The sequence below is a fragment of the Schistocerca serialis genome, chromosome 7, assembly GCF_023864345.2.
Source record: "Schistocerca serialis cubense isolate TAMUIC-IGC-003099 chromosome 7, iqSchSeri2.2, whole genome shotgun sequence".
Lineage (NCBI taxonomy): Eukaryota > Metazoa > Arthropoda > Insecta > Orthoptera > Acrididae > Schistocerca > Schistocerca serialis.
The window spans coordinates 283,385,436-283,457,524 of NC_064644.1; positions in this window are offsets into that span (position 1 = coordinate 283,385,436).

Consider the following 72,089-nt stretch of genomic DNA (forward strand, 5'->3'; position numbering starts at 1 on the left):
CGAAAAAGGACAGCGCGGATGGTCACAGGTTTGTTTTACCCGTGAGAGACCGTCTCTGAGATGCTGAAACGCCTTAATAAACAGACGACTCAAGACAAAGAAAATGGTTGAAATGGCTCTGAGCACTATGGGACTTAACATCTGAGGTCATCAGTCCCCTAGAACTTAGAACTACTTAAACCTAACTAACCTAAGGACATCACACACATCCATGCTCGAGGCAGGATTCGAAACTGCGACCGTAGCGGTCTTGCGGTTCCAGTCTGAAGCGCCTAGAACCGCTCGGCCACATCGGGCGGCTCAAGACAGACACCAACTATCCTGTGAAACCCTTCACATGGAGCAGTAACGACTATAAATGTGAGGAATCTGAAGCATACCAGTAACCCCGTTATCATCAGAGATCCGTTACAAAACTGAACTCTCATTTCTAACTAAGCTCGAAACGTGTGATTACAAATCAATCAAATGTTAAATATTAGAGTTTGAGCAAGCAAAACCTTTATGATTCAAGCAATCCCATTTACGGAAAGCTAGCTTCTCGTGCATCTCAAAGTTTATTACGAAGTATCTCATGAACTGTTTGCCACACAATGGTGTAATTCTCCAGGTCCATACAGTGCACACTATCTGCAAAATGTATTTCGAGTACAGTTAGTATTAAAAGAAATAATAAATTAGAATGTCATCCTTAATATTGCATGGAGGCAAAATGTAGTAAGCCATAATTTTTTTTCATTGTTTTGCGGAGTACGGAAGAGAGATAAAATTTCTAAGAGGTTTGAAAACATTTGTCAAGTTTTACCAAGTCTTTTAGTGTTCTCATTCTCAAATGCTGCATCCCTGTGGTCTCATTAATTTGAGAGCGATGAGTTACGCTGCCTCAAGACATTACACACAGTTTCTAACTTCAATAGCTGACTTACTGAGTTACACGTTCAGTGCCAGATTATACCATCCAACGCAGTGGTTCCCAGCCTGTAGGTAATTGCACCCTGAGGGGTAAAATGCAATTTTCTGAAGTGTTATGTCAAAAGGGTTCAATTACACACTGAGACAACAAATTCATGAGATAGGCCTAATATCGTATAGGACTTCCTTTTTCCCGGCATAGTACAGCAACTCGACGTGGCATGGACTTAACAAATCATAGGAAGTCCCTTGCTGATATACTAAGCCACGCTGGTTCTATAGGCGACCGTAACTGCGAAAGTGATGGCGGTGCAAGATGTTGAACACGAACTCACCTCTCGATAATTTCACGTAAGTTTAATGGGATTCATGTCAAGCGACCTGGGTGGCCAAATGATTGAAATGGCTCTGAGCGCTATGGGACTTAACATCTTAGGTCATCAGTCCCCTAGACTTAGAACTACTTAAACCTAACTAACCTAAGCACATAACACACATCCATGTCCGAGGCAGGATTCGAACCTGCGACCGTAGCGGTCGCACGGTTCCAGACTGTAGCGCCTAGAGCCGTTCGGCCACACCGGCCGGCCTGGTTGGTCAAATCACTCGCTCAAAATGTCAAGAATGCTCTGACATGAAACATTGACTTTTGAGAATATGAACTCCATGAAAGGCTGCAAATGGTCTCCAAGTAGCCGAACATAATCATTTGGAGTCAGTGATAGTTTCAGTTGGACCAGATGATCCAGTCCATACCATGCAAACACAGCCCACACCATTAAGGAGGGAGCCACCACTACTTCGCACAGCCTCTTGTTGACAACTTGGGCCCATAGCTTCGTGGGGTCCGTATCACACTCGAACTCTACCATGAGCTTTAACCAACATAAATCGGGACTTATCTGACCAGTCCATGGTTTTACAGTCGTCTAGAGTCCAACCGATGTGGTCACGAGCCCAGGAGAGGTGCTGCAGGCGATGTCACGCTGTTAAGAAAGGTACTCGCGCCGGTCGTCTGCTACCAACGCCCATTAACTCCGTATTACGCCACACTCTCCTAACGGATACTTTCATCGTAGGTCCCACATCGATTACTGCGGCTATTGCATGGAATGTTGCTTGTCTGTTAACACTACCACTCTACGGAAACGCCGCAGCTCTCTATCGTTAAGTGAAGGCCGCCGTCCACTATGTTGTCCATGGTGAGAGATAGTGTCTGAAATTTTGTATTCTCGGCACACTCCTGATACGGGGCATCTCAGAATATTGAGTTCCCCAATGATTTCCTTAATGGAATGTCCCAAGCGCCTTGCTCCAACCACCATTCCGTATTTAATTGCAGTAGTGTGGTTATAATCACATCGAAGACCTGTTTACATGAATCACCTGAGTACAAATGGCAGGTCTGCCAATGCACTTGCTATCTCCATATGTGCATATCGCTCTCCCCTGACTTTTGACACCTCAGTGTATTACGACCATGTAAAAAAATTAATTTTAAAAGATCCTTACTGTTATCCCTATTTCCCAACGCTATAATACTGAAAACGTAATTTGAAAATACTTGTTTCTTTTAAAAAAATTTTTTTAAGTACTATCTTTCACGGTTTGAGAGAACGTTATATACCTAGTGAAACGAATTATGAACAACATGTTCCTAATATAGTTCACCCTCTACACACATCCATTGTTCCATGCATGTATTACAGTGAAACTGAGATTTATGAATCTCGTTAGCTTAACTGTGTATTGAAAATACCTTTTCTGATTTCTAAATAGTTCCCAGATCAGATCAGAAACTACTTCATTACTCACTCTGTAACAAGAAACGAACTTACTGACAGCACAACGTAGGAATGTAATGGGTAGTGTCTGCGGTATTGCCAATCAACAACACGCCTAAGAACAGTATACATATTTTAATTTGGTCTATTATAAATGAGGGTGGGGTGTGTGGATGGCTAGTTACAGGTGCGGTGCGGAGAAAGCGTATTTTTTAACAAGTGTCTAACCTCAGAGTGTACAGTTTTGATTTCTTTTCTGAGGAGGAGGTGGCTGGCACTCCAGATGCACTGAGAATAGCTTCATTATTATATTAGTCGGTGATTTAATTAAACTCCTACGAAAAATAAGTATCATTTATTATTCATCCCTTTAAAATGAAATTGTTCAAAGGAAATTCTTTTCTTTCTATCATTACGCCCTAATGTTGATGTTGGTGCAGGAAGGGAACTGGGGGTAGTAGCTTATATCTATCTGCACTCAAGGGTAACGGTCTTAGAAAGACGGGGAACAGCTGTCCTAATGAGTTGATGAACACGGAATTTTAAACTCTTAAACTCGGTTAATATGTACAGGGTGTTACGAAAAGGTACGGGCAAACTTTCGGGAAACATTCCTCACACACAAAGAAATAAAATATGTTATGTGGACATGTGTCCGGAAACGCTTACTTTCCATGTTAGAGCTCATATTATTACTTCTCTTCAAATCACATCAATCATGAAATGGAAACACACAGGAACAGAACGTACCAGCGTGACTTCAAACACTTTGTTACAGGAAATGTTCAAAATGTCCTCTGTTAGCGAGGATACACACATCCACCCTCCGTCGCATGGAATCCCTGATGCGCTGATGCAGCCCCGGAGAATGGCGTATTGTATCACAGCCGTCCACAATACGAGCACGAAGAGTCTCTACATTTGGTACCGGGGTTGCGTAGACAAGAGCTTTCAAATGCCCCCATAAATGAAAGTCAAGAGGGTTGAGGTCAGGAGAACGCGGAGGCCATGGAATTGGTCCGCCTCTACCAATCCATCGGTCACCGAATCTGTTGTTGAGAGGTGTACGAACACTTCGACTGAAATGTGCAGGAGCTCCATCGTGCATAAACCACATGTGTCGTACTTGTAAAGGCACATGTTCTAGCAGCAAAGGTAGCGTATCCCGTATGAAATCATGGTAACGTGCTCCATTGAGCGTAGGTGGAAGAAACTAAAATGAGCTCTAACATGGAAATCAAGCGTTTCCGGACACATGTCCACATAACATATTTTCTTTATCTGTGTGTGAGGAATGTTTCCTGAAAGTTTGGCCGTACCTTTTTGTAACACCCTGTATACGATATACTGAGAAATCTTGGTTTCCCTGGAAGCCGCAACTTGAATCAGGAGATCATTTTAGCTGGTTAGTTATATGGATATCATAGCTGCTGCGTGTCTCTGCCGTAGGGACTGCGAAAATCAGAGCTTTCACAGAGGCATTTAAGCAATTATTCTTCCCATACTTACGACATTCTTACTATATTAAGAAAAACCGGAAACTTCAGAATTAGTCCTAAAGCGGGGGAAAGTTGCTAGAAATGTGGACCAAACCTGCCACCATCGCTATGTACTGCTGGTGTACCGAACAACGCTCCGTTGGATATCCTGTGAGAGGAGTCAAACTGCAAGCTGCAGCCGAAAGATTTGCAGATAGATTATGCCAAACAGGATTCAAAGCTAATACTCGATGGATGATTGGGTTCTGTAACTGGTACAAAATTTGTAGAGGAAAAATTTTCGATGAGCATTCAGGTGCAGCGGTTTAAAGTGTTGAATCATTCCGTAAAGAGTTCAAGACTATTTTAGAACAGGGAAATTTGTCATTTGCACAGGCATAAAATGCAGATGTAAGTGTCTCGTTTTGGAATTCCGTACTCGGCAACACACAGGCCAGCAGATTAGACTGTTCAGCGCCTGGACGTAAGGTAAGCAACGAATCACTGGACCTTATGTGCTAGCGCAAATGTTTCATACCGCGTGGAATCATTCGCAGTTGCCAAAATTGTGAAACCTAGACTGATCAACTATATTACGCAGTATCTGCAAAGATAAGACAAAGGTTTGAGTCACCACAGACTTGCCTCTGATTGATTAGAGAATGACTTCGTCCCTGAATGAAAACTGCAGATCCTAAAGAAAATTTGAAGACGAAGATCTGAAGGCGTTATTGATTTTGGACATTGAAGCTGCTCATCATCTTGATATACGTAGTGTTGATGGACAGTAAATGCTTTTTCTCCCATGAAACATTACTTCGCAGATTCAACCTATGGATCAAGTAGTGATCCTTAGTTGTACCCGCTCTTATAGACACAAGCGACAACAAAAATGTAAGGAATTCAAATGGGTCAGATGGCTCTGAGCACTATGGGACTTAACATCGATGGTCATCGGCCCCTAGAACTTATAACTACTTAAATCTAACTAACCTAAGGACATCACACAACACCCAGTCATCACGAGGCAGAGAAAATTCCTGACCTCGCGGGGAATCGAACCGAGGAACCCGAGCGCGGGAAGCGAGGACGCTACCGCACGACCACGAGCTGCGGACATATAAGGAGTTCTGAGGTGTCACCGCCAGACACCACACTTGCTAGGTGGTAGCCTTTAAATCGGCCGCGGTCCGTTAGTGTACGTCGGAACCGCGTGTCGCCACTTTCAGTGATTGCAGACCGAGCGCCGCCACACGGCAGGTCTAGAGAGACTTCCTAGTACTCGCCCCAGTTGTACAGCCGACTTTGCTAGCGATGGTTCACTGACAAATTACGCTCTCATTAGCCGAGACGATAGTTAGCATATCCTTCAGCTACGTCATTTGCTACGACCTAGCAAGGCGCCATTATCATTTGCTATTTATCTTGTGATGCATGTACCGTCAGACCAATGTTCACCAATTATGGATTAAAGTTAAGTATTCCAACAGATACGTACCATTTTTGGTAGTCTCATATCCCTGACCTCTTCCAGACCTCACGCCATCCTGCGTGAGCTTAAACGCGTGCCTTTTGGCTACCCGTCCTAGTGGCTTGGCTGTGTTGCCAAGTCACTACAGTTTGGCGACGAGAATTCTGCGTTCGTACCTATATTGATTTTCTTGTGTCATGGCTTCGCCACACTCTCCAGATGTACTGTCCGAATTTTATCGCTTACAGAATCAGCAGACGCAGGCCTTGTTGGATGCCCTTGGACAGCTCGTCCAGGGTCAACGCGCACTGCAGAACGATGCGGCAGCCGCCGCTCCACCGCTACCGCAGCCACTACACGCAGTTGCACCACCTTTTTGTCCTTTTAATGTTGCACTGGAAAGCTGGACGGAGTGGTCACGCCAATTTGGATTCCATCTCGCCGCCTACAGAATTCAAGGTAATGAGCGGCAGCCTTTTCTCCTATCCGTCGTAGGCGTCCAGACGTACCGTGTGATAGTGAAGTTATTTCCCCGACGCGACGTAACAACTCTGTCCTACGACGAAATTTTGTCTGCATTAGATGCATATTTAAAAAAAACAGTCAATGTAGTTGCCAAACGATATACGTTCTTTCGTACAAAACGTATGGCTGGTCAGACTAATAGGGAGTGGGTTGCACCTTTGCAAGGCCTTACTAGTGATTGTGCTTTTGAGTGTCAATGTGGACTCCATTATTCAGATACTATGGAACGTGATGCTATTGCACAGAACGTTTCTGATGTTCGTATAAGGGAACACATTTTGAAACTTGTCAATCCATCCCTTCAACAAGTGATAGACATATTGGATCAGCAGGACACACTTGACTTTGCTCAGGAATCATTTGAAACTTCACCAGCAGTGTGTCAGGTTAACCCGCCCGCCGGGCGCGCTGCACGGATCAGTAAACAGCCCTCGCGCCCGTCCGCGCAGCTGCCGCCAAGCTCTCTGCTACGTGTGCCGCTCAAGCAAGCAAATGCGGTGAAATCATGCCTGCAGTGTGCTACTAGTCATTCGCGTGAGAATTGCCCATAACACCAAGCTATTTACTTTTTGTGTGATAAAAAAGACATGTTCAAAGTGTGTGCCAGAAAAAGCTCAGAGCGGACACTCACAACCATTCCAGGCCCTATGCTTCGCGCCGGAATCAGAATCGAACACAGAATACTCAGACTCGTGAACCTTCGCCCATGGCAATTCATGTAGTTCATTCCACTCCGCCCAGTGCCACTCTCTCTAACAGTGGCAGTGTTCGTCCCACAACTATTGTGCGTCAACATTGCCAGAAATCCCGTGAAGTCCCAAGTGATTCTGTACCAGTGTCAGTTCAAGTTGCACGAGACAGTCGCTCTTGTCATCAACAGGACAATAAACTTTTTATAGATTTGTACATTCACGGCAAAGTGATCCCATTCCAGCTCGATACCGGAGCTGCAGTTTGACTGATCAATCACGACACGTACAAACAGCTGGGCACACCTCTGTTGCGTGCCGCAAATGTTAAGCTCAGTAGTTATTCAGGACAAGCAATCCCTGTGTTAGGACAGTGCAGCCTTCTTGCAACATCCAAGGGACAAACAAAACTTGTGTCATTGTACATCCTTCGTCCTTCTTCTGCAGTGAACTTGTTTGATTTAGATTTTTTTCAGTTGTTTAACTTGTCTATAGTGAATCAGGTCCTATCAGTGAACCAGACTGTGCCTTCAGACAGTGTTTCTCGTCTATGTGAAGAGTTTGCAGACATTTTTGCACCGGCCCTTGGTTGCGCTAAGGACTATAAAGCACATTTGGAACTGAAAGTCAACGCGCAACCGCAATTTTTCAGAGCATGCAATGTTCCCCACGCATTGCCTGATGAGGTTGCAAAAACATTACACGATTTGGAATCACAAGGTGTGATTGAACATGTGCCGGCTTCTCTCTGGGCATCACCCTTAGTAATTTTGCCAAAACCTTCTGGAAAATTGAGACTTTGTGTGGACTTCAAGGCAACAGTGAATCCACAACTAGTGATTGCTACTTTTCCTTTACCCCGCCCAGAAGATCTGTTTGGCAAGCTGTGCCTGGGTAAATATTTTTCGAAGTTGGACCTAGCAGATGCGTACTTGCAAATTCTGGTGGACGACGAATCCCAGCGCGTTTTGGTGGTTAACACGCATCTTGGTTTGTATCGATTCAAACGACTGCCATTCGGGTGTGCATCCGCCCCAGCCTTGTTTCAGCAATATCTGCAAACAGTTTGTGCGTCGGTCCCTACTGCAGCAAACTATCTGGACAATATTGTGATCTCCGGAAAGACGGAAGAAGAACATTTAGCCAATCTCAGATCATTATTTCAGGTTTTGCGACAAAATGGTCTTCGCTTGCGGAAGGACAAATGTGTGTTTTTTGATCGTGACTTACCCTATCTGGGCCATGTACTCAATGCCCAGGGCATACATCCCAGTCCAGAGCACCTCCGTGCCATACAGGACTTGCCTTCGCCGCAGAATTTGAAGCAGCTACAGAGTGTGCTGGGAAAAATCAATTACTACCATAAATATGTGCGCCACGCCTCTTCCATTTCAGCTCCGCTTCATCGCTTACGCCGTAAAGGTGTTCCGTTCGTCTGGACGACGGAATGTGAAGGCGCCTTTCGCTAGTTGAAATCGGCGTTGCTTTCCAATACTTGCCTTACGCCATTCGATCCCCAGAAACCCCTTTTGTTGATGGTGGATGCATCGGATTTCGGGATCGGTGCTGTGCTTGCGCACAAAGATGGATCGCACGATCGCCCTATTGCCCTTGCGTCCAAATTGCTCTCGTCGGCACAACGAAATTATTCACAGATCGAGAAAGAAGCTTGGGCTCTCGTATTTGGTGTTACTAAGTTTCATGATTTCTTGTATGGTCGTCACTTTACCATCTTCACGGACCACAGACCTTTGACATCGCTTTTTCATCCGAACAGGCCTGTACCTACACGTACAGCGCAGAAATTCATTCGCTGGTCTATTTTCCTCTCGCAGTACCGCTACGATATCTTGTATCGGTCCTATGCTAAGCACGGAAACGCCGATGCGTTGTCCCGTTTGCCTGTTGCTGAGGACAGAGCATTCGATTCTTCCGAACTTGTTTGCATGTTCATTGATGCGGAAACCGATGACGTGGTCGAATCGTTTCCGATTGATTTTCGTCGTGTAGCTACAGCCACAGCTGCTGACCCTGTCCTTGCTACCGTTCTGCGTTTTGTTGCTACACAATGGCCCTTGTAAAAGTCATGGATCGAGGATCCGTTGGTTCGCCGATTTTTTGCTCACAAGGAGAGACTTTTTGTACGACGTGGTGTTTTGCTGTTGCGTTCTGATAATGATCAGTCCAGGGTCGTGGTCCCACGTTCGTTACAGTCCTCTGTCTTTCGGCTTCTCCACCAAGGACATTGGCGTATACTACGAACGAAACAACTTGCTCGTCAGCACTGTACTTGGTTCGGAATCGATGCTGCGATTACGAATATGTGCTCTTCTTGCATGGCGTGTGCCGAACAACAATCAGCACCACCGCGGAAATTCTTTGCATGGCCAAAAGCTACTTCCCCTTGGCCACGCTTACTCATCGATTTTGCTGGTCCATTCTGGAATGCTCGATGGTTGGTTGTGGTAGATTCATTCAGTAATTTTCCTTTTGTTGTCCGGATGTCTTCCACGACGTCATCTGCCACCATCCAAGCGTTATCGGCTATCTTTTGCATTGAAGGTCTTCCACAGACTATTGTTTCCGACAATGGCCCACAATTCATGTCCGCAGAATTTCAGTCATTCTGCAAGGCCAATGGTATTCAACATCTGACGTCCGCGCCGTTTTCGCCCCAGTCAAACGGTGCCGCTGAACGTTTGGTCAGGACTTTCAAGTCACAGCTGTTGAAGTTGAAAGCGTCTCATTCTCGGGAGGACGCGTTATTGCTCATTTTGTCCTCGTATCGCTCTCAGCCCCGAGATGGTAGCTCGCCGGCTGAGTTGCTTCACGGTCGCCCTCATCGCACCTTGATGTCTTTGCTACATCCGCCGCATCAGGTTCCTGTGCAGCGGCAGCCACCTGCTTTTGCTTCAGGCGACGTTGTCTACTATCGTCACTATCGAGGTTCACGGCGTTGGCTCGCAGGGCGCATTCTTCGCTGCCTCGGCCGTGCTATGTATCAGGTTTAGGGGGCCTCTGGTGAGGTGTGTCGGCATCTCAATCAGCTGCGCCTCTGTCGTCGCACGGGTTCTGCCGCTCCCCGTCTGGTTTCAGCGACGGTGCCGTCCGGTCAGCGCCCTGGGGACCCATCTACTGGCTCGCCTCATCCCCAGGTGTTACCGACGCTGCCTTCCATTTTGCCCCATGGCGACGCGCCGCCGCCTGTTCTGCAGCCGGCGACGCCCGCAGTGGACTCGTCGCTGCAACCGCCGGGCGCCTCCAAGGGTCACGCGCTGCCGATCGCTTCCCGTGACCAGTTGTCCTCCGCCATGGACCTCTGGCCCGCTCCGGACCATATGTCGTCTTCGCCCGTCGGGTGCCCCGACTCTATTGAGGTCGACCCTTCGGCCCCTCCTGTCTCTCTACGGGCACATGCAACGCATGTTGGCGTGCACCCTAGACTAGGTTTTCAGGCGTTTCCTAACTCCCCTCGGACCGAATGGCAGGGTGCGAGTGGCACAGCCTCGCCTGTTGTTAGGCTCCCCACCTCGTCGCATACGTTAACATGGGGTCCTCCCCACGGCGGGCGGAAGCTTTATAACACAACCGTACGCCGATTTGCGGGGGAGGAATGTGGTGTCACCGCCAGACACCACACTTGCTAGGTGGTAGCCTTTAAATCGGCCGCGGTCCGTTAGTATACGTCGGACCCGCGTGTCGCCACTGTCAGTGATTGCAGACCGAGCGCCACCACACGGCAGGTCTAGAGAGACTTCCTAGTACTCGCCCCAGTTGTACAGCCGACTTTGCTAGCGATGGTTCACTGACAAATTACGCTCTCATTAGCCGAGACGATAGTTAGCATATCCTTCAGCTACGTCATTTGCTACGACCTAGCAAGGCGCCATTATCATTTGCTATTTATCTTGTGATGCATGTATCGTCAGACCGATGTTCACCAATTATGGATTAAAGTTAAGTATTCCAACAGATACATACTAATATTACTAGTCTTATATCCCTGACCTGTTCCAGACCTCACGCCATCCCGCGTGAGCTTAAACGCCTGCCTTTCGGCTTCACCTCGCAGTGGCTTGGCTGTCTTGTCAAGTCAGAACAAGTTCATCAATGTTGAAGACAACGGCGAAGACAATACAGGCGAACAGACGTAAATGAAAATGTAAGCATGTAACATCAAAGTGCCATTTCCAACTTGTCCAACAAAGACATGGAAGAAAACCCCTTCAAAACGTGTGGAATACTCTTTTGTGCAACAAAGAAATGCAATTTTGTCTGGGAGGAATAGAAGATCCAGACTTTGAGCGTGAATTCGGAGCTACGACGAAGAGAATATTTGTGACCCGCTGGATAAAGTTGGACAAGATTTTAGCAATAAAATCCTAACTGACTCCGAAATAACGGAGCACCCACTTACAATAAGACAATTTCGTAGGGTTTAGACCTACAGGTACAGGATAAAGACCGATCGATCTTTAAATTGTCAAACGTGAGAAAAAGTTTGACACACCAACTTCATTGACATTAGTCATTAATACGAAAGGCAGTGTCTTACACTGAAAAGGTTGCGAAATAAGTGGGAGATGAGCAATTCATAGCGTAGTCTCAACCAAAGATAAATTCTTTTGTCAAGATATATTGAATATGAAAATATTGCCCCGGCATCAGAATCAGGTAGTAGTGGTTCCTTGCCTTCAGCGTACCATATCACTGTGGATCCAGACGACAGAGTAGGTAACTGATACAGTACTGCAATTATACAGTAAATGAAGCACTGAGATATCTAGTATTGTTCAGACTGTTATTCATGAATATATACACTAATTTATACGTCCAGTAGTGTACATATAAAACTCGTTAAACAAAACCATTGAAGATGTACTGTAGTTTTAATTTTTTCATCATACTGTTTAATACTGCAGTGTCAGTAAACTAGTTGCTCTTAAGCTGAATATCCTGTGCAGCATTGCGAATAATACTGCTGCTCATCTAGTTTTTATTTAAATATTTCAAATGGCTCTGAGCGCTATGGGACTTAACAGGTGGGGTCATCTGTCCCCTAGAACTTAGAACTGCTTAAACCTAACTAACATAAGGACATCATACACATCCATGCCCGAGGCAGGATTCGAACCTGCGACCGTAGCAGTCGCGCGGTTCCGGATTGAGCGCCTAGAACCGCTCGGCCGCCGCGTCCGGCTAGTTTTTATCTAACAGCTAAATACTCTGTGTGTAATAATTGCCTCAGATAAATAATTTATAAAAGATCTCTTTAATTCAGCGATCCAGTAGTTCAGATTTCACTGTAATTCTATATCGTATCATACCTTACTTAATTTACAAAACTCATTTCGCAGTTTTTATTCTTTCAGTTCTTTGCGCATGTAGTTCTTCTGTAGTGTCAAGTAGAACAAATTTTTGCTGTGTGTTTAGGGTAAGTCGTAAGTCTTAATATCTGCAGCCAAGATGAATTTAGAGAGTATTGTCCCGATCGTGACTCCAAAGTAGAACACTATGTGCTCTACCAACCAAGCCAGATAACTCGTCATTCTAAAATACCATAGCCATCTCCATTCTCACGTCGACATGCCGTATTAGTGAAATCAGATGATGTTATTGATTGGTGCAGTGGTAATCACATCTCCCACTACCAGGTCGGGGTTTGAGCACAACATAATTCCAAAATGCAATGGTAACGGAACAGTTTCAAATTCGGTAAGGTATTAGCGCAAACTCCCATGACAAATTCCTTTTAATGGTGAACAACCGATTTCATTGTAACTTTTAATGTATTGAGAAGAATGAAATGGGAGAACAGCATTCAATACATCACCAGCGCATTCAAAAAGTAATGAAAACTTTATAATTTAATTTGTTGTATTAGTCCTTTTCGCGTGATGTTTTCGTTGTTACCTGCACAGTATTTACCATATACGATACTTGGTCTGTTGTTAGCAGTCACAAATATTATGTGTGTCTGGGTAGTATCGGCGACAGTTTATTTTGTACAAAGTTGGATCGGAGAATTTGCAACACATTTTGCAACAATAACAGAGAATCGGGCAGCAAAGTTTTAGAGATTGATCTAGTGAATCTTATACGAGTAGAGAAAGGGTTTACAAGTGGTGAGAGCGTTTAGAAGAAAGTCGTAAGGACATTCAATATGACGAGCTGCACAGACGCCTCGGCGCTTTATCAACCATAGAATTCGTCGAGAAAGTGAAATCAATGTTCTCTGCCTCGTGATGACTGAGTGTTGTGTGATGTCCTTAGGTTAGTTAGGTTTAAGTAGTTCTAAGTTCTAGGGGACTGATGACCATAGCTCTTAAGTCCCATAGTGCTCAGAGCCATTTGAACCCATTAGAAACCAATGATTCTGAACGATCACCGAATCACAATCACAGGAATATCTGGTGATACTGGCAATTCAGCTCAATCATTCAAAGAAATTTTTTCGGATGTTTTCGTGCAATGCGCGAAATCAAAATTAATTCCAAAGGAGTTTCGAACAAAACAACGTTAATTTTTACCCAAAAACAATGCCGTTATGAAGCCCAAGCCTCCTTATTCACCAGGCATGCTCTCATATGACTTGTTTCTGATCCTGGTAATATATAAAATGGTAGATGAGATTAAAAAGACACACTGAAGTAGCTAGAAGCAACTCCAAAGGGATTGGAACAAAACTCGAAAATTATTTTGTGAACACATCTCGTATGTATGCAACCATTAAGTGAAAGCTGACAGCAATATTGTTTGAGAAGAACATAACCTTCCCATTATTCACTTTCGCTATCAGGAAGCATAGAACGAAATTAGGTGCCATATGGGAACACAATAAGCTATAAATCTCGTTTATCTGACTGTGTGAGAATGTACTGCAATAACGTCATACCTTTCCAAATGGTCTTATGTGACATGGGAGAAGACGACCTTTGGTCTGGTGGGAACTTCATGTTATTAGCCCCTTGATGTTATTTACGAGGACTAGATAGTGTACGAACATCACTTTTTATCCTCCCACCTCCGCTTCATTGATATCACCTACATTAACATAACAATACACTGCATTCGAACTTATTACAGATTCCTTCAGTAAATGGTTAAACTAAAGAAAGTGAAACCATAGTTTTAGATCATTACAGGCATTGATCTTGGCTAGTGAAACAGCTTAAAGCACTTAATAAAGGCAAGTTAGGTTCTGGACAGATATAGTGTACTTCGCAATCATATACAATCGCTCGATCGCGAATGATCCGTACCAAAGTACTGAAAACTTTCACAGGTCACACCAATGCTCAAGAAAGGAAATGAGAATAGTCGGTTCAATTACAGACCCATATCACTGCCGTAGATTTGCAGTGTGATGTCAAACATATACTGTGTTCGAATATTATGAACTATTGTGAGACAATGAAATACTTGCAGCCGTCCTTACGATTTCATTTATTTTATTGCAAGCAGTTTCGACATTCAATGCGTCATCTTCAGGTCGTAGTTCGTGCGGAACGGGTTGATGTATAGCTATCGTTTCAACCTGCTACGGTTTGAAGATGGCATATGGAAGCGCCGAAACTGGTTGCAACACAATGGATCAATTCATAAGAACGGCTGTAGGTGTTTTATTTTCTTACAATAGTAAACGGCCGTCATCCCAGAGACCTCCTACTGAATGGATGGACATACAAAAACATTATGAATTATGTTCTGGCCAAACTGAACTAGCTCCTTATTCGCACAAAGTAACGAGTGGTATCGACAGGACACTTCGAACTGATTTCATATTTCTAGATTTCTAAAAGTTTTTGATACCGTTCCTCACAAGAGATTTACAGTCAACTTACGTGCCTATTGAGTATCGCTTCAGTTGTGCGACTAGAATCGCGATATCCTGTAAGAGAGCTCACAGTACATACTAATCGATGGAAAATCATCGAGAAAAACACTAGCGGCATCTCCCTCAGGGGCTCAGCTTGCTAGGTACAGGCTTGTCGACCTGAGGTTTCTGAACCGGGTACTGTGAGCGCCTCTATTCCTCAGTCACTGTAAGCTTTGGGCATGCTTCAGCGACGACCCTGCGGCACGGCGGTGGAACGTTGTGTGTTACAGGAAATGGCGATCTTGCCTTGACTGTCCACATCGCGAGAAACGTAACACTTCTAAAAAAAAAGCCAATCCCAATTTGTGCTACGCCCTGATGAGATGCATGGATGTTGAGGAGGTACAGTCACGAGCGGGCAACCTCTAGGAAACCTGCCTCACTAAAGTTATATAAGGCTTACCCAGCCGGTGGGACTCCGTCTGGGTGGACTTCCTTTCCTTACTGCTTGTGCGAACACCATGAAATCACGATTCTGTTGTCGTCGACGATTTTTTTGAGACATTATGGCAGTATTACATTCATGAAACTCTCGAGGGACTTGCAAGGCAACTAAAATCGAGCAAAAGGCAGCGTAATGACACTTTTCTGCTAAAGACAATAAATACTCCCAAAATCAGAAGTTGCTGAATGACAAGGCCCTTGGAGGATATCTCAGCGAAATGAGGTGCACACTGACTTAAAAACGGTTAAAAGTGCTGTAACATTCCGAGAAGTTACGGATATGGATCAAAAGAACTGCAACCCGGAATACGAAAGTACAAGGGTGACTCAAGTCCAAATTGTTATGGAAAGGGTTGGTGGTGAGCTCCAAAAGTCAGCATAATTTATTTCCACAATCGGTCTGCCAAAGTTGCCAGACTGTTTTTCAGCAGGGCTTATATCCTAAATCCAATACACTGCTTCAAGTGCCAACGCACTGCCCACACCACTATTGTCAGTAACGGTCGGGCTACATGTGGACGATGTGTCAGTGGGGCACACAAACAAGGTTTTCAGTGCACTGCCACACCCAGGATCATCCGGTCTAGAGAAGGGACTGTCCTGTCTTCACTGAAGAAAAGGAGACTAAAAAAATTCAGGTCACCCAATATGCCTCATACTCTCGTTTTTGTGAGGTCTTTTGCCTTGGCGTTGAAACAGGCTGTCCAGAAGTTTAGTGTTAGTACCCATACTATGACTGTTGGGCAAGCACATCTACCTGCACATGCAACTGCAGCTGCCAGCCTGCAACGTTGGTCCCATAGCCCAGTCACCTACCCCTAAGGCACTGAAAGTTGTGGAACATAATGTCAGCATAGATAGTAGACACTCTCGGCTGGCATTGGAAGAGATCCAGCACAGTGTTTCTGTTACACCAGCCTTGCCACCGTCGCCAAAATTCAAGCGCGGGATGAAGATCGAATGCCCAAAGCCACTTGCCCTGAAGTCAACTGACCATCTGACCTTGTTGCTGTTTGATGGAGCCGATGATCATCATGATATCGCCCCCCGGGCTTTTATTCCCAAAAGACTCATTTTAAAGCGTCTGACTACCCTGTCCCCAGAGACTAAACACACTATCACAAGGACGACATGACTGTGGAAAGGGTTCATGTTGGAAATTTGTGGTAAGGTCTTATGAGACCAAATGCTGAGGTCATCGGTCCGTAAGCTTACACACCACTTAGCCGAGCTTTAACTTACTCTAAGGACGACACCCATGCGCGAGGGATGGCTCGAACGTCCGATGGGGGGAGACGCGCGGACCGTGACAAGAAGCCCTAGACCGCGCGGGTTTTTCACGTTGTTTATCAATAATGCGCACCACTTGTCTGCACTCCCCCTAGCAACTGACTTATAGTCGGTTGCAATTGAAGTTCATGTATGTCAGACGACCACTGTTTGCTCGCTGTATTTACCTCCACACGATGCAACTGACTGTGAGGCTGTAACAGGTCTTACAGAACAACTGCTCCTACCATTTCACCCTCTGGAAAACTTCAATGCCCATCATGTATTTTGGGATTCAACGTCTGTTTGTCCTATGGATCGGATTTTTAAGAGCTTCATGACAGCTAACAAGCTGCATTCTCAACACAGGCACTCCCACCCATTTCTGTGCTGCTTCTGGACCATGCTCAGCCATCGACCTCTCTAATGTGCTCTCCAGCCATCACGGACTCTGTTCAGTGGGAAGACACTGACGACTTTCATTCCAGTGACCACTTCCCGTCCCATAGTCCCTTTCTTGATGGAATTCTCCCTGAAAGGGAACAACAACAGTAGATGATAAGCAGAGCCAACTGCACGTACTTCAGCCAGTTGGCTGTGTCTGAGTGCTGCAACATTATCCAGGAGTGGGTGAACAACATCACATGATTAAACCATCATGCCGCTGACTTCTCTATTCCAAAGTCTCTCTTCATCCTATAACGTCATCTGCGCGTTGGTGGATTGACGAGTGCCGTTCAGTCATTGTGCGACGGATTAATAGCGTCCCAACAGCGGAAAAGCACGAAGTTTTTTGATGGCAAAGGCATCATCAAGCAGAGCAATAATAGGTCTGGCATGTGTAGCTGAACTCTATTAACTGTTTAACTTGTTCTACTACTATACGGAAGGCTAACGGGAGGATTTCCGGTAAGGGCTCTCGGTTGCCCATAGTAGCGTTGTTTAATAGGGATTGTCTCCAAGCAACAGCTGGAGATATCGCACAGACTATGGCATAACATTTTGTGCCGGCTACTGCCACCGTCAGCCAGAACCCAGTATTCTGTCGTTACCGTGCCACCAGGGAAAGGGATGAGTTGGACTTCAGGTCTAAAAATCTGCAGACCAAAAACAGCCCACTTTCCATGTGGGAGCAGGACTCATCCATGTCTGCAGCGTGCTGTGGAACTTGAAGCCGGAAACCAAGGAAATCTTCTTACAATATTTTAATTCGATGTGGCAGATAACTTTCCCAACTCGTGGAGTACTGCAGTTTAAATGCTGGAGACCAAGAGGTTCCTAAGTCACTATAAATGTCGATTCAGGAGACTTCCATCCGAAATTCACAAACTGACGTTGATATAGATGATTATTCAGTAGACTTCCCTATGTAAACTGCATTGCAAAGGTATTTTTTATATCAGTAAGGCATACGATACTACTCGGAGACACCGTGTTGCAGGGCTGCTCCACAAATGAGGTTTCCATGGCCATCTCCCCATCTTTATTTCGTTCTTTTTGCCAAAGTGCTTTTATCGGTACTGAGTTTGGGACGTGCTGTCGAGTAGTTCCGAACAGGAGAATGGTGTTCATGGTGTTGTTTAGACCAGTATTTGAAGTGCTACCCTCGTTGCCATACCCATGAACAGTGGCACATCTACGGTTAGCAGTCTTGTACAGTACTCCTTATTTGTGGACCAGTTTTCTGTTCCTCCTTCAGTGCTGCAGCAGCAACTCCTCAGTTGCAGCTACATTGAAGAGGCAGCGGAGGAGTGTGTGTGTGTGTGTGTGTGTGTGTGTGTGTGTGTGTGTGTGTGTGTGTGTGTGTGTGTGTGTGTGTTTTCACTTTAAGCGTCTTCTTGGTATTTTTAATTTACCTAAACTGCATAAATGGAACACCATTGTCCCTTTTTGAAGACTCAGTGCGGTTCTTGGGCTTCCTTTTTTACTCCAAGCTACCACTCCTGAAGGACCTTAAGGGAAAGGCACGGAAGGTGGTGAACATTTTGAAATGTCTTATCGAGAGGGGTTGGGGAGCTAACAGGACGCGTCTGCTCCAATTATATAGGGCTTTCGTTCTATCGCAGGTGGACTATGGGTGCATAGTGCAGGGGGTCAGCCAGGCCTTTGTACCCGAAAATCATTGAATCATTGACGCTGTACACCATGAAGTGATCAAGCTGTCCCCGTATGCTAACAGAACCAGACGCATATCCATTGTTTGCGCGGAGGCTAGTGAAACACCACTTACCATCCGCCGGAAGCTACTCATGGTGCGTCACGTCTGTCAGCTCCTCGATGCTCCCACTTCCCCAACATACCACACTGTTGCTTGTCCAGCTATGGAATGCCTCTTGACGAATATTCTACGGGCAAGAAAGCCATTTTGGATCTATGCGAAATATATCCGGAGTCCCTTGGCGTGAGACATATACAGGCTCTAACCTGGGCTTTTATCCGACAGCGACACTGGTTACTGCATAGGCCCAGAGTAATTCCAGATTTAGTGCAGTACCGGAAAGATTGTACTGCAAATTCTGTTTCAAATGCGAAGTTTTTGGACGCCTTAAATGAGCACCGCAACTATGTAGCTGTTTCACGGACGAGTCTAAACAAGTGAATTTCCTTGGTTGCTCTATTTTCCCAATTGTGCCCTAAAGATTCGGTTGCCTCCAGAGTTCACCGTATTTTATGCCCAATTATCTCAGATCTTGAGGACGTGGGGGCAGAGGAGATGAGCCATATCTGCTAAATTCCTCGTCTATTTCCACTCCCTGAGTGCCTTCAGTTTCTGCAACGCTCGTTTCTAGGGGATAAAGTAGTTCAGGATAGCCATGTCTCCCTCCTCCTGCTGCAACGGCTTGAGAAGGACGTGTCTTTCTGCTGGATGTCTGGGTACATGGGTATTACGGGGAGCGAAAAGGCCAATGTAGAAGCCAAGGAGGCGCGTCTTGATCTTTTAGTTCATTGTACCATCCCCGTGCGTGCTATCGTCTAATTGTTGAATTGCAGCGTCCTGCGTCGATGGGAAGACGAGAGACTGGAAGGGACCGACGGTAATCTCTGTCTAGTAAAGCCAACAATGCTGAAGTTGTGTACCTCCTTCCAGCACTCACACGAGATGAGGTTATCATTCACATAGGCCACAGCCCGATGACACATGGTTTCTAGCACCGGCGGCGAGAGGACACTCTAATGTATGGTACTTGTAGCGTACAGACCTCTGTGCACCACATTTTATTTGACTGTTTTATTTTCTCGCCAGTGGGTATCAGCAGGTCTGCCGACAGATCTTCCCTCTATTTTAGGTAACGTTCGCAAGAATATGGTGAGAATTTTAAGCTTCTGTCATGTGTGCAAGTTGTTCCCTACAGTTTTAGGGAGATTTTGTTAATGTGTTAACAGGGTGATTTGTTCACCGATGTTTTATGTAAGTGGTCAGCCAGTCACATTACACTGTGTTTTTCTTTCAGCTTTTTTTTGTGTTTTTTTTTTTGTTTTACATCCGTCTTAATCGCAAATATAGCGCCTTTCATGCCTTGTCAGTTGTCCACAGGCATATGAGATGAGTGATTGAGTGGCTCAGCGCAAGTGAGGTGGGAGTGAGTGATTAAATGTCGTTTTGTGGATTTCCTCCTCACTTTATGCAACAATTTTAGAGATTTTATCCATATACGTTTGTTTTAATGAAGGTAAGGGTGCTTACAACCTCGCCGTTGAGAGCCCATAATCTCCACACACACACATACACACACACACACACACACACACACACACACACACACACACAAACACACACACACAAATATAAACAAGTGATACTCTGCGTTCCCCAAGAAATTGTTAAAGGCCCGTTCCTGTTTCTAATTTATATAAAGGATTTAGAAGACACTCTCGCCAACCGCTTATATAGTTTGCAGACGATGGTGTCATGTACTATTAAATTCATCATAAGCAAAAAGCAACTGCAAAATGACATAGACCCGATATCTGTATGGCGCATGAAGATGCAATTGTGTATGAATAAGGGAAAGTATGCGGTCAGCTACATGAGAACGCAAAGATATCCGTTACATTACGGTTAAATGATAAATCACACAAATTTAAATGTTATCTATTCAACGAAATATCTAGGAACCAAAATTACGAACAACTTGATCTCATTGACATTACTGAGTGGAAGGCAAACGGAAGACAGCGTTTTATTAGGAGAACACTTAGAAGATGCAAACAAGTCTACAAGAGACTGCCTGCACTACGCTTGTCCATCCTCTGTTAGCGGACTGCTGTGAGGTATGGGATCCTTACTAGATAGGACTGATGAAGGACATCGAAAAAAAATCTAAACAAGGGAAGCTCGTTAGGTGTTATCACGAATATGGGAGAAAGTGTTACGGGCGTGACAAGAGAGTTGGGTGGCAATCGTTAGAACAAAGGGACTTTACTTTGCAGTGAGTTCTCTCCACGAAACTTCAATCGCCGTCTTTCTCCACGGAATGAAAAAATATTTTATTGTCATCAACCTGCTTTGGAAGGCATGATCAAAGTAATGAAATAAGAGAGATCAGAGCTCATAGAGATGGATTTAACTGCTTATTTTTTCCACTCGCTGTTAGAGAGTGCAACGGCAGAGAAATAATATGAAGGTGGTTCGAACAATCCTCGGCCATCCACTGAAAGAGTGAAGTGCAGACTAGCGATGTACGTTAGATCTCCCAGCCAAGAACGCCTTATGATGTCAGTTTACTAAGATGCATATGAGATACAACATAAAAAAAATTATATGTGATCATGCAAGATGCATCCCGAGAAGAATGTCTGTCGTGTTTGTGTTACCAATGCAAATACGGGCAAATAAGTGAAACCTGCAAAACCTTAAACCATCAGCCTGGCGCTAATTCGGTGGATTAACCAAAAGTTTTTATACTTAAGGTGAAATGCGAGTTTTTACGCTATGTCCAAGTACAGCGCAGCTTGAATGGGATTTTCACTCTGCAGCGGAGGGTGCTCTGATATGAAACTTCTTGGCAGATTGAAACTGTGTGCCGGACCGAGACTCGAACTCGGGACATTTGGTAGTTTTAATCTGGCACTAATTTTCATATCAGCGCACACTCCGCTGCAGAGTGAAACTCTCATTCTGGAAACTTCCTCCAGGCTGTGGCTAAGCCATGTCTCCACAATATCCTTTCTTTAAGGAGTGCTAGTTCTGCCAGGTTCGCAGGAGAGCTTCTGTAAAGTTTGGAAGGTACGAGACTGGATACTGGCAGAAGTAAATCTGTGAGGACGGGGCGTGAGTCGTGCTTGGGTAGCTCAGTTCGTAAAGCACTTGCCCGCGAAAGGTAAAGGTTTCATGCAGCGCAACTTGTTTGTATATATTATTCGGAGGTTAATCTGAACTCACGTGTAACAAGTAAGCGAAGAATAGAAATGTCACTTGCAATAGCGGATTTGAGATTAAAATCCTTTGTTGAAGGTAACATAATGTTCCTAGTGTATGGAGAAACAGTAAAATAAAGAAACAAGTTTAGTAATAAGGGAATTTGTTACGTAACGGCCCCCTGTAAATGATCTCAGAACATCGGTAATCTCAGATTATTGAATATGGCCTCGGTATTTTAATATTTACGTCGCTACAAATATCTGTATTTCCTTGTTGAAGAGTGGTGTAGTTCAGTACCAGGAAGTCTCTGGAAGCCTTTATAAGAAACAAGGAGAAGATAATAAGAGAGACAGAATCTAACCTTTTTACAGGTACTTTCAAATAGCCAAGCCACTCATCTTGGATTATTTAACACAGCGGAATGTTAATAACGCCACCCTGAGAATAATGCACGTAATAACAGTTTTGATTCTTCAGTGTCTCTTATTTATACACCGCTTTATCTGAGCACTCCTGAGTTCTTGTTTCAGCGGCATAATTGATCAAAGAAGTACTTTTCTCGGCATTTCTTCGTTGATAGCTACCCTTCAATAGACAATGAACCCTCTGATACCACGTTCGTAGCCAGGTTACCCATTTATAACTCGTTGAACGCAGATGTATATAGATTCTTTCTTACGACTTCGAACTTCACACAGAGTTCATAGTCATATCAAAGTGTGTAATCCACGTTTCTGAAGTAATCTCTATTCGCTTCGCTTTAGCTTCAGTCTATCCATTTCCAAACAAGTTCTTCAGAGTTAGCCGAGTAACTTTGCTGCGGCTCCTCGGATTGGTCCCGAATGAGACAACTTGACGGATGCGAAAGTCAGGGGAGATCGCCTTCTGTTTTTATATTCCGGGCGGCCTCCACCAAGGTGTACTCTCCACGCTACAGTTGGTTTACTCGCCGAGTTTTCCTTCATGCCTTATTTGTCAGAGAGAAGGACCAAAATTTTTGTCACATACAACTCAATTATCTTAGTGTGCAATGAAATACAAGCTTTGTTTATTCACAATCAGGCAATTGTTAAGAGTAAACTACAGCGCAATACCAAGTTGGTTTCTTGAAGAAAAACTGCTACCAGTTTTCATCCTCGCTCTTGTTCATCTGACGATATGCTCGGTCAGTAATGGCGACACAACTGATGAGATGTTATATACCAGTTTTGTTGGTACATATATTGGTTCTAATTCGGTGGATTCATCAATAGTTTTATATTTGACATGAAATGAGAGCTTTTTACGCTATGTCCAAGTATAACGCATATATACATAGAACATGCTACATTTCTTGAGCCGGCCGGAGTGGCCGTGTGGCCGTGCGGTTCTAGGCGCTACAGTCTTGAGCCGAGCGACCGCTACGGTCGCAGGTTCGAATCCTGCCTCGGGCATGGATGTGTGTGATGTCCTTAGGTTAGTTAGGTTTAATTAGTTCTAAGTTCTAGGCGACTGATGACCTCAGAAGTTAAGTGGCATAGTGCTCAGAGCCATTTTAACCATTTTACATTCCTAGAGGTAAGATGGTAGATGGCACTGTGACAGCACAGAGGAAACTGTGAAGCTTTAGATTATCCCTTTAAATTTTTCTTTAATTCAATAGACGAATCAGAAAAACGTATAGTGATAACAGGAATCGCTGTTATTCCAAGAGGAATGAATGTATTGCAGTCATTGTGATTTTGAAGAAAACTTAAGCATTGGAAAACGATTTAGTTTCAGTATAAATGGTTAAAAATTAGACTGCACTATACTATAAAACCAGAAACTTTCAACACATCGCCCGCATCTCGTGGTCGTACGGTAGCGTTCTCGTTTCCCACGCCCGGGTTCCAGGGTTCGATTCCCGGCGGGGTCAGGGATTTTCTCTGCCTCGTGATGGCTGGGTGTTGTGTGCTGTCCTTAGGTTAGTTAGGTTTAAGTAGTTCTAAGTTCTAGGGGACTGATGACCATAGATGTTAAGTCCCATAGTGCTCAGAGCCATTTGAACCTTTTTTTTTTCAACATATCGTAAATAAACAACAGGGTGTGTCTCAACTCAGTGATACATGTCTGAACTCTGCACCGCATGCAAACCAATTTAAACAATGTTCGACAATAATCGCTAAAGTTACAAATGTAAATATTTTGTACCAAAAGGTTCTTTAATCGTTAACATGTAACAATTTTGCGGAATGAAAATAAACAAACCAATTGAAGACAGCACAAAAAGTCCTGAAACATGTCTCGGTGGAAACAAACTTACCAAGTTGTCTTGAATGAGGTGGAATTCCTCACTAATTTTATCAGCAAGCACGGAAATAAGAAGTTCAACATTCACAAGATGATCATAAACCAACCTTACCTATCTTCCCTATGCTCTTCTTCCATATTATCTTCGGATTTTCCACACTTAACTCTATTCACCGCCATCAGTAGTACGTTCTACTTTATCCTCTTCGTTGCCTGTACCTTTTTCCACTGGACATCTTTCAAATGTCCCTTTCATTAATTCTCTCTTGTCTTCTAAATATTCTTTAGACACTCACTTAACCTATTCATTTCTTCCACACACTCGTTGTAGATCCCTTCATAAGAGGAAATATCTGCAATGTCAGTAAAACATTTGTATGAAAACCACCATTCACTTTAGCCAAACTGCAAGTCATTGTACCCTTTTCTTTACTTTTTCTGTAGCTATCGACCAATCAGTTCTTCTTATTGCGATTCTCCTGTATGCCATATATCTCGTTACCGTGTCAAATTCTGTCCACATTATGTAATGTGTTTGGTCTACTCTCTTTATCTTCCTTTATTGGAGAATGAACCTCCTTTAAACTGCCATTTATTTTTACACGTGGGGTAGATTAAAACTGCATACCGGACAAAGATTCTAACTAGGGATGTTTGCCTTTCGCGGATTCATGCTGTACCACCTGAGTGACCCAAGCAGGACTCTACTCTGTGATCCTCGTAAGGTTGAGCACGAGATACTTGTGGAAGTACAGCTGTGCGGACGAGTCGTGAGACATGCATAGCTCAATAAGAACACGTGCCTACGAGAAGTATAGGTACCGAGTTCGAGTCTCGGACTGACACTAAGTTTAAATCCGACAGAAAGTTCCATATCAGAGCACACTCCGCTGCAGAACGAAAATTTCAATCCGTCTGTAATTCATTTCATCCTTACTCTATCCACTTCTATTATTATTATCCCAAAACTAATAATTTCTTTCCTTATTCCATTATTTCCCCGCTAACTGTTACTTATTTGAATGGTTTTATCATCACCAGTTGATTGCCTGTATCTATAATCCATGGGCCTGTACTTACTATCATACCAGAAAGGTCCCTCACTGTTGCTGGCCAGTGTTTTCCTCATTACCCTTATCATGAAATTGTACATTTGTGGCCCTCCAGCACCTGGAACTTCTTCCTCTTCTTCTCCCTCTATCTACTAATGTGATTTATATATTAAAATCTTGGTTCTGGTTTTCTTGACTGTGCTACCTAGGATTACCATGGAAATTTCTATCCCACCTCGGCTCCATCTGTCTGGTTCATCTACTTTCTTCGAGAGGTTGCCGAATTACAGTATCCCACAGTAACATACGTTATCGTACCTCAAAGCAACTTTCTATGCATAGTTATCAACAAATGTTCTCAAGGATCTGACACATTAATTTGTCCTAATTATCTATACAGATCTTCACAGGACTCTTTCAATCTCCTATTACATCCTGACCTATATGGAGGTACGTCCAAATATTGGTTACACAGTTATATCTGCCTACTTTCTTCCAAAGGGTTACATCCTACAACAGCTTCGATTTCCCAGATCAGTGCGTCTACTTTCAGCCTCCGTTCTGCAAACTCCATTTTGTCAATTTAGGGATAAGCTTACGAAATTATCTTCCTAGATGAAACTACGAAAGTCGTCTGGTTATTGATTCCCTTGTGGTCAAATTTTTTACTATCGATTCGTGAATTCCCACAACATGGCCTCTCTAACGGCAAAAATATTGTTCACTTGACGACAACTCACAAACATTTCTATATTTTCTGAAATTTTTGAGGTAATGGTTTTAACTTTCCTACCTTCTGTACCTTCAGTTCGAAAAGTTGCTTGTTTGTGGAAACCTAAAATGATTTATTTATTCCATCAATATCTGTTTCAATTTCAGATAACTTACTATTAATCTTTTCGTCAACTCGCGTTTCCAAACGCTGCACCTTTTCAGTAGTATTACCCTCTGTCAGTTCAATCAGTTTTCCGTTATTGTTCAGGTACTGAACAAGCACTGCCGAAACTTCGATTTTCTCTATTTTCAGTAGTTCTTCTACAGCTTTCATTTCACAATCAACTCTTTTCTCTAAAGTATCCACCCTTTCTCCATAACTTTTCGATTCAATTTTCCTATCTGCCCATCTAAAAACATCCACATTCTTATTCAACAAAGATAATTACGGTTTGCTGACTGCACATCCGATCTGGTTCACTTATTTTGCTATTTACTAGTATTTCAAATCTATGAGCACTTATTTCAGATAACACTGCTAACATTACTTCCATCACTTCACTGATCTGACTATTTTGACTCGATTCCAACTCTCTCGTTACGCTAACTTCACGGTCTTGACTTATCACTGGAAAGCTTACTTCCGCTTTATCAAAACGATAACTATCCTGTTCGTCTTTTGCATCTGCGGACATGCCTGCTTCGTTATTTACCTCGTTACAATTTTCTGCTCTACTAAAGTCCTCAGGAATTGCGTCATTAGATATTACTTTGTCCTTCCCGTCTGTCTGTGCCGTTCCCGCTGTGCTATTTCGCCACGGCGGCTCCACTGTCGACACACTATTAAAGTACTAGACAGTATTGCCGTCAACTATTCAAATTTTCTGCCTCCCGTTAACACTTCCGTTTTACCACAATTCAGATGCAAGGTTCAGAAAGAAATTAATTATTCTCCTGTCTCTTACAGTCGACTCGTATAATGCGGCTGTCAGGACTTTATAATTTTGTAGTACCGATTTATGCAAAAATGTGACCGTAGGCATCGGACTACCAACGCTGTGCTATAATTAAATTTCAAATTCATGGGGATATACTGTTTCTTGCGCATGTACTGACAATTTTGATATCAGTAATAAATGAATCTCCGACAGTACTGGAAAATTGGCGATAAACTCCAAACGATATTGCAAATAACATATAATTATCACTCACACTGTCACACTCAAACTAAATTACTAATTACGAATTAATTAAGGTAATTATTTTTTCCAAGGAAAACTGTGCAGATTCTTTTCAATCAGATTACTACAACGGAAGAAGTAGTACGTTCTATTTTATTCAGTGCCAGATTTTTTTAATGAAAGTTGATTAGAAAAATCTTCACGTAACATACGGATCCATTACACTGTTTTTAATGAACAGTACTGTCTACATTGACAGTACAAAGATTCTTATATCTTGGGAAACTGCATTCAACAAAGAAAATTCTCACTTAGCTGTGTTATTGACTTCATGTCCGCGTGTTAGTGGCAGATAACCTTCATTCCTTTCCTCGTTAATTTTATGACAATGTCTTTTGAAGCATTCCATAATGGCCTTCCTCTTCTTTTAATGTTACCGTATATCGTCCTGGTCCATCCCCCTCAGGTTTAGTGGTAAGTAGGCCTAGTGGATAGCCCGTCAGAAACTCAATACAGATTGATCAAGAAAACAGGGAGAACGTGTACTGAACTGTAAAAAAAGGAGGACAGAAACAGTGAACGGTCCAAAAACAACAAGTGCAATAAAGAGCAGCCTGAAACAGCATAGGTGTCATTGGTAAGTGGTCATGGTGCTGGACTGCCAACCTGGTGAATCGTGGTAAAAACTCCTCCGTGGTATTTAAGTTTATACGTTAATTTTTTTCACAACATTAGGAACTGTTTGTCCAGTCATTGAAATGTTTCTTCTCTTTCTGTAGTCATGTGCTAAGAATGCGTTACCGTCGCAACGAAATATGATAAATATTGAGAGCAGGCGAGGTACCACATAGACGTCTCACAGAAATGAAAACAAACAAAGAAACGGGTGTGAAATATGATTCAAGAAAGGAATTCAAGAATCAAGACTTCCAAAACGGAACGCAACATCAAAATCGTTAAAAATATATCTTAAGACAGTGCACAAATAAAATGTGTGATTGTGAAACTGTTGCGATCATTTGTTGCAGCTTATGTGACAAACTATTATGTTTTCATCATTTCCTTGGCAGAAATCACATTCACATTGATATGAACACCTATATCGGGCACTCTCTTGCCAGGCGTACAAATTAGGTGCGTCGATAAGTGATTCCTAATACATAACACACGTACTGTCACTAATAGTGTGTCGTCGTAACTGCCGTCTGCTTCACGTCTGCTGTGCAGCGAGCTACCTTAATTTATGTATTAACTGTATTTTTCTTACTTGTCACTTCTTCTTCCGTGTGTTTTTGCTTTTAGGAAGCTTTAATTGTCGAGTGCTAGTAACAGTGTTCCATAGATTTTGTGTTTGTTTTGAATACAGTCAGAGAGAGTCCCTTTAGTGAACCATAGTGCCAGTAGCGCTAGTGTTTGTTTTTAATACAGTCCAGAGACAGGTAGTGCTATTTTCATTGTTTTCTACAAGGAGTGGCTAACAACCACAGTTTCGTCAACAATCAGCCGCCTTTAATGAATTAGCAGTCTAGTTAAAAGTTGATTAACTCTCTACAGTAAATTGATTTCTTAGGATGGATAGGATGTGTGACTGCTGTGTACGGATGCAGGAGGAGCTGGCCACTGTTCGCGAACAGCTGAGCGTATTCATGGCCGCGGTCAGCCGTCTTCAGGCTGCTGCCTCGGAGTGTAGCGGCAGTGGGGAGTCTGGTGCGTCGCATTGTACACCCCAGGTGTAACATGCTTCGCCCACTGTCCCTGCTGTCGAGACATCGTCGCGGGTATCGGGCGCGGTTGGGCCACCGTCCCCCCAAGGGGAGTGGCGGGTTCAGCGGCATTCGCGGCGCACGAGGCGGAGGGTAAATGTGGAGGCTGGCCGTGTGGCATCGCCCGCTCTGCCTGTGAGTGGACATCTGGCCGCTCCTTCAGCAAGGTCCGAGCAGGCACACGGGGGGAGGGGTTTATTAGTTATTGGGAGCTCCAACGTTAGGCGGGTAATGGAGCCCCTTACGCAAATAGCGGAAAGGTCGGGGAAGAAGGCCAGTGTTCACTCTGTTTGCTTGCCGGGGGGGGGGGGGGGTCTCATCCGAGATGTGGAGGAGGCACTGCCGGTGGCGATAGAGAGCACTAGGTGCACCCGACTGCAAATTATTGCTCATGTCGGCACCAATGACTCCTGCCGTTTGGGTTCAGAGGTCGTCCTCAGTTCGTACAGGCGGTTGGCGGAGTTGGTGAAGGTGGCAAGCCTCGCTCTTGGGGTGGAATCAGAGCTAACTATTTGTAGTATCGTTCCCAGAACCGATCGCGGTCCTCTGATTTGGAGCCGAATGGAAGGCTTAAACCAGAGGCTCAGTCGATTCTGCGGAGATTTGGAGTGCAAATTTCTCAACCTCTGCTATCGGGTGGAGAAATGCAGGGTCCCCCTGAATAGGTCAGGCGTGCACTACACGCCGGAAGCGGCTACAAGGGTAGCGGAGTACGTGTGCACATGTGGGTTTTTTAGGCAAGAGAATTCCCTCCCTAGGCCCGACAAGACGCCTCCTGAGACGCGGCAAGGTAGGAGTAGGCAAAATGCAACAGGGAATAACAATATTAATGTGCTAATAGTGAACCGCAGGAGCGTCTATAGAAAGGTCCCAGAACTGCTCTCATTAATAAACGGTCACAACGTCCAAATAGTACTAGGCACAGGGAGTTGGCTGAAACGAGACGTAAACAGTAATGAAATCCTAAACTCAGATTGGAATGTATACCGCAGAGACGGGCTGGACATTGAAGGGGGAGGCGTGTTTATAGCGATAAGAAGTGCAATAGTATCGAAGGAAATTGACGGAGATCCGAAATGTGAACTAATTTGGGTGAAGGTCACGGTTAAAGCAGGCTCAGACATGGTAATTGGATGTCTCTATAGGCCTCCTGGCTCAGCAGCTGTTGTGGCTGAGCGCCTGAAGGATAATTTGGAAAATATTTCGAGTTGATTTCCCCACCATGATATAGTTCTGGGTGGAGATTTTAATTTGCCGGATATAGACTGGGAGACTCAAACATTCATAACTGGTGGCAGGGACAAAGAATCCAGTGAAATTTTCTTAAGTGCTTTAACTGAAAACTACCTTGAGCAGTTAAACAGAGAACCGACTCGTGGCGATAACATATTAGACCTTCTGGTGACAAACAGACCCGAACTATTTGAAACAGTTTACGCAGAACAGGGAATCAGCGATCATAAAGCGGTTACTGTATCGATGATTTCAGCCGTAAATAGAAATATTAAAAAAGGTAGGAAGATTTTTCCGTTTAGAAAAAGTGACAAAAAGCAGATTACAGAGTACCTGACGGCTCAACACAAAAGTTTTGTCTCAAGTACAGATAGTGTTGAGGATCAGTGGACAAAGTTCAAAACCATCGTACAATATGCATTAAATGAGTATGAGTCAAGCAAGATCATAAGAGATGGAAAAGAGGCACCGTGGTACAACAATCGAGTTAGAAAACTCCTGCAGAAGCAAAGGGAACTTCACAGCAAACATAAACATCGCCAAAGCCTTGCAGACAAACAAAAATTACGCGAAGCGAAATGTAGTGTGAGGAGGGCTATGCGAGAGGCGTTCAATGAATTCGAAAGTAAAGTTCTATGTACTGACTTGGCAGAAAATCCTAAGAAATTTTGGTCTTATGTCAAAGCGGTAGGTGGATCAAAACAAAATGTCCAGACACTCTGTGACCAAAATTATAGTGAAACAGAGGATGACAGTCTTAAGGCCGGAATACTAAATGTCTTTTTCCAAAGCTGTTTCACAGAGGAAGACTGCACCGTAGTTCCTTCTCTAGATTGTCTCACAGATGACAAAATGGTAGATATCGAAATAGACGACAGAGGGATAGAGAAACAATTAAAATTGCTCAAAAGAGGAAAGGCCGCTGGACCTGATGGGATACCAGTTCGATTTTACACAGAGTACGCGAAGGAACATTCCCCCTTCTTGCAGCGCTGTACCGTAGGTCTGTAGAAGAGCGTAGCGTTCCAAAGGATTGGAAAAGGGCACAGGTCATCCCCTTTTTCAAGAAGGGACGTCGAACAGATGTGCAGAACTATAGACCTATATCTCTAATGTCGATCAGTTGTAGAATTTTGAAACATGTATTATGTTCGAGTATAATGACTTTTCTGGAGACTAGAAATCTACTCTGTAGGAATCAGCATGGGTTTCGGAAAAGACGGTCGGGTGAAACCCAGCTCGCGCTATTCGTCCACGAGATTCAGAGGGCCCTAGACACGGGTTCCCAGGTAGATGTCCTGTTTCTTGACTTCCGCAAGAAGTTCGATACAGTTCCCCACATTCGTTTAATGAACAAAGTAAGAGCATATGGATTATCAGACCAATTGTGTGATTAGATTGAAGAGTTCCTAGATAATAGAACGCATCATGTCGTTCTCAATGGAAAGAAGTCTTCCGAAGTAAGAGTGATTTCAGGTGTTCCGCAGTGGAGTGTCATAGGACCGTTGCTATTCACAATATACATAAATGACCTTGTGGATGACATCGCAAGTTCACTGAGGCTTTTTTGCGAATGATGCTATGGTATATCGAGAGGTTGTAACAATGGAAAATAGCAGGTCAGCAACTGAAAGCAGTTAATTCCATGCCGGCCGCGGTGGTCTCGCGGTTCTAGGCGCGCAGTCCGGAACCGCGCGACTGCTACGGTCGCAGGTTCGAATCCGGCCTCGGGCATGGATGTGTGTGATGTCCTTAGGTTAGTTAGGTTTAAGTAGTTCTAAGTTCTAGAGGACTGATGACCACAGCTGTTAAGTCCCATAGTGCTCAGGGCCATTTTTTGCAGTTAATTCCATAAATTATCTGGGAGTACGCATTAGGAGTGATTTAAAATGGAATGATCATATAAAGTTGATCGTCGGTAAAGCAGATGCCAGCCTGAGATTCATTGGAAGAATCCTAAGGAAATGCAATCCGAAAACAAAGGAAGTAGGTTACAGTACGCTTGTTCGCCCACTGCTTGAATACTGCTCAGCAGTGTGGGATCCGTACCAGATAGGGTTGATAGAAGAGATAGAGAAGATCCAACGGAGAGCAGCGTGCTTCGTTACAGGATCATTTAGTAATCGCGAAAGCGTTACGGAGATGATAGATAAACTCATGTGGAAGACTCTGCAGGAGAGACGCTCAGTAGCTCGGTACGGGATTTTGTTAAAGTTTCGAGAACATAACTTCACCGGAGAGTCAAGCAGTGTATTGCTCCCTCCTACGTAAACCTCTCGAAGAGACCATGAGGATAAAATCAGAGAGATTAGTGCCCACACAGAAGCATACCGACAATCCTTCTTTCCACGAACAATACGAGACTGGAATAGAAGGGAGAACCGATAGAGGTACTCATGATACCCTCCGCAACACACCGTCAGGTGGCTTGAGGAATATGGATGTAGACGTAGATGTATAAATACCGTGTATGACACACCAGACTGTCGTACGGGAAAATCCCTGCTTCTTCGCTACCTCTTAGATGCTGTGTCCCATAGGTCGTGCGCTGGCATAACACCACTTTCAAACTGACTTGAATCTTGATAAACTGCCATTTTAGCAGGAGCAACCGATTTGACAACTGCTCCACACACTTGTTGTCTTATAGGGGTGCCCCGACCGCAGCACCGTATTCTCCCTGTTTACGTATGTCTCTATTTGAATACGCATGCCTACACCAGTTTCTTTGGCGGTTCGGTGTATGAAGTTCATCATTAGCATAGAAGTTGTACACCAGAAACCATTACAGCTAGCGTTTAAAATTGGTAGTGATAACTATGACATGCTCTACACTGAAAACCCAAAATATTATGACAACTGCCCACCGCGACGTTGGATGCCCGCTGGTGACGTTGCGGGCACGTGGCACGATAACCTAAGTATGCAAGCGTAGCAGTCACCGACGGGGGATCACCCTAGCCAAGATATGGGCTGCAATTGAAGAAATACATTGAGATAAGCGACATTGACAAAGGCCACATTATTATTATGCACAGCCTGTAATTGAGTATGTCGAAAACGACGAATCTGGTAGAATGTTCACGTGCTAAAACTATGACAACACGCTAAATGGTAGGACGTCCACGGCTCTCAACAGAACGTGGGGTTCGGACGCTTGTGTTCTCTGTAAAATAGGATGATGGTGATCTGTGGAATCTCTGCCGAAAGACCACAATGCTAGAGCACGGACAAGTGTTTCGGAACACAACGTTCAGTGTACGCTGTTGAACATGGAGCTCCGCAGCAGATTACACCTACGCTTTCACGTGTAGACCCAATGACATCGTCGTGCAGTATTCACGGGGCATCGGGTTCGACCGTCGATCAATGGAAATATGTAGGTGCTTCGGGTGAATCACATTTTTGGTGCACTAGGTCGCTGTTCGTCTCCACAAACACTGTCATCCAGGCGAACGGCACTTCGAAACTTGCAGCATGCCAAGGATGCAGGATGCGGGGAGCAGTATTACGCTATGGAGAACATGCTCCTGCCTTTGCATGGGACCTGTGGCAGTAATCGAAAACACACTGAGAGCTGCGAACCACTTGCATCCATTCATCCTAGATGTGTTCCCCGACGGCGATGTCATTTTTCATCAGCATAATGGTCCGTGTCTCGGAGCCACATCCGGACTGCAGTGGGTTGAGGAACTTTATAGTGAACTCACTTTGACGTGTCGGTCGCCAAATTCACCTGATGTAAATCCTGTAGACCCATCTGGATCAATATCGGGCGCCATCAACACATACGCAAATCAGCGGTCCATCATTGACGCGAATTACATGACCTGTGTGTACACATCTAATGCCACATACGTCCACAAACCTACCATCAAACTGTCGGACAGCTGATACGTAGAATCCGTGATGTATTTCGTTTCGAAGACGGACAAACAAGCTGTTAAGGGGTTGTTGATAATGTTTCGGCTCATCAGTGTATGTTGCTGTGTAAATGAGTAAAGAAAACAGTCTTGTGTAATTGTATATGCCCATCTGACGCATATCCAGCTAAAATTTTCTGATGCTACGAACAAAACTATTTTCTATCAATCAAAAAGCATTAGCTTTGATTAGTATCACTTTGAAGACCAACTGCAACATGATGTTGGCCGACACACACACACTGTACTTTTCACTACTTCTTCATTTTGTGCAATAAAATTTTCTTCTTTGAGATGATTTACCATATTATAGTATGCTACAAGAAATTATTAGGAATAAAAAACACAAAAAAATTATTTCCGAAATTAACAGTGAAGTGAAGACCTAATTTTATTGCAATTAGCTATCTGAGAACATCAGTGTTTATTCCCATTCCAATGTTCAGCATTGTGGAGCACCAGGATCAGAAATGTTATATGTCTTAATAGTCGTAAAAAAGAATAGAAGAAGAGCCAATTCAGTAATAAATAGTACTAAACACTGCGCAGTGTCGAAAACATTGATTTGGAAAAAGAACAAGATGCAGTTCCTTAATCGTATAAAAATTGATCCACTGTTTATTGCTGTAATAGTTCCTATAATGGAAGTAAATATTTTGCTTATAAAAAAACACTCTCCTGAAGGTATTAAGAACACAGATTACGGCCTGCGACCAACTGCGTCGTCCATTGTGCAAAGTGAAATATTTTGGGACACATTGTGACAGCACGTAGCGATTTGCTGGCACGCTTCCAGCGTTCCATAGATTCCACTGTGCATTTGAATACCGATACGCAGTAGTATCGTATGCGGGCCAAATAAATTGCAGAGCCCCAACTGTCTCGAACGCATATTACGCATTCCAGTGCCGAATACCACCGACGGCCGTTACTGTTGCACGCTGTGTTGTGACCAACGTGCCCGACTCCGTAATCATTGTTGCGCGAGTGGTGACCGCTCCGTCCACTGGTTAATAATGTAGGATATATGTTAGTTATTAAGCTGCGCAGTTGTTAAACCACAGGACAGAATCTTTAATGCTTTTTACACTGGTTATTTTTCGGTAATACCGATGCATGCTAAGGATATATCTGCGGAATATCAGTATCAAAGATTTGAACTGAATAGATAACTTTCAATATGCGGTCAAAATCCCGTGAAAACCCAATTGGAAGTGCTCTAGCCTGCCTTTGTACAGGGTGTCTGAGGCGGAATGGTCATTATTCAGAGATATGAGAGGAACGATCATTGGAATCAAGAAGGACTAGCAAACATGGACTTAAAATGCAATGCCTAAGAGCTATGACCGTTTAACCTTAGATACTGTGGAACACATCTATTCTACTGCAAGCTCTTTGCATTCCATAGTTTAGTAGGAGGTAGTATGGACCAAAGGAAGAAAAAAAAAATTTCTAGTTAAAATGGGCTCTAAAATACTTACCTTAAGAGCTATGGCAATTTATTTCTTTGTGGAAGAGATACGTTTCACAGTAACTCACAGCTCTTTAGAGCCCATGTTTGCTCGCCATTTTATATTATTTTTCTCCATAATGCTCAAAATATTGAAAGGATAGAGTTTGCAGAACAAGTGATTCGTTTCACAGTATCGAAGATGAAGAAGTGCTCGTAGTCTTAAGGTATACGTTCCTGATCCCAAGTTTAGCGCACCTTTTTGCTTGTAATGATGGTTCCTGTCTCGGTGGCCAGTGGCTCGATGGCCGAGCGGTTCTAGGTGCTTTAGTCCGGAACCGCTTGACTACTACGGTCGCAGGTTCGAATCCTGCCTCGGGCATGGATGTGTGTGATGTCCTTACGTTAGTTAGGTTCAAGTAGTTCTAAGTTCTAGGGGACTGATGACCGCAGATGTTAAGTCCCATAGTGCTCAAAGCCATTTGAACTGAACAATTCGTTATATGGAGCTTGGGATCGGAGAAGGATAAGAAGACATGGAAGTAAACATCTACCGCTTTGTCTAAAATTACTGTCTCCACCTTATTTACAACTAACATGCGCACAAGTTTGCACGTAATGTGCTGTTTATTTACAAGTACATTCTTTATTTCCTGCAAGGAAACACGGACGAGCCAGATTACCTGGAAGTCATGATGCAGGTTTTGTTTACTTTACTTGTTTATGAAGTGGCTCTATTGTATCGATGCTATGACTCAAAGACAGTTTCATTACTCAGTGCTACTGAGAGACGTATAGTACAATACGATGGAGCAGTAACGGCGCTGTATATCCTGATCGCTGGATTGGAATGAGAGGTCCTATGATATGGACTGAATCCCCTTTTTTTATTTCCTTTGGGGATATTTAAAGTCACTTGTGCTTGAGACCCCAGTGAACACAAAGATGGATACACAAGTGGTGTTTGTCAGGGTGGGTAAGAATCTTGTTCGCCGACGTTGCTTGATGACCGTCAGTTTTAGCACATTTTGTAAGATACACTACGAATGGTTCGCTCATTGTGTCAATGATGGTATTTTCAGTTAACTAATATTAATACTAATGGAGACAGTAATGTGATTTTATTTCTATTATCACCTTAAGTTAGCTTCTGCGACCACAGGTTCCCTTCTAATGTTGTTCAGTGGAGCTTTGTCTGTGCCCTGTTTAACTTTTGCAAGCTCTTACGGAAACAATCTGTACAGCGTATAATCGGCTTTCGAATACGTGCACCGCGTACGTTTACCGTGTCATAATGGTCAACATCCACGGAGGAATGGGCAGACCTCGGCGCCAACTGAGGGTTTTATGCTTTCGTTTCGAATATCAGCACAAGAGGAATTGTATGGTAAACGATATTATTTCGTGATTGGTGATACCTAATCTAGGAAGCAGTGTCTGGAGTGTATGTTTTTATCCTTTTTTCTATTGCAAATGCTATTAGCCTCGTTGTGTCAAATATGTCTGGTTCCTATTCCAAGAGAGGGTAATATCTGAGGAGAAGGCAGCTGAAGGAAGGTCTTAGTAGAAACAGAGAAATAGGTAGAGGTTATACAACTTAAGGGCAACGGCCTTGCCGCAGTGGTTACACCGGTTCCCATGAGGTCACGAAGTTAAGCGCTGTCGGGCGTAGCCGGCACTTGCGCTGTTGCCATTTTTCGGGGTGCACTCAGCCTCGTGATGCCAATTGAGGAGCTACTCGACCGAATGGTAGCGGCTCCGGTCAAAGAAAACCATCGTAACGATCGGGAGAGTGGTGTGCTGACCACACGCCCCTCCTATCCGCATCGTCAGTGAGGGTGACACGGCGGCCGGATGGTCCCGATGGGCCACTTGTAGTGTGAAGACGAAGTGCTTCTTTCTTTGTACAACTTAAGGGCTAACAGCTAACGATAAAGTCGTACGACGTGGAAGTAAAGAGCGTATGATTCCAATTGCCGATTTATGAACACAGAAGAGCCAATATGTGTGCTAGAAATGCCGCAAGGATGAGGCTCTTTAGTGAACTGCAGTGAGGCACGATCATTTACTGTACCACAACACACAAGAGACCAATGCATCTCGCAATCGAAAACAAAACACATGAAAGGCAAGACCTTTATTAGAGTAGCAAAAATCGGCATTTAACCTATTCAACTTGTATATGTGCAAATGTGGGAAAAAGAGACCAAAAAACAAAAAAATACAACATTAAACCTCCCTATAAAGTATCTCTTCTATAATTAATGCGGCTCCTAAAATGATACAGTGTGCAACAAATGTAAAGGATCAACGTTTTCGAAATCCTGTAAATGTCTCCCATTCCGACGCATAGGTTTGAAATTTAGCTCTTAGACGCCTAAAATCTTCCTCAGCAATGGCGCAAAATTGTGGCACCCTGCCGGCTGGAGTGGCCAAGCGTTTCTAAGCTCTACAGTCTGGAACCGCGAGACCGCTACGGTCGCAGGTTCGAATCCTGCCTCGGGCATAGATGTGTGTGATGTCCGTAGGTTAGTTAGGTTTAAGTGGTTCTAAGTTCTAGGGGACTGATAACCTCAGAAGTTAAGTTCCATAGTGCTCAGAGCAATTTTTTTTTCTGTCACCCTTTGACGTAACCGGCGGGCTCAGCGTCGATGAAAAACAGATGTGAAGAAAAGGCCATAGCTCAGAAGTCCATGCGAGGTGTAAGGTTTGTTAGTGGTATCCCATTGGTACGAAATTTCACAATAATTCTGCCGAACGCCACCGTGCAAGTGTCACACGATGAGTGAATAACATGGCAAGGGATAGCTCTAAGACCACCTAGTTCATCAACGACCTCGGTGCCGCCCACACATCTTTGTTGAGCACTTCGGGAACTGCAGCCACAGTTTAGTCTCACGGATGCTGCAGCAGCTATGTGTCAGGAACCTCCTTCGATACGCGGTAGGTGGGGCTGGTCTACCATCAGCAACTAGAGCAGCAGCGAGACTGAATTGGTGTCGAAGTTACCGACAGGTACCTTATTAAAAGTGTTCAGCAAAGGTGCGTGGGTGACACTGTTTCCGAACTGGGTGGTCTTAGAGAGGCGTTTGACCGTCTTACTCTCGCACTTCCCACCTGATGATGTAGTACCCTCCTCATCCCCATCCCCACAATTATCACACCACAGGAGGGTGTGAAACAGAACTACAAGAAGAGCGTGAAACATTTTGCTGCTTCGAACCTCGTTCAGTATTCGTCGAATGTCTTTGAACGGTCTCCCAAAGAAGAAATTGCGCTCACGTTACAACCAAAAGGGATCAGACAACGTTCAACGGTGCTGCATCCCCGTTATATCCGTAGACCAGGATTCAAATGCCCAGGGGAGGCAGCAGTGTCGATCATTGTCAAGAACGTCGTCCTATTGGTCGTCGACTAAAAATTGTTGCTTTCGACCGCGAAATCTGTGGGAAGCAACGTCCGAAGGAAACGACTGGTTTCATTGACGCACTTTATGTCGCCCCCTGAGGATTCTCGTGTATATTCTGAGCAGCGGTGTGTCTGGAGTGTTCCCTCGGCCACCCCTAAGAAAACTGCGTGGTTTCAGCGCTGGACGTCGCTATGTAGATCTCCATCACGGAACCGTCAAAAGAAGGGGTGAAATGTTGGTAAGAAGGGGTGTGATAACCTTCACATTGTGTGACATTTACACGGTGGCGCTGGGTAAATGTTTGGTAAATTCGATGCCAGTGGGACATCATTAACCTAATTTAAACCTCACTTGAGCTTCTGAGCTGGACTTTGGACTGACTTTACCAGAAATGACATGTTTATGGTCTAAGAACACTGTACTCGACAACGACGTAAAAGCCAGAATCTAGAATGTACAGAAGAAAAATACAGTATTACACAACCACATTACGGACATGTGTGAAGGGCTGCACACATGCACCTATGTTAAATTCACATTTGTGTGTGCTACAACATGGAACAGATAACTGTCGGTGTTTTCAACGTTCTGACTACTTGCACTAGAATTTTGCAACAAACATCATTGACTTAGTCTACTTTGCCGTGATATTGTCAATAAGCAATGTTCCATTGCAATATTTGTATCTTTTTTCATGTGACACTTATAATACTCTGTCTATGGGCTGCGTACATAGGCCCCTGTCTACCATTCCAACCTGTGGAAGCCGCATATCGATGGCGCCTTCCGTTATCGAAATATTTACGGTGCAGATTTTAGGAAATTCACCCTGTCTCTCGTACTGTGATAAAATATTTCGATAAACTGAAAGCATTAATCCCACTTGGATATTCCTTCATACACTGCTCCGAAATTGTTTATACTCCTCAGAAAAGCTGTTTGTGTGAAGCTAATTTGTAGTCCAAGAGGATCATTTTTTCGTTGTATATTCAAGTAATATCCAGATAAGCTGCATCTCGTCCAAACAGAATTCTTTGCATATACCTTTGGATACCGAAAAACATTGGTCGCAAAGTAAAAACATAAATAAAGTCATGTGTATATAACATGAACCAATACACTGTTTAAAAGTTGCTTCGTTTGTGTAACAGAAAGACAAACATATTTGTGTAGACACAGTTTGCCGTTAGAACTGTGCAAAAAACTAACAGAGATAACAGCTGCCACGATAACTTGTAGTTGCTATACCTTAAAAGCTAAAATATTTTGGAGCGTGTAATTCAATAATTAATGGCACGAGATGCTACATTATCAATTAGCAAAAATTATCGCATTTTGTAAAATTTCACACCAGTCGATGTTATGTACTTGTGTGTATTATATGTGTTGTGAATCAATTTTGCCACTGATGTAAACATAGGCAAAGGGGGAATGTTAATAAGGAAATAAAGAAATGGAAAAAACGACACCGGTACAGTTGTAAAACTACTTTCATCGGTATGTTAATGAGTGTGTGCACTAGAGGCCGTCAACTGTCGCCGTATTCCCGCTCGTTCTCGTAAGCGAGACTGAGCAGCGAGAATGCTGCCTGCGAGATTATCGTGTAGACACAGATGAGAGCGCGGTCTCGACAACGAGGCGACCCGACACTCTCGGCTGGCCACCCCGCAGCGCCTCCGGTCGCATGGGGCCGTTCCGAACGCGGATCGTACTGTGTGCGGCTATCCGAGTTACAAGTATACTAGTAAGGAACATGCACGTGTGACATGACGCAGTTGTGCTGGCATCTATGAATGCATTTTGGGAGATTTAAGTGACATTTCGGTCGAACGAATCAAAACTGAGACATTCGAACAAATCCAGTCCACGTAATTACAAAAGTAAAGCTGCCAAAGCTGACTGAAAATATACAAACCACAGCAGCAGACACAAGAAAAACTACAAAAAGCCGGATCCACCTGTTGCTAAAGCTGAAAGAAACTTAAGATTACGATGCTTGAAATCAACAAAGAGAAATGCTTTACGGAATGATGTTCTTTCTAATATTCACAGCGTAATTGTGCAGTCATTACTTATCACTTCTCAGTATTATATTTGATTACGTAGACATCTCAGAAGACCAGTTGTCAGTTGCCTTTGCTTCTGTGATTCAAATTTAGGTTATTTGGTTCTCTTATTGTTATGTATGATCAGAATATCATTAATGCGATCGGAATCTAGACAACTTCTTTTCTGAGTCAGTACCAACCCTGCCTTACTAAAATTTCTTTCACTTGAGGCACTACTGGCGGGTATACAGAAAACCTCTTTGCTGAGTTTGCTGACAGGGTACACGAATTTGTTTTCCACCATGAAAGAAGGTCTGTGAACTCATCGTTTGGACTCTACATGTTCATATATTTCTCAATCTCATCTTTCGATTTTGAGGTGAATGTTCGCCAATTTTGAAATTTTTTTGTTGGAGAAGGCATCACTTATTTGGTTACGTTCGTATCAACAACGTTATTTAACATTTTTCGCACATTTTGATGAATTTTTTCTCTTCTTTCTTCGGGAAAAATTAATAGTTCCCTGAAACAGAGATGCAAGAACGTTGCCACGTAATGAATGTCATGTAGTTCATTTCGAACTTTCTGTTTTATAAACAGTTCTGCCCTTTTCTTTAGCTTACACATTGTCACATCGTCGGTTCCAGTTTCGCAGAAACCTATCAGTTTCAAAATCCACGGCACTACAAATGGTAGTGTTGGCTCATTGTCTCCTTCCAAATCGTCCGTGGCCTCTTTGAAATCCTTCAGAAATTGAATAACGCTTTCCACAGTCGCATTATGATAGACGTCATCATCTCGTGTTTGTTTGAATCACGCAAAACCTTCTTTATTTGGTCTCTCTGTGAATGGAATGAGTCTAACGTCGTGTACACACTGTTCCACCTGGTTTCTACATCATGGTGTAAGGTTTTATCTAATCTCGTGACTAAGCCAGATCGCTTCATAAAGCCTACTAGTTTACGTATATTCAGGATGGAGTCATACACTGCAGGAATCTCATCCATTAAGAAACCTTCATTGAATGTGTGCCTCAGTGCTGTATTAATACAGTACATCACACATGGGAATCGTTTGTGTGCTTCTAGTGCTTTCTTGATGATAGCTCCTTGATCTGTAACGAAAGTAACCTATCTTAGTTCCGAGGACGTTATCTGCAACTCTGCCATTTGTTCATATATTTCCGTAATGTTCTGTTCACCAGTCTTGGCAACAACTGGAAACCTCGTAGTTAAGAGAACACTGTTTTTTAGTATCCATTTGTCCGTCGACTCATCAATATAGCTGGATGTGACACTCAGGTAATGGGTCTTACGATAACTGTCTGTCCACAGATCGCACGTCATTGAACACTGGTTTTTACCAATTGCGTCTTTTACTACTGGAATAAAGACGACACAATTTATTGATTTCCTTCATCCACCTCTCTGAAGCGTTAGATTGAGTGTGAAAAAGTGAAATGAAAATTGGTTTAATTTTACGACGCTGTAGAGTACGAAGCCAAATTTTAGAACGAAACTGTGATCCATTATCTGATATAACCTTATCAATATGACCAACTTCTTTATGAAAATGTTTGATGAAAGCGTTAGATACTGAACGAGCTGTTGGTTTGCGTAAAGGTGTAAAACACACATATTTTGACGTCAACTCCACTGCTACGAAAATGTACGCAAAACCATTAGTAGAACGAACCACTGGACCGAACAAAGCGACTGCAGCCATGTCTTTTAATTTCTATGGAATGATAGGAAACAACGGTGCTCTGTGAGAAACTGTTGGCGGCTTAGCCTTATGACATAATTTGCATTTGGCCAGAACAGATCGAATACGTTTTTCCATATTACTGAAGTAGCAATTTTCCCGTAATTTATGAAAGCATTTTCTGGGACCAAAGTGTGCATAACTGAAATGCGTATACCAAATCAGATTATTAACCCACTCATCAGGAATACAAACTAACCAAACAGAGTTGTCGACCGATTTTCGTTTAAAAAGAATGTCATTGCGGACTAAATAATGCTGTCTAATCGCTACGCTCTCCTTTCTCCTCCACTTCTCCTTAATGTCCTTCCAGATTGGATCCTTATTTTGCTCCTTAGCGATGTCCTGGAGCGAAGACGAAATAAAGTTCTCAAACGCAACACCTTGAATATACATCAAACAATAATTGTTTTCTATGCAGTCCTCTTCAGCACTTTGTTTCAAACCCATATGGTGCACGTGATAAAGCATCAGCAACAATATTTGAAGAACCCTGGATGTAAACAATACTAAAATCAAATTCCTGTAGGTACAATGCCCATCGTGACAATCTGCCATGAGTTAATTTTGTTGACATAAGAAATTCCAGAACTCGATGATCGGTATAAACCTTAGTATGTCTGCCAAACAAAAATGTGCGAAATTTTGTGAAAGCCCAAACAACAGCCAAAGCTTCAAGTTCCGTAATCGAATAATTCTTTTCTGATTTAGAGAGAACGCGACTTCCAAATGCAAAAGTCTTCTGTACAACAACGCCGTTTTCATCTATCTCTTGAAATAAATGTGCACCTAGGCCCTTGTATGATGAGTCCGTTGCCAAACAAAATTCTTTAGATAAATCCGGATGTGAAAGAAGTGGAGCAGCAACTAAAGCATCACGAAGCTGTTCAAATTCTGACTGAGCTTCCTCATCCCAACACCAATTAGATTTCTTTCCGGATAGATCACATAAACGAGGTGTAGCCAAATCGTCCAATCTAACAAAGCGTCTAAGAAAATTACAGACACCAAGGAAACTACGAACATCACGTTTTGTGGTAGGAACAACATAATTACGAATAGCGTCTAATTTTTCTGGATCAGGAAGAATACCTTCTGTAGAAATAATGTGACCGATAAATTTCACCTGAGAACGACCAAATTCAGATTTCTCCAAGTTCACAGTAATGCCAACTCTTGCAAAAATACGTAACAATGAATCCAAAATTATGTTGTGCTTACTCCAAGAATGTTTAGCAATAAGAATATCGTCGACATATGAAGTAATGTTGTCACGAAGATAAACAGGTAAAATTTCATTTAAGCTACGAATGAATGCTGCTGAATATACAGTCACATTTAGGTAAAGTAGTCATATCAGTTTATTGTTTATCTACTCTCTAGATAGATTGATAGTAGAAGAGTTGTTTTGACAGATGCAAAGAATAGTAAAAGAGTAAGCAGCGGTGCAGAAACTAAAAGGGAAATAGCACCACTACAGCTCGGGGCCCTATGCTCGCTACGGCACATATTCACTTAGAGTAGTGAATCCCCTGAGGACATTAATAGCCGCACATAATTTCCAGTTTGTGACTTAGTGGCCAATTCGGTGGAAGTGCGTACGTAAATTGATCTAACCATGCACATGGATGTATGTCATTCTTAGAGTTGCGGAAGATCTTAAATTTCCGAACAGTCAAAAAGTGTTTATAGTCAAAGTTTTCCCCTCGTGACGACAAAGACCTACCGCGTCTGTCCCAGTCCCAATAACGATTATTGTAAAGTTTGCGTGCCTGGCGCTCTCTTGTTGCATCCCGTAAATGAAACAAATTATTTTCTTCAAAGCCCTCTGCTATCTGTGATTCTAAATTTCTTCTGCTATCTTTTCCTACGATTTCGCCTTCAATTTGCTTGACTTGCCTTCGTAATGCCTCAACTTCCCTTTTAACGCGTTCATTAAATTTTCCCTGATTTTCAACATGCTTATTTATGTTGTGTTACTCTTCGGTTTCTGCAAATGGTAATGGAGCTGTATCATCCGAATCTCTGTCCCCATGTAAACTAAGATTTGTCAATTTATCTGAAATCTCCTCAACTGTTTCCGATAAGTCACCTATTTGTTCTTTCTGTTTATTTACGTCTTCCGTAAGTGTCGCGACTCGGGTTTCAGTGTTGATACATTTGGTAGTTAGCTGTTCATATTGTTGTGTTAGGTTATTTAAACTGTCATTTGGTACGGATTCCTCGATTCTCTCAAATATATCTTCCTTATCCTTTGCACGTCGTAAATTTAACTCTGAAAATTTCTGTTCTATCACGCGATCTCTTTCTTCCTGTTCTCTATCCTGTTACCTTTGTCTGATTTCTGCTGCAATTAATCTATTATTGTGAGCATTCAAAATTCTCTTCTCTGATTTCTTTCTTTAATTCATCTTTCATATTTTTGAAACATATCCCTATTCGTGAGTCTAACCGTGTTTCCAAAGTTACCATCTCTGTTTTAAATTCAGATCGTAAAGTTCCCATCTCTGTTTTAAATTCAGATCCTAACCGAGTTTCCATTGTTCCCATCCGTTTTTCCATTGTTCCCATATCAGTTTTTAATTCAGATCGTACAGTTCCCATCTCAGTTGTAATTGTTCCTATTTGTGATCCCTGTGAGTCTAACCGTGTTTCCATACGTGCTCCCAAATTTAATATAGCACTCATCAACTGCTCCATATTAAATTGTTCAGAATTCTTTTCGCCCCTAACATTTCCCGCAAAACTAACTTCCTTCTGCATAGCCATAAGGCTATCTGTGTTCGATACTATTCCAGAATCTTCTGTCGTTAATCTCAGATTCTGTGAATTTTCTGATTGAGAAAAATTTTGAAATGGTTCCACTCTGTCTTCCCGACTTATTAAATTATTTTCAACTCCATTATTCATCATACTGTTGTCCTGTGTTGGCGAGTTCGCCATGTCAACAATTTCATCATTCTCACTATTCATCATTTTCGCCTTTTTCATCGACCACGTAATCATCTACAAAACATAAAAAATTCGTCACTGTACGAAAATTACAAACAATGACTCTTTATCTCCAACAATACCATTTCCATGAAATGTTTCCCTCAAACACGATTAACAAACAATTGACATAATTGCACTAGATTGTCAAACGCGTAAACAAGACAACAAATCAAATTCTGAGAAAAAATACCATTAGAAGAATGACAATTACCAAATCTACACATGCAAAATAGACTACAATCACTAACTACAAATTACTACAACAATACTACCGTCTACTATTTTTACAATCAGAAGAATCCAAGGGACGATCCGAAGCAGCGGTCGCCACGTGCATAGGGGCTTAATTAAATATGATTGAAAATACTTTTTATTTTTTGTAGCTGTCTGTCCGATTACGCTGTGTCTCGTAATCGGTTGGCCCTGACTAGAATTATTACGCAATCTGACTGCAAGGAACAACAACAAAGAATGAAATGAAAATTTTCATAAACACAGTTAATTAATTAAGTCCCCAGCAACTATAAAACCTACTAAACCAAAGCACAAGTATAACTGTTCTGTATGTGGAGGTATGACTCAACGCACATCTGACACGGTTCTTCTTCAACAAGACATGAAATTTTTAAATACCAATTTTACTGACGTGATAAAAGAAAATTACAAATACTATAATTGCGTAAGGAAAGCAGAATTAAACTCTAATACAAGAACACACGCCAGATGCTTTGTTGACTGAACCTGTAATGACGCATTATTTAGGACATTGAAATATAAAGAAACGGAGTTAGTTACCTCATTTATATTGATGAAAATCACTCTAATCCTTACATTATATCTCACACTGACTCTCTACTATCACATCTCAGCAAGCACTGCCTACTAGCACATCTCAACAAACACTCTCTGCTACAACATCTCAGCACAGACTACCCCGAGTCCTCGACAGGCACTGACTAGTACGAACTCTCGACAAGCACTGACTTCTACGAGTTCTCCCCAAGCACTGTGGAGGCGGCTTAATAATACTCTTTGGCGCAATCTCTGGCGCAGTGGCTCAGTGTAGCCACCTTCACTGGTCAGGTGTGTGTGATTATGAATCACGATGACTGATGACGGCACCTGGTGGCTATAGCTGGAACTGGACGGTGGCGCTTTGACGCCTGGAAATGATGCACCCAATCCTCTGGACATTATTGCTACCAAGTTTAGTGCTCATGCTGCAACTTTTTGGAAATTTGTGGTAAGGTCTTATGGGACCAAACTCATGAGGTCATCGGTTCCTAAGCTTATACATTATTTAATCTAACTTTAACTAATACGCTAAGGACGACACACGCACGCCCATCCCAGAGGGAGGACTCGAACATACTACGGAGGGGGGGGAGGGGGGAATGGGGGGAGGGGGGAGGGGGGGAAGCCGCGCGTTCAGTGACAAGATGCCCTAGACCGAGAGGCTACCCCGCGGGGCGTACGGTGATTAGTTACCATATCATATGTTAAGCAGGGAAAGCTTAATTATAACCACCCGGTATGTAGTTGAATTTACTGCTTTTAGATTTGTGTGGTTTATAGTGTAACCGAAATTTAGAGGTCTTCTTTCAGTACTCACGTGTATGAATTCACACGTTTCATTATTTAGAGTTAATTGAACCATATAGATATATTGTCTAAATTATTTGATCATTTGATTACTTTTCAAGACGGTAAATGGCAGCACAGTCAGCGAAAATCCTTGAAGAGCTGCTCAGATTGCCTCCTAAATCATTTATGTAGGTCAGGAACCGCAAAGGGCCGATACCCCTTTCTTGGGGAACGCCAGATATTACTTCTGTTTCATTTGATGACTTGCCGTCATTTACTACGAATTGACAGCCTCTGTCGATAGCACTCATTACTTTGTGAGAATAAAGTGCTCGTTATGTTTCACAAGAAGGATATTTTCTGTGTCCTTGTTGGCAGTGTGTCAATAAATGTTTTCTTCGAGGTAATTAAAAATATTTGAACAGAGTATACGTTCCAGAATCCTACTGGATTCGACGTTAATGACAAGGGTATGTAATTCAGCAGATTACTCGAATTTTCTTTCTTTGGTATTAGTGTGACTTTTACAACTTTCCAGGCCGTAGGTATAGATATTTCGACAAGGGAGCTATTGTGTATGATTGCTAAATATGGAATTATTGTATCAGCAAATTCTGAAAGGAACCAACTTGTATACAACATGGACCAGCGAGCTTTTCTTTATTAATCAATTTCAGCGGTTTTCTACACAGAGGACATAAACGTTTAAGTTACTTATCTTAGCGGTTGATCTAGATTTGAATTCCGAAATAATTAATTGTTCTTTCTTGAAGGAGTTTCGGAAAACGTTAGTGGAACTGTCATTAGTGACATCACCATTGTTATCACGCAATAAAGGTATTTACCGCGTCTTGCCGCTGGTGTACTCTGCGTATGACCATAATTTTTTCTTATTTTCTTCCAGCTTTCGGCTTATCCTAACATCAAGCAAACCAGAATCGTACAGTTCTTCATATTCGAACGAGTAGCAGTGTCGTTCGGTGAACGCTTCTTTAAACCAAATGAGACTTCTTTTTCTTTCAGTGTAAGTTCATTTGCCGTGACCAACAAAATCTGATGTGTACTGGTAGATCAGCTTTTCACACTGTCTTTATTTGTGACTCAGGTAATACACTGGACAAACGACAAGTGTTAATCGTTGACATTTATGTTCGCCAGTACTATTATCGTAATGCTCCTGTTAATGACTGCGGATCATTTATTCTGCTGCTGGGGGAAGGGAATGTGGAATTAGTTAGCTGCAACTGCAATCGGGTGCACGAGCGCACCAGCGCGGCCGCTGGGTCATTAGGGGCGGAACGCATGACTCTGCGGTTTCGCGGCTACATTACGGGATTCGGGTTTCGTCGGGCAAAAGTTACACCAAAGTAGCGCTCATCACGAAACACACTACAAACTTCTTTCCGGTCACCGACTGGCGCTCGTGTTCTGAATCGCTGGAAAGACTGTAAAATAAATCATAATCGTGTGTGCCCACGAATCAAGAAAACAATGTACTTCGTCACTTTTGAAAGTTGCTATAACTGTGTAGGGAAATGGATATGAAACTACGGGTGGATACAAAAACTGTTCACGAGTCTCAATGGATCACCTTTCCCCCTCACAATCATCTGTAATTATTTATTTCTACAACATACACGGTGTAGCCGAGCGGTTCTAGGCGCTTCAGTCTAGAACCGTGCGACTGCTACGGTCACAGGTTCGAATCCTGCCTCGGGCATGGAGGTGTGTGATGTCCTTAGGTTGGTTAGGTTTAAGTAGTTCCAAGTTCTAGGGGACTGATGACCCCAGCTGTTACTTCCCATAGTGCTCAGAGTCATTTTTTCTATAGCCTTTTCCGCTTCTTATTGATAATTTTATCTATTTTAAGCTGTTGCAGAGGCAACGGAAAAAGCATGCGAAGTTCAGAAGAACGCGAAATCCCGAAGATTGGCTAAAATTTACAGACGCGCGAAATTTGGCACGGACTTCAATGCGAGATTCCTTTAATAGGTTCCACAACGAAACATTGTCTCTGAATTTGGTAGAAAATCCGAAGAAATTTTGGTCGTATATAAAGTACACAAGCGGCAAGACGCAGTCAATCCCTTCGCTGCGCAGTGCCGATGGTACTGTTACCGACGACTGTGCCGCTAAAGCGGAGTTATTGAACCCAGTTTTCCGAAATTCCTTCACCATGGAAGACGAATGAAATATTCCAGAATTTGAAACACGAACAGCTGCTAGCATGAGTTTCTTAGAATTATATACCTTAGGGGTTGCGAAGCAACTCAAATCGCTTGATACGGGCAAGTCTTCAGGTCCAGATTGTATACCGATTAGGTTCCTTTCAGATCCCTACTTAGCAATCATATACAACCGCTCGCTGACCGATAGATCTGTAACTACAGATTGAAAAATTGCGCAGGTCGCACCAGTGTTTAAGAAGGGTAGTAGGAGTAATCCATCGAACTACAGACCTATATCATTGACGTCGGTTTGCAGTAGGGATCTAGAGCATATACTGTATTCAAAAATTATGAATCACCCCGAAGGGAACGATCTATTGATACGTAATCAGCATGCTATCAGAAAACATCGTTCTTGTGCAACGCAGCTAGCTCTTTATTCGCACGAAGTAATGGCTGCTGTCGACAGGGAATCTCAAGTTAATTCCGTATTTCTAGATTTCCGGAAAGCTTTTGACACCGTTCCTCACAAGCGACTTCTAATCAAGCTGCGGGTCTGTGGGGTATCGTCTCAGTTGTGCGACTGGATTCGTGATTTCCTGTCAGGAAGGTCGCAGTTCGTAGTAATAGACGGCAAATCATCGAGTAAAACTGAAGTGATATCAGGTGTTCCCCAGGGAAGTGTCCTGGGACCTCTGCTGTTCCTGATCTGTATAAATGACCTGGTTGACGATCTGAGCAGTTCTCGTAGGTTGTTCGCAGATGATGCTGTGATTTACCGTCTAGCAAGGTCATCCAAAGACCAGTATCAGTTGCAAAGCGATTTAGAGAAGATTGCTCTATGGTGTGGCAGGTGGCAGTTGACGCTAAATAACGAAAAGTGTGAGGTGATCCACATGAGTTCCAAAAGAAATCCGTTGGAATTCGATTACTCGATAAATAGTACAATTCTCAGGGCTGTCAATTCAACTAAGTACGTGGGTATTAAAATTACGAACAACCTCAGTTGGAAAGACCACATAGATAATATTGTGGGGAAGGCGAGCCAAAGGTTGCGTTTCAATGGCAGGACACTTAGAAGATGCCACAAGTCCACTAACGAGACAGCTCACACTACACTCGTTCGTCCTCTGTTAGAATATTGCTGCGCGGTGTGGGATCCTTACCAGGTGGGATTGACGGAGGACATCGAAAGAGTGCTAAAAAGGGCAGCTCGTTTTGTATTATCACGTAATAGGGGAGAGAGTGTGGCATATATGATACGCGAGTTGGGATGGAAGTCATTAAAGCAAAGACGTTTTTCGTCGCGGCGAGATCTATTTACGAAATTTCAGTCACCAACTTTCTCTTTCGAAGGCAAAAATGTTTTGTTGAGCCCAACCTACAGAGGTAGGAATGATCATCAAAATAAAATAAGAGAAATCAGAGCTCAAAGAGAAAGGTTTAGGTGTTTGTTTTTCCTGCGCGCTGATCGGGAGTGGAATGGTAGAGAGATAGTATGATTGTGGTTCGACGAAACCTCTGCCAAGCGCTTAAATGTGAATTGCAGAGTAATCATGTAGATGTACATGTACAGTGTCCGCCAATGAGCATTGTCCTCAAAGGAAACATACATATGTGTGGAAACTAGTGTGGTCCACTGCATGTGTCTTGAATCTGTTGTTCTACATTCTCGTACGTGATCTTGTGTTTGTAGTTGTGTCAGTATTATAGTTTGTCAGTTTTTATGTCTCCTACTGTTCTTCCCTGAAACTTCAGAAGTCTGTAATGGTGCTGTTTCTTTTACATTACAACGATGGCCGTGTTTTTTGGAGAGGGGTGGGGATGGCAAGCAGGAGACGGCTCAGGGCGGCAGATTTTAGTTGCGGCAATATTTGTGGAGTATTGTATAACCAACCATTGGCGTCAAACAAGTTACTAAAATTTACAGAAGAAAATTAATTGATGTTCGTTAGCTGTGCTGATTAGTTTGCACGTTACACGCTCATTCCTAAAATTAATATCTCCATCTCTGCAGGTAATTTCAGCGCACACGCAGAAGTGTGTTACGTAGCATCGTTTTTCTCGATAACATTAGAATTGGTAAGATATGTACTTTGATCTTATTTCCACGACTCGGCAAGATGTTAAAAGATACCCACTTAGAAAAGTTTTACCCAAAATGGAACTTGGCTCTTCAAATATACTCAAACACTCCTTCTTCCAACTGCTCGACAGAAAAGTAATTTTCTCTGGTAATACGCATAAATAACTATTTAAGGACATCGCAAGAGCAGGATCGTCTTAGGTATGTCGATGTTGTTGCTACTGAATCAGACTTTCGATGAAACTGAACTATGAGGAAATCATAAACACGTTTGCAAGTGAAGACGCAAGGAAAAAAGGCTTTGTTATTTAATTAGTATTTTTGCCCCTGGTACAGTTTTAAATGTAATGTAGAGTGTTTGTGTCGTTCCTGTTTAATTTTAATTAAAGAAAAGTTGCGGTGGTTCAATTTGTATGTATAGAATGACTTTATTAAGTTTTATAACGCATAGGAAGCAACACGCCGAAGTAATAAGCAAATTGTAATAAATATCTGTAGTTCAGCTCGGAGGGAGGGGGCCAACACATACGTTTTTTTACCCACAAGCGTCAGGTATCCTAAATACAGGCCTGATTACAACCCATAGCTCACTCCCCATCACAAGAGAATGATAGTTGTGGTACTGTGTAATTGCAACATATACTTACTTCTTGCTCTATTTACTAAACATCTAAGAAGAGTTCTTTTTTTGTAACTGAATTTTCTGCTTTATCTCGTCTGATGTTCTTATTTGAAGGATAAACTGTTCCTTTATAATTTAAATTTATTTTTATTTTGGTCCTATTTGATTACTAATGTGTATCAAATATATTCTGCTCATTCTAGTGTCATGCCTTGATTCCTCTTGTTTCAAATGTTAGGATTGTGCTCGGCAGCTACTAAAAGGTCATCATAAAAACCAATTAATCAACTTCTGTTGTTACGTGTATCCATAAAACTGAACCAACGATTTAAATCGAATATAATCCTTTCGGGAACTAGAGCCAGTCATTTAGAAACTAAATTCACTATTAAATCAATGTTTTCGACAGTCTTTGGAACTGTCCTCTTCACGGTCCTGAAGAGCCTTGTTCAAATGCGCTCGAAACGTCCGTTTTAATCGTGGTTTTCGTTCCAAATGACCCAGCTTCGAGCCCAAACATATTCGATACAAATTGGAAATGCTTGTTGCAGCCCTCGCCCCTATGATGTAATTACTCCACTTGAGAAGTACGGACGTATGCGATTCGTAAACATCCGTAGATGAGTCAGTCACCTCTAAAAAGAGAACAAGATCATTTCTGATATTAGAACGAGTCACATGAACAAACACTAGAATTTAATCAGTCAGTGGAACAAGCAGACCTTAGAGTTGCATAATCAACCACATTATGAAACAAGAATGAGTGTGAATTACCACTTTGGTTGGGATTTGAAAACGTTGGTGAAGCTTTTGACTCGGATTCAACAACATCAGTAGAAACAGTCCTTGAGGTGTTCATACAGTGCCAGTGTACTGAACAATACGTACGTCACTGCGACAGCTTCCATTAACTTCATCACGAATGTGAGAAATTCAGTCAAAAGAATCCGAAATCTATCTTCAAAACTCCTATAGGAATTTTTCAACTCCTGAAAACGGGAAAACCAGCATGGAGGGCGTGTTAATCATTCTTAACTTTGTTTCTTGGAAGATACTTGGAAGATCTTTTGTGCCTACTGCAGATGAAGTTTAACGGCTGATGGGAGAACTTATCGGAGCAATTTGAAACAGGGACACGGGAAACCAAAATAATAAAACTAAATTAAACTACAATAATAGTATCGAAAAAGTAACAATGAAATTATAAAAATACATAATTTTTCATATTTAGGGAAGTTGAAGACAACGTCTAACTAGATGAAGAGAGCGATGAACACATCACAATTTTAAGTGTTTGCTGCGAACTAAACAGTTTCCAAATATAAATTTCTATTGTGTCTAAAGCGGAATACCTATTATCAGTTATCAGTGGGTACCACAAATGTTTGACTTATGGTCATGAGTAGGGGATCCTTAATGCGACAATCATTGAAAAGTTACTCAGTGGGGAATCGAGAAAGGCTTGCTGCTAAGTACTGATATAGGCAGGAAAACACGAAATCGACAGTAGAACAGACCAGAATGAAAGTCGTAATTTTAGCACAATGATTGTGAAATAATATTAAATGAAGATGTGTAACCCTTACATCAATCCGAACAGTGCGTAAATGGTGGAATTAAGTTCTCTGCTTTATTCCATGAGCTAAATGAAAACCCAGACGTAGATCTTACGTTTGTATGTAGGTGAAGACTATACAACGTGGACAAGTCTAAGTCTTTCGTTCAGGTGTAAATGACAGACGAACGATTGTGATGATGATGATAATGATGATCATGATGATGGTGACGACGCCGTGTGTGTAGTACATAACCTTCTGAATTCGATGCTGTAAACTGAAATATCTTGCGAACATTCCATTTTTAGACCAGAAACCGCAAAAAGAAAACAGTATTTTCTTACGTCACATCCGTCTACCGACTTACGAAGGGCTAAGGTATATAGTATGAACGAAGAAAAAAAACTTTCGTAGACATTATAGGAACTTGACACACTGCTGAAAATACTAAGGAGCTACAGACGCTGAATGATTGGGGAACTTATGGAGTGCAGTCAGACATGTCTACAAGTCAAAATACGTATTTTTCATCCTACCTTCGACAGAATACTCTCCTCTTTCAGGTCAAGCTACAGTAGTTTTGTGAAATGGTCACTGGTGTGGACGGCTGATACTAAACAATAAATATTCTTTTCATTTACGCTTCAGAGTCCTATAATGGAAATATCTTTACTCTTTGATCCCCCTGTTAAAAAAGTAAAACTGCACGTCGCACCTAGCTAAAATCGTGTTCGTTTTGGTGCGTAAGATACACTGCCACAAAAAATGGAAAAACACAGGGTCTAATTGAAATACCAAAGATTTCACACAAGTAATGTCTACTGCCTCAATAACTGTGAAGTTTCGATTTATGTTAAACGACTCGAATGACAAAGACAATCGGCATAAAAAGTGACCATTAAAGAACAGTTTTCCGGTTATATACAGTGTATCCTATTGACCTTGACTACTGAAAATAACATTTTCTTCCACAAGCGAAACGGAAAAAAAGTATGAAGTAAATATTCTTAACCTACGAGTGTGATATTACCCATAATGACATCGGTTCTAGCAACTTTCTTCGTTACGAAGGTATGAACAGAAATACGTGTTTTTAATCATTAGCCTCTATTATTGGGCCCTGCGTTCCCGTCCTCAACACCGGTTATCACAGTGTGCCATTCACATACACAAGACGTCATTAAAAACCTAACCCCCTGTACTACCGCACAGTGCAGGTACCCGGCTTACACAAACTGTCCAATTTTTGGAGTTGACAGTAAAAAATGGAATCACAAATGAAATGCATGGTGGTCATCCAGTCAATCGTCAACCTCCTCTATGTTAGTGTGCATCATACTAACACAATCCTTCAACTCAAGACAGTTGACTAAATACTGGTGCCCTTGTTCTGTGTGTTTAAGTTTTACCATCATCAAGTCCAAATGGACAAGGTACATTATACAGGGTGGCTGCTCTGTGATTTAGTAGAGAACTGCCAAACTCAATTTCATATTTACGTGAACTGCACCCTGTGATACGTTTATCAACAGGTCTTACGGAATGTAACTATGTTCTATTTAAAGAAGACATGTCTTCGTAACGAGAAAAGATACATGAAAGTCTGTTCTCTTGTTTAATGTCGTTCTGGTAGCTAAACAACATTTGATTGAAACTATTATTTATAATGCTGTCGAAATTGCGGTGACAAAAATCCTTTATTAGGAGTGACCAGTTTTGGTTACGACAGCTGTCGATGTGTTATAAAACTATCGCCTTCATCATAGATATGGACACGTAGTACAACCAGAACGTTTGTAAATGGCCATAATCGACAATCATGATTATCATGTAAAACTTATGTAGAGCGTATTACCATTGCTTATTGCATGTATACACTGTAGATTAGTTTGTAAATGTTATCCACGATTGCCAACTGTGGCGATTTACTCAGTTACTGATTGTATTACGTGTCAATGCATATGATGAAGACGATGGTTTGGTTATGGAAGTCATGTTCGTAACTAGTTATCACAGATAAAAGCGTTTCCTCATCGCAACTTAACAGAATTACGGATAATAGTTGCAATGAAAGTAAATTTGTGACCCACCTTTCCGGCATCAATCTGCATGTTTACAAACATTTGATGGACTCTTTTCTTTCCCGTTTTTTCCCTTCTTGTACTTCTCGCCCAACACTTATTTGTTGTGGTCAAGATAAATGAAATACCGTGCAAACAACATAACACTGCTTACACATCTGATGTAGAGTTTCAGTTACTAAAACACGTTTAGGGAATGTAAAAGGATGTGCTACTATGTTTTTTATTCTGCACTATGATTTTTATGAGATAACAATCATCTGTTTAGCGCTACATACATAGACAAGGCCATGTGCACAAGATTATTTCTGATTCTAAATATTTTATTTACACAGACTTTTATATAATGTGCTGTTTTCCATCTGCATGGCTACTTGGCGTGGGATCCAGCTGAATATGGACACATTTTATAGCAAAAATTTTTGGAAGACCTGGAGATGACAGCAGTCTCTGTCGAAACCGATTGTTTGTAACTAAAGAAATATTCTCGCTACCTTGGCTTTAGGAAGTTCCTACCGAGTTTTATGGTGGCCAGGGGAGTACAGTATTCTCATCCTGGTCATCCTCGACCCTCACACGTATAATGCAAGCTGTGTGACACGTCGCATTGACCTGCTGGAAAAAGTGATTGTGCTAAGGAAAAACCAACTGCTCGTGGGGGTGGAAGCAGTCCCCAAGGAACGATGCGTGCTTTTATTGATCCATTGTGCCTTCTGTAAAAACGAGATGAACCAGGGAATGCAACGATACATTCCCCAGGCCATAACGCTCCATCCGCCTGCCGTCTTTCCGACGACTGTCTCAGGGCCATATTCACCAATGAACATCTGTCCGATTAGGTGATTCATCTGAAAAGAACATCTGTCGCCACTCAGTGGACGTAAAGCTGTGGTATTAGCGTGCAAGTTCCAGCTTTTGTAGCCGAGGAATAGGATTCAGCAAGCATTAAACGTATTCACAGTTGCAAATATGGGAAATCTTGAGCTGTATGATGGAAATCCGAGAGTAAAAGTTTTTGTTAGACCGGGACTCAAACGCAGCATAAATTTTCACTGTTGTCATGGCATTATACAGCTGATGGTTATCCACACTTGGAACTGCGAATACGTTTCAGTTATATAATAATGGCTGTAGGCGCCACAGTGCCTGTTTCTATGGACACGCGAGCACATCCGAAGATATTTCATCTTACTTTTGAACAACATAGGCACTGCAATATCGGAACACTCAGCATGGGTGCATGAACCAGGCGTTGCTATTGAGACCAACATGCATCAACTTTCGCTGAACGACCGTTGAAGTGACACTGTTGGTACCAGTTGGGCTCAACAATTGCGAATCTAGTCGTCTGTGCACATCTTCACAGCCATTTTTTGCCCCTGACATCCAGTTCCTGTTATTCACCGCTCTTGATTCAAAATCGGATTTGGATAGCGCTATTTTGCCAGACACAGTATACTTTAACCATGGCAGCACATGAATAATTTACAAACTTACCCATATCATAAGCGCAACTCTGGCAAGATGGCCGCCGAGTAAGTGACGCCAGAAATCATTTCCAGAAAGTTAAGTGATTTAGACAGGAATATAATTTAGTTTAACGCCGACAACAAATTAAATACGTGCATTAGTGTATCGTTTAGTCTTGCCGTTAAAGGTTTGACTTTTCTTTGCGTATTTTTTCAGAAAACACGAAAAGATCGTAACTTCGCGAAGTCGCGCTTAAGGCTTAAATTTTGTAAACGTGTTTGTTTCTTGTTTTACGGTAATTTAAATGGTTTCTCGGTAACAAATAAGTAAACTACCGTAAATAGCGTATAACTTCATTGTTTTAATACAGATTTCAGAAAAACAGCGTAACTTTATATCAGAAACTTGCCTATATACATTTGTTTATAGGCCTAATTCTCGTAACGTTTTTGGAGAATCAAAGTTAAAGTATCTCGTTTAATTGTCCTTTTTTTCATTACATCGAGTGAAATATATAATAAATAGCGTATACCTTCGTTGTTTTAATACAGATCTCAGAAAAACAGCGGAATTTTAAATCAGAAACTTGCTTATATACATTTGTGAATAGGCTTAATTCTTGTAACGTCTTTTTTGATTTTCGGTAGTTTAATTGATTTATTCTAGCTAAAGTATTATTTTTGCCATGAGTGGGAAGTGCCTGACTTGCCGTAGAATTGTTAGTTCCGGGGTTTGGTGTGATGGATGCAGTAGTTTCTTTCACTGGGGGGACTGCAGTGGCGTGGGTGTTGGGAAAGTGGATCAGGCTCATCAGTGGTTATGTAGGATTTGCAGCAGAGATAGGAAGATAGTGGAACAGGAGGGGAAAATTGCTGCCCTTCAGGCTGAGTTAGATCAGGCTAGGGAAGATCTGGACAGGTTAAGGAGGGAGAAGGGCAAAGAGAGGTGGGAAGTGGCAACAGGTAGCAGAAGGAACAGGCCTAGAACTAAGTCTGACAGTTTTGTGATGAGTGTCAAAAATAAGTTTGATCTGTTGCTTCAGTTAGAAACTGATGAGCCTCAAGCAGAGGTAGGTGTAGACAGGACACAACAAACTTTCAATAGGAAATTGAAAAAGAATGTAGGAAAGTCATCGAAAAGGAAGAAAGTTTTGTTGTTAGGCAGTTCTCATGCCAGAGGTGTAGGCCAACTTCTGCAGGAGGAATTAGGACCAGAATACCAGGTCACAAATTTTTTCAAACCAAGTGCTAGTCTGGATCAGGTGACAGAGGATTTAGGTTCACTCTGTAAAGGATTTACCAGGGAAGACACCGTGGTTATTGTGGGAGGGCCAGGGAACAGCATCGACAGAGATCCTGGGTACAGTATAGAGTGTGACCTGGTAAAGATTGCGTCGGCATCGAGACACACCAATGTTGAATTTGTATCTGTCCTGAGACGCCATGACCGGCCTCATTTGAACTCTTCTGTTGGGAGAGTTAATTTGGAGTTGGAACGGTTGCTTGGGTCGGGTGCAGGGGCTCATATTGGTGTGGTTCCTGTTGATTATCTCAGTAGGTGGGACTATACCAGGCACGGCCTACATCTCAACAGGAAAGGGAAGGGGAAACTGGCTGGGGTAATAGCAGGAAATTTAAGGGGGGGAGGCACTGCCATGAATGGTAAAATACCAGTGGTTACAGGTGTTGGAGCAGCACCTTTTTTAGGATAGGTAAGACAGAAAGATGTCAAGTTCTACGAGAGGTCAGGATTGAAACAAATCTTCAGTTTAGGAAAGAAATTAAACAGCACAATTCTAGCACATTGGATCACCAATCACAGCTACCAATTATAAATTTTCACCAATCACCAGAAATTTTATCTCCACCAAGTTGTATCTCAGCCCTAGGTAATTGCATTGATGAATTAAAGTCACCCAACCCAGTTGACATAATCTGCCTCTCTGAACACCATGTGACCACTGGTATAGGAACTAGGCCTAAGCACAATGAGAAACTCAGACAGGAGAGTACTGCAAATGTCAGAATAAGGAAAGGTTCTCATAAAAGTATAATTAAAAATAATGTAAGTATATTTCATCAAAATATTGGGAGTTTAAAGAATAAAGTAGATGAGCTTCTGGTTTGTTTAGAAGATTTAGAAGCTGAGAATGAAATAGATATACTATGCCTGTCTGAGCATCACATTGTTACTGATATGGATAAGGTAAATGTAAGTGGTTATAAGCTCTCTGCACATGTAATGAGAGAAAATATGGAGAAAGGAGGAGTTGCCATATATGTCAAAAGTTATCATTGTGCAAAAAGTATAGAAACAAAAAAGTTTTGTGTAGAGAAACATATAGAAGCATGTGCCTGTGAGCTTAAATTAAATAAAGGCACATTTATAATTGTAACTGTATATCGGTCCCCATCAGGAAATTTTCATCTATTTCTGAAAAATTTGGACTCCTTGTTGTGCTATCTGTCAGACAGGGGGAAGCAAATTATTATTTGTGGGGACTTCAATGTAGATTCTCTGAAAGAGGGTAATAGGAAAAATGACCTTGATGTATTACTCGGTTCTTTCAATTTGACACCCGTTATTGATTTTCCTACTCGGGTGGTAAAGGATAGCAGCTCACTGATAGATAACTTCTTTATAGACCAAGATAAGTTTAACCATATAAATGCTCAGCCTGTTGAGAATGGTCTTTCTGATCATGGTGCACAGCTAGTTACAATATATGACATAGCTCCATTCAGCAACACTAAACAGTCCTCCAAAGTAGTACGTTCAGTCAACGATTTAACAATTGCAAATTTCAGGGAAAGCCTACAGCAGTTAGACTGGGATGAGGTGTACCATGAACCTGATGCCAATTTAAAATATAATTTATTTCATGACATTTTTGTAAATGCATTTGAAAACTGCTTCCCCAAGAAAATAGTTAAATATACTCATAAAAAACCTTGTAACAAACCATGGCTTACTAAGGGTATAAAAATATCTTGTAACCGGAAAAGGGAACTGTATCTGACAGCAAGAAAGAGTAGTGACCCAGAAACTATCAAAAATTATAAAAACTACTGTGTTATATTAAGAAAAGTTATTAAAAAATCCAGGAGTATGTGTATCATGTCTGAAATCAGCAACTCTGATAATAAAATTAAAACAATTTGGAATATTATTAAAAGAGAAACAGGTCAACCAAGAGCAGAGGAAGACAGTATTACCATCAAATTGAATGAAAGCTTTACGAACAAAAAGTAAGAAGTTGAAAATATTTTTAATAATCATTTTCTAAATGTTGTGGATATAGTAGGATCCAGGTGTTCATTAGAAGATGCTAGGCTGTTAATGGAAGAGGCCATACCTATGCAATTTGATACAATTGAAATCTCACCCACTTCTCCCTCTGAAATTAGGAAAATAATAAACTTGCTTAAAAGCAAAAACTCACATGGAATTGATGGCATTTCCAGCAAAATACTAAAAGCTTGTTCTCAACAGATTAGTACGATTCTCTGCCACCTGTGTAATAGCTCTCTGGAACAGGGCATTTTCCCTGATAGACTGAAATATGCTATTGTTATACCTTTGCATAAAAAGGGGGATAGATCTGATGTCAACAATTACCGTCCAATCTCCCTTCTAACAGCTTTATCCAAAATTTTTGAGAAAGTAATGTATTCAAGAGTAGCTTCACATATCTGTAAAAATGAAGTACTAACAAAATGTCAGTTTGGTTTCCAGAAAGGTTTTTCAACAGAAAATGCCATATATGCTTTCACCAGTCAAATTTTGAATGATCTGAATAACCGAACACCACCCATTGGGATTTTTTGTGATCTCTCAAAGGCTTTTGATTGTGTAAATCATGAAATTCTGCTACACAAGCTCAAGTATTGTGGCATGAGTGGGACAGTGCACAAATGGTTTAATTCATACCTAACTGGAAGAGTGCAGAAAGTTGAAATAAGTAGTTCTCGTAACATGCAAAGATCAGCACATTCCTCAAACTGGGGAACTATCAAGAATGGGGTTCCACAAGGGTCAGTCTTGGGTCCTTTGTTGTTCTTATTATATATTAATGACTTGCCATTCTATATTCATGAAGAGGCAAAGTTAGTTCTCTTTGCTGATGATACAAGTATAGTAATCACACCTGAGAAACAAGAATTAACTGATGAAATTGTCAATACTGTCTTTCAGAAAATTACTAAGTGGTTCCTTGTAAATGGACTCTCACTGAATTTTGATAAGACACAGTACATACAGTTCCGTACAGTGAATGGTATGACGCCATTAATAAATACAGACCTTAATCAGAAGCATATAGCTAAGGTAGAATATTCCAAATTTTTAGGTATCTCCATTGATGAGAGATTAAATTGGAAGAAACACATTGATGATCTGCTGAAACGTTTGAGTTCAGCTACTTATGCAATAAGGGTCATTGCAAATTTTGGTGATAAACATCTTAGTAAATTAGCTTACTACACCTATTTTCACTCATTGTTTTCATATGGCATCATATTTTGGGGTAATTCATCACTGAGGAATAAAGTATTTATTGCACAAAAGCGTGTAATCAGAATAATAGCTGGAGTCCACCCAAGATCATCCTGCAGACCTTTATTTAAGGATCTAGGGATATTCACAATAGCTTCTCAGTATATATACCCTCTTATGAAATTTGTTATTAACAACCAAACCCAATTCAAAAGTAATAGCAGTGTGCATAACTACAATACTAGGAGAAAGGACGATCTTCACTATTCAAGATTAAATCTAAGTTTGGCACAGAAAGGGGTGAATTATACTGGCACTAAAGTCTTTGGTCACTTACCAAATAGTATCAAAAGTCTGACAGACAACCAACAAGTATTTAAGAAGAAATTAAAAGAATTTCTGAATGACAACTCCTTCTACTCCATAGAGGAATTTTTAGATATAAATTAAGAAAAAAAACAAAAATATTAAAAAAAATTAAAAAAATAAAAATAAAAAATAAAGAAAAACAAAAAAACACAAAAAAATAAAGTTGTTATATCAATTTAAGTATGTTGTTAAATTAACCTAATTATGTCATGTATTGAAAAATTCGACTCGTTCCACATCATTACGAAATATCGTATTCATGATCCATGGAACTAGTATTAATCTAATCTAATCTAATCTAATCTAATCTTTCACTCTCGGCCTGCAAGCCAACGATAATGCCCTGCCATTCACTAATTACGCGGCTCCTCCCGCTGGTGTTCTTAATGCTTGGATTTTTCTGTACTGTGTTATGTGTGCGGAATGATATTTGTAGCCCTTGTTTCTTCAATATGTTTCCCACCCTGAGGACGTGTTTGTATGTTAGAATGTGCCATGCTGTACTCTTTGTAGGGTTTTCCTGGTACCCTGTGTTTGTCTGGAGTTTGTGTTCTTGGTTCTCTGTGGCCACTGGTGATTTGTTCTTGGTTTGTTCTCCTTTAATTTGCTTTTTAATTTTGTTGTTCAGTTTGTTTATCATTTGTCTGTTGTACCCAATCTTTCTGGTTATTTGGTGTATTGTGTTTAGTTCCTGTGTGTAGCTGAGATTGTCCAGTACAGTTCTGATGAGCATGTGCCTGAAACTTGAGTGGTTGTATTTGTACTTGTAGCTTCCCTGAACATTCAAAAATTAAGTTTGTTGTTGATTCTGTGTATGGTGGCGTCTAAAAAATTAAGTTTCACTTACTATTCTGTCTCAATGGTAAATTTTATTTTCGGGTGAACTGTATTTATGTCATTGTGTAATTGTTTTAATCAGGTGTCTGCTTCATCAAGCCGGCCGGAGTGGCCGAGCGGTTCTAGGCACTATAGTTTGGAACCGCCCGACCGCTACGGTCGCAGGTTCGAATCCTGCCTTGGGCATGGATGTGTGTGATGTCCTTAGGTTAGTTAGGTTTAAGTAGTTCTAAGTTCTAGGGGACTGATGACCTCAGCAGTTGAGTCCCATAGTGCTCAGAGCCATTTGAACCATTTGCTTCATCAATCAAGCAAATGACGTCATACACATATCGGTACCAGTATATAATGTAGTACTGTTTTGGATGAATGATTTTATTGAATATTTTGTTTTAAATGTGGTTTAGAAATATGTTTGCAAGTAGACCACTGACGGATGAGCCCACTGGTAGGCAATCTTTTTGTAGAAAGTGAAGTGGTTCTTTTCTGTAATAATCTTTAGGTGGCTTCTGTCTCATCTAGGCGTGCATTTGTTATGTCCCCTTGCTACTGCAGCTGTTTTTTTAACAATGCTGATTGTTGATTGTTTCTTCTACATTTGTGTTCACGGATGCGATGTCAAAAGATACCAGCATTGCAGTTGATGGTATGTATATCTTTTATCTTTTCTGTCAGTTTACTTGTATTTTTTAGGTTTCTGTGGTTTGCGAAAGTGTATAATTTCTGTAGTAACGTATGTAGGTGTCTGTCTAGATAGTAAGACGTTGCATTTTTGAAACTGATTACAGACCTGATTGACAGTTATTTTGAAGTATCTTCTGTAAACAATTGAGGCTGGGTGTTTTGGGATTATTTTGTGTCAGTACTTGGCTCGAGTTTCCGTGGCTGTAACTTTGAGTGTTTTTAAGAGTTTTTGTATGTTTCTTTGGTACCTTGTAGTAGGATCATTGATTAATTTGATGGTGTTCTGTTGTATAAATTCTCCTGTTGTCTTGATGTACTCTGTCTCAATCACAAGTTCCAGTGTATTGTCTTTGTCTGGTCTGGTGATGATTGCATAGTGTTCTTGGAGTCTTTTGTTTAGTTTTACGAATTTATTTTTATTCAACTATTTTTGTTTTTGAGATGCTGTGGGTCTTCTCCTTGATTATGTTTTTTATCTCTTCTGCTATTGAAATCTGACACACACACACACACACACACACACACACACACACACATATATATATATATATATATATATATATATATATATATATATATATAAAAAGAGGTATGTGCTGCCTGCGATATGTAAGCTATAAGAGAATCTGAGACCAAAGAGCAGTGTTGACTGCAGTACGCACTGTGTAGCAGTAGCAGTAATTTGTTGCTAGCGAGCAGTCGCCTGTCTGCAGTTGCCTGTCGAGTCTGGTGTATCGTGTTGGCTGGGCTGGGCGCGGTGCAGCGATGCCGGAGCCTGATTATTATTGTATAAAGTAAAAAGCAGCCTCGCGCAGATCTAGTAATGTTATGTAAAGTCCCATGTAAATCTTTTAAAAATGTCCTAATAATAATCTTCGTGACATAAAGTAATTCCTAAAAAACATTCACTTCAATTTAAAGAATTTACTAATTTCTTCAATCCATGATCAATCCTATTGTTGCAAAAGAAAAATCAGTTGCTTCCTTTCATAAATGACAAATCTATCGGCCGGCATTGCACAGAGCTGTCCCGGAAAATTTTTATATAAGAGCAGATATATTCGCCGTTTTTATTGAGGTAAGAATTTTTCCTTTTTTTATTCAGAATGATCTTACAGGGCCATGACGCAGCGCTGCTGTCGTCCAAATTGTACCAGGTTACTGAATTTATTTTTTATTACGAGGTTTAGGAATTTTTCTGTTTCGAGCTTTCATTAAATGGGAAACAAATTTTGTGTGGAGGTTAAATGTGAATGAATCTCTGTAGGGAGGTTATAAATGGGAACCAATTTTGTTCTGAGGTTACACTAAAATTAGAATCATATTATTATTTAATGAATTTAGTTCTGAGGTTACACAAAAACTAGAATCATTTTCGTAATCATTATTAATATTTAGACAATTTGTGTGGGGAGGTTACACTTGGCGACCTCCGGCCAGGATCGGATTTCTTTGTGAATCTCTGAGAAGTAGTCATATATCTGCTCTTATTTACTTAAATGTAGTTTGCATCTGGCGCAACGCATTTACTAATTTGTCACTCTTTCTTTCACAGATCATCGGAAATTTATTGCTCTTTGTTGTACTTGTTTGTTCCATTTTTGCTTTGTCTTTGTTTAATTTTTGTGCTGAATTTTGATTTGTGAAAAATGCCGCGAAAAACTGTTAACAGAACATCGCGATGTGCAATGAGTGAAATAGCCGACTCGAATAATTTGACCGATAATACTTGCGACACTCAGTGTAATAGTGATAATCGTTTAATTACAGATAATCAGTGCCTACCGATCACTAGTAATGATTTTGATCCAGATGGTTAACAAACACATTCAGTTATGTCCACAGTAAATGCGACAAATGATGAAGCGGCACGTTCCGATACAATGAACGTTGCTCAGCTTGACACACACGGTTTGCAAAATTTACGTAACGAACAGATACATTTTTCTAACGAAGATGAACAGTGTAATATGAATACGTCAGATTTATTTGATTCCGAGGTAGTGACTAATAATGTACATCCAATTGGCAAACCTCTTTGTGAATCGGAGAATGACCAAATGGTTACACAAAACGTGACAATTGCAGGTACGCCATCAAACAGCACAGAGAATAGAGTAGGTAATATTGGCTGGGATCAAGTTATCGCATTATTGCTACAAATTAATCAATCGAACAAACAACTTAATGAAAAACATGACAACCTTAAGGAGAAACTAGGTAACAATTCCAAACAGTTGCATGAAAGTCTCAAACAGTCGAGTGATAAGCAAGACAACAATTACAAACAACTTAATGAAAAACTAGATTACAATTCCAAATAGCTTAGTGAACAGATTACAGCCGTTGCCGCGCAATGTCATGATACTAAAGAACAATTACGTGAGGAAATTAAGGCTCGTGCTAGGAGCAGTAGGGCCGGCCGGAGTGGCCGAGCGGTTAAAGGCGCTACAGTCTGGAACCGTACGACCGCTACGGTCGCAGGTTCGAATCCTGCCTCGGGCATGGATGTGTGTGATGTCCTAAGGTTAGTTAGGTTTAAGTAGTTCTAAGTTCTAGGGGACTTATGACCACAGCAGTTGAGTCCCATAGTGCTCAGAGCCATTTCAACCATTTTGAACCTAGGAGCAGTAGTGAAGAAATTAGATCTGTGGCTCAAGAATTAAGGAATACGCAAGCAGCTACAACTAAATTACTTAGAGACGAAATTAGTGCAGTCGCTAAACAATGCTCTGAAAACGCAACACAGTTACGCGACGAGTTTAAATTAATGTCAGCAGAACTTTCACACACACTGGAAGCGAAAGTAGATACGAAATTTGACCAACAGAACAGCCAAATCGACGAACGACGTTATCGAAAGTAATAATGACACCAAATCGGACGATACTTCACCGATTTCGTCCAATCAAACACCTGAATTCCAAAATTTACAGCAGACAATCAGTGAGATAGGTTCGTCCAATAATACATTACGTAGAAAATTGTCAACTTTACAGCAAGAGGTAACAGAGATGAAAAATGTTTCAGCCTTTAACACATCACAGCATACGCCACTTTGCGAACATTTGTCAGACTCACACAGCCAGTGTAACTTAGGGAATTTACAGAGACTACGTGACTTAGATTCCGAACAGTCACAGACAAATAGATTATCATGCAATCCTGAACCTGCTCAGACATACAGAGACGATAACGTTGATTATAAGCAATTTTTATCCGTGAGAAAATTTAAGGTATTTAAAAATGATAGAGCACCGGTACACGCTTTGGACTGGATACGACAATTTGCTTTTGTATTTTCATCAGCATTACCTATAATGCAGAAACTAGAATTGGCCTGGATACAACAACTTGCTTTTGAATTTTCACCGCCATTGCCTGTAACGCAGAAACTAAAATTTATTTGTAGCACGTAATAGACCTCAGGGGATTCATTACACTTCGGTGAATATGTGCCGTAGCGTGCAAAGGGCACCGAGCCGTAGTAGTGCTGTTTCATCTTTAGTTTTTTACACTGTTGCCTTCTCTTCTACTATCCTTTATATCTATCAAAACAGCTCTTCAACTATCGATCTATCTAGGATTAAGGATGTATAAAGAAAACCTGATATGACGAGTTTTACCTGAAAGTGACAGTTTTCATTAGACTCTCTCGAGATGACAAGAACTTCCAGCGTAATTTTAATAAGTGACAAAATTTTTAATTATCGGTATGTGTAAAATTATCAGCAACAGCAAACGCATTTTGGTAACATTAGAGGTTTTTCCCCACAACAGCAACAAAACCAGCCGGTTAGCATACCTAACCAACAATGTAGTCTGCAAGGTCAATCAAGCTTTAATGTTTCGCCGCCTACGCGTGTAGCGTCAGCTCCACCAAATAGCAACGCAAAGGAACAAGGAAATCAGTACGTACAGAAAACACACCATTTCAACTCATATCGCAATGCACCATATAGCAGTGACTATCATGACAGACGTAAAAATAATGAGCACAATTTTCAGCGTACGTTTAATAACAGTCGGTTTTATCAGCAGCAAAATCATCCGCAACAACATATTATCATGAATGAACCTGACAGTAGATATCATCCCGAACGTAATACGTCAGGAAGAAATAACAGAACAGTACAAACAGTGGAAATGCCACAGCATCCTCCCGAAAATAATAGCACGTCAGATAGAATTTGACTAGATACAGTACAGGTTGCATCTTCCAGCAACGCAGGAAATACTTCAGATACGCAGAATCTTGTTCACGAAAATGTTATTACTTTTGACGACATCCGAGACACTCTTTTGCAGGAAAAACCAGTTATTCAAAAAACCATTTCACGCCCTGTCATTGAAGTAAAGATTGGATCATCTAAATTTTCAGCAGTAATCGATTCTGGATCACCTATGTCAGTTATAAATGAGGAAACTTTCAACGAATGTAACAAAGAGAATACCTATCCTACGTTACCATTAGGCAAAACTAAAGTAAATGGAGCAGTATCTGGTAAAGGAGTAGATGTAAAATTACAGACACATTTATCATTTTGTATTGCAGGTCATACACTTCACTCAAATTTTTGGATTGTTCCCTTATTGACAACAGACGTTATTTTAGGTACGAATTTTCTGGCACAACACGACGCAATTATTGACTTTCAAAACTCCTATTTAATGTTAAAGGATGAAACTGTACCACTGGCTTTAGAATTTCAGCACTCTTTATCTGCAGAAGAACAAACAATTAATTGTACAGAGGTTATTTCCGTATCACGTAACATAGACTGTCATTCCACATTGTTCACCGATACGTACGAACACAACTATAATACTCTAGACGAAGCCGACTATGACGTTATGCAAATGATTTCTGATAAAGTTAAACAGAGCCGTGCAAATACAGACGACGAACGCACGCAATTACGCAAAATTCTTTTACAGCAAGCTCCAGTTTTTGACAACGTCCCTGGTACTACGTCCGGTTTTATGTATGAATTTCAAGTTAAACAGCACGACACATTTAAAGCCAAACATTATCCCATTCCGTATATTCACAGAGAACAAGTTAGGAAAGAATTGCAAGCTATGCTTGACCAAGGAATTATTGAACCGGCAGTTAGTCCGTACATAAACGCACTCCATATTGTTAAGAAAAAGGATGGTTCACTTCGCCTCGTACTTGATTCGCGTCACATTAATGACATTTTTATCAATGAAACAGATCGCCCACAGACACTAGAAGAACTTCTACAGAAATTTCATGGTACTGCTATTTATTCCACATTAGATTTGAAATCGGGATTTTGGCAAATTCAGCTCCATCCGAACTGTAGAAAGTACACAGCTTTTCTCTATTTTGGTGACTGTTACCAGTTTTGCAAATTACCGTTCGGTTTAACAATTTCTTCAGCAGCATTTATTCGCGGTTTGAATACTATACTTCCGACAGAACTTAAAGACAGAATCACAACGTATGTAGACGATATTCTTATTGCAGAAGCCAACTGGTCTGAACACAATCTGATTCTTGAAGAACTGTTACGAACTTTTCGTGCACAAGGACTCATAGTTAATCTCAGTAAATCGCACTTAGGGAAATCTTCTATAAAATTTCTTGGACATGTAAATTCAGCAGAAGGCATTGCGCCTGACCCGGAAAAACTTCAAGCTCTACGTGACATTACTGTTCCTACGACGAAGAAACAATTACGCAGATTTCTGGGATTAATTAACTTTTTTCGTAAATTTATTCATTACTCTGCTTTAGACACCCATAGATTATGTCAATTGACGGGTAAAAACACTAATTGGTCCCGGGATAGCCAAGCACATTCTGAATTTGTGAATCAGAAAGAAGCTTTGTTGAATGCACCACTTTTATCACATCCAGATCTAACTAGAAATTTTTCCATTGCCACCGGTAGTTCTAACACCGCTTTAGGTGTACACATTTTTAAGGAAATTGAAGAAGACGGTACTACAGTAATTAAAAACATCGCCTTTGCGAGTCGCATTCTGTCACCTGCTGAACGCAATTATTCTGTCACAGAACTTGAAACATTATGTGTTGTATGGGCATTTACGAGATTTCGGCATTTTCTTTATGGAAGACACACTACCGTTTACACAGATCATAGAGCTATACAGTTTTTACTTTCCGCAAAATTTACACACGACAGGTTAAGCAGATGGAAACTTTATTTACAGGAATTTAATTTTACAATTGTTCACATTCCCGATACACAAAATATTGTAGCAGATGCACTATCCCGTTCTCTCAGCAACAATCAGCAAGACATCACAACCAGCTTCTGCAAAGCAAATTTCAGCGTCATGTATATTCACAAGTTGCATTTGAAAATTTCATTTCGGCATCATTACGAGACATAGCACCAGAGCAGAGTAAAGACAACGTATGGAAAGAAGTTAAACACCTTTGGCAAGATAGGAATAATGTTACCATTAGAAATCATTACACTGTACGCAACAATATTCTGTTTCGCCGCTCTCACCCTGACAGCAACAACTGGTTACTATGCATTCCTGACGAGTTTGTTAACAAATTAATTTGGTATACTCATTTAAGTTACGCACATAACGGAGCCAGAAAATGTTTTCTTATTCTGAGACAGAACTGTTACTTTGCCAACATGGAGAAACGTATTCGACGAGTTTTAGCGTCATGTAAAATCTGCCAGAAAGCTAAGTCAGATACGACTTCACATATTCCTCCATTACATCCCATTGTACCTGTTAAATTGAGACACATGGCCGCTGTAGACATTTTTGGTCCGATTCCCAGAACTAATAGAGGTTTTTGCTACATCTTTGTCGCTGAATAAGAGGTATGTGCTGCGTGCGATATGTAAGCAATAAGAGAATCTGAGACCGAAGAGCAGTGTTGACTGCAGTACGAACTGTGTAGCAGAAGCAGTAATTTGTTGCTAGCGAACAGTCGCCTGTCTGCGCTTGCTAGTCGAGTCTGGTGTATCATGTTGGCTGGGCCGGTCGCGGTGCAGCGATGCCGGAACCTGAGTACTATTGTATAAGGTAAAAAGCAGCCTCGCGCAGATCTAGTAATGTTATGTAAAGTCCCATGTAAATCTTTTAAAAATGTCCTAATAATAATCTTCGTGATATAAAGTAATTCCTAAAAAACATTCATTTCAATTTAAAGAATTTACTAATTTCTTCAATCCATGATCATTCCTATTGTTGCAAAAGAAAAATCAGTTGCTTCCTTTCATAAATGACAAATCTATCGGCCACCATTGCACAGAGCTGTCCCAAAAAAATTTTATGTAAGAGCAGATATATTCGCCGTTTTTATTGAGGTAAGAATTTTTCCTTTTTTTATTCAGAATGATCTTACAGGGCCATGACGCAGCGCTGCTGTCGTCCAAATTGTACCAGGTTACTGAATTTATTTTTTATTACGAGGTTTAGGAATTTTTCTGTTTCGAGCTTTCATTAAATGGGAAACAAATTTTATGTGGAGGTTAAATGTGAATGAACTTCTGTAGGGAGGTTATAAAGGGGAACCAATTTTGTTGTGATGTTACACTAAAATTAGAATCATATTATTATTTAATGAATGTAGTTCTGAGGTTACACAAAAACTAGAATCATATTCGTAATCATTAAAAATATTTAGATAATTTGTGTGGGGAGGTTACAATATATATGCTCAGATCACGTTTGGCCACATTTTGTGAAAGTGCATGTGAGGGAAACCAATGTGCGAAAATTTTGTGAAGAACTGTGTGGAAACAGCGCACTGAATAGCAGTTCATCGAGACACCAACCAGAGACACGAAACAGGACGAAAAATCTCAGTACAGAAACAAACATAAGCTCTACCCATGAAACTTCTTCACAAATTAGCAACAATTTTCTTCATGGCTAGTTTGCAGATGACATGCTGTCAGAGAAACAACTAAAAAGAGCACAAAATAGGCGCACAACAATGCAGTGCATTTAACGATGTAATTTTAAGGTGAGTGTCTAAACAAATAAAGCAAATTCCACTTATTGTAATTCTTAGGCCTACAAGAATGAAATCATTATAAATTTGATATTGTACTTCACAGAAATAAAACTTGGACCCACAGAAGATGAAACATATGTGTCGTAACATTTCTCGGTAAATATAAAAATAAACTAACTGTGTTAGCATAAGTCTGATTTTCAAACAACCCAATGCTTCGTACATATTGCACAGCTTGTGCTGCCACCTGCAGTCTGTGAGTGGTTCCCATGTTGACATCGAACATAGGCAATTGTCACATTAAAGCTACTGGACCGTTTTTCTGTTTCTTTCTTTTCTTTATTGTCACAGGCAACTTTCTTGACATTTAACAATTTTGCATGGAGTCTAATATGAGCCTTTGCCAGCTCATTTTGATAGGGCTGCCACACAACAATCTATGCTGCTTGCTCAGCAACAGATTTGGAGTGTCTTCCGGAAGGGGACGACCTCTCTGCAAATGAGGCTTGAATGTGCTTGCCTCGCCAGTTTGAGGGTCG